The sequence below is a fragment of the Dermochelys coriacea genome, chromosome 17, assembly GCF_009764565.3.
Source record: "Dermochelys coriacea isolate rDerCor1 chromosome 17, rDerCor1.pri.v4, whole genome shotgun sequence".
Classification (NCBI taxonomy): domain Eukaryota; kingdom Metazoa; phylum Chordata; order Testudines; family Dermochelyidae; genus Dermochelys; species Dermochelys coriacea.
Window position 1 is genome coordinate 19,595,909 of NC_050084.1, and position 71,540 is coordinate 19,667,448.

Below are 71,540 nucleotides of genomic sequence, written 5' to 3' on the forward strand. Positions count from 1 at the left end.
CCCAGAGGTTCAAAAATCATAAGTCCGGCCCCCAGAATCATGAGATCTTCTTAAAAATTGTGGGAGTGGGGTTCCTTTGTTTGCATTCTGTTTTGGGGCCTTTAGGAGATATTCGGATCATTTTTTCAAGCTTTTCTCTGCAACCATGAGAGATATAAACTCTTTTTTTTGAACGCCAGCTGAAACTCCCACTTTTCTGTAGGATTTGGGGCATAAAGAAGAACACCACATACGGCGAGACTCATGACAAAATCATGAGAGATGACAACTCTGGGAGTCACAGAAATGTTAAGTGACTTGCTCAAGGTCACCTAGGAAGACAGTGGTAGAGCCAGGTATAGCATCCAACCCTCCGGACAGAACAACTAGTCAGCATTTCTTCCCTGTAATGGCAACGTTGGATGGTCCTTAGCCATAGTGACAATATCCCAATATGGTGTGGCATGGAAGTGAGGGGTTTCAAACTTGGCTTTGTCAACTGAGTGACAGCGAACAAGTCACGTAGGACTGAACTTTTGAAGTGTCCACTCATTTGAGAGGCCTCTGGTTTTGGCTGCCCCATTGGAAATGCTCCCGGCCTGATTTGCAGAGGTGCTGAGCAATGAATTCAACAGGAGCTGTGTGCGCTACACCCCTCTGAAAACGAGGCCCTACACGTTCAAGATGGCACCCAAAACCTCCAGCGCACTCAGCTCTTTGCGCCTCATCTTCCCTTGCTCTACAGTGGGGCGGGGGGGGGGGGCAATGGTGCTTTTTGAGACCTACAGACAATTGGTTTCAGAGTAGCAGCCTGTATTCGCAAAAAGAAAAGGAGGACTTGTGGCACCTTAGAGACTAAGACATTTATTTGAGCATAAGCTTCCGTGAGCTACAGCTCACTTCATCGGATGCATTCGCTGGAAAAAACAGACAATTGGGGATTTTCAAAGGAGCCGAAGGGACTTAGGTGCTCGACAACCATTGATTTCCAGTGGGGTTTAGCGGCTGGCTCCCATAGGCTTCTTTGACAACCCCGCCACATCAGATGGAAGCGTGATTCCGGGATATTCTCCCGCTGCGAATCACCCCTATGTTAGGGCGGGGAGAGGTCCCAGATCAGCCAGGCGCCCAACTCCCATTGCCTGCGAGTGAGTGAGGGTGGGGGAGCGCGAGGGGGGCGGGGCCTCGGAGAAGGGGCGGGGCAAGCGTGCTCGGTCGGAAAGTTGGCGACCCGAAGCTGGGCCCAGGTCCGTGGAGGTGGTGGCGGGTTACCCTGCGTGGGGGCGTTGTGCGCGTGCCGGGGTCCCTGAGCCCCGGGTCCCAGCTGCCGAGCCCCCCAGCCTGGGGGTGACACTGAGAGGAGGGCTGCGAGTGTTTGGGGCCCCGCCACCCCTCCAATGCGCCCCTGAGCGGGGTGCGCTGGGAAAGGGAGTCTTGCTCTGCAGGGCCCAGGCTGAGGCCCCGCGAGGAGGAGACGGGGGGGAAAAAGAACTACAACCCCCACAATGCCCAGCGCGGCAGCGGGGGCGGCGCCGGAGCGAGGCGCGCGTGCCGGGGGCGTGGCCGCAGGGGGGTTGTCCTCCTCGCGGGCGGCGCGCGCACAGCAGCCGGGTGTGCAGCCGCCGCCGCCGCCGGAGCTGGAGCCGCCTCAGCCGGAGCTGCCCCGCCGCCGCCGCCTCTCTCTCTCCTCTCCCCGCTCCGCTTCGCCCGCGAGCCCAGCCCCGCCCCGCCCCGCCGGGAAGATGGTGGACCGCGAGCAGCTGGTGCAGAAAGCCCGGCTGGCCGAGCAAGCCGAGCGCTACGATGACATGGCGGCCGCCATGAAGAACGTGAGTCCTGCCTCCCCTCCCCCCCAGGGTGCGGGGGCCTCCCCAGCCCCCGCCTTTCCCGTGGGGCTGCGCCCCTCCCCGACGGGGCAGCCCCGAGCCTGGCGCTGAGGGAGCCGGGGGCTGCCCCGAGAGCTGAGCGTGGGTCGTGGTTTGGGGGGGGTCCCCCCCCGCTAACGGGATTCTCCCCCCCCCCCACAAGTGGCCTGTCAGGCTTGGGCCCCCTTGCTCTTCCCTTCTACCGCCCCCCCTTCCTGGGCGGGGCTGCCCCGCGAGGTCCCTTTACCCCTTCCCGCGGGGGGGGGTCTCTAGGGTCGCGTTCCCTCTCCTGTCTGTGTTCGGGGTTTGGTCGCCGGGGCTGGGGAGCCCCGGCCGCCGCTGGGGCTGGGGTTTGTCATGAGGGGGCGTGCGTCGGAGAGGGAAACCTCCGCGTCTGGCTCTCGGCCGGTGACTTGCGGCTAAGCTGTTCCGTCCCCTGGGTTTGGAGGGCGGGCTCTGAGGACTGGCTGCCCCAAAGGGGTCTGAGGCGCCCTGGAGCTGTGCAGATGCCGTTGCTTTCCCCCCTTTCTCGCCCCCCCCCCCCGTATCTGGGCGGTGCCGCTCCCTGCCAGCTTGTCCCGTTAACTCCGCTACTCTGCGCCACCCCCCCCCCACACCCCCCATCCACCACCTCCTGACACGCTTCTCCTGGCAGGTCTCAGGGAGCCTTCTCCCTGGAGCCTGAGCTCTCTGGCTCTACCTGTAAAACCTCCTCTTAGAGAGTTGCGTGTATGTTGTCTCTAGCACCCGATCTCACTGTTTCATTTTAAATGCTTTCTTAGAGGTCCTGCGTGCTGCTCAGGGAATTCACAATTGTGTGTGTAATTTCTGTATAATCACGCTGAGGGACTTTTATGCATGTGTTCCCTTATAGCTGTTAAACATCTCTCAGCTTCTCTAATGCATCCCCTTTTTCATGTCTTCTGTCCTGTATTGTCCTTCTATTTGGGAAGAGCATATACCTGTCTCTTCAATGATCTAAGTTGGTTTGTTTTTTTATTACTTTGTTTCAAGCCTTATGGATTTAGCCTTATTTTCATTTTACACTCTTAAAATAAAGACTCCGCATTTATCAGACTGATCTGATTTGTGATACTTAATGTTCCTTATTAATAAATGCAGACATCATTTGGAATAAGTAAGAAATCACTCTGATCTGATCTTGCAAACAAAGCAATCGTGGGAGGTAGTATCAAGTCATTCCAGAAGATTCTGCATTTGTCATATTGCAGAGAGGCTAGACTGGGTGGAGGGAGGGAGGGAGGGGTTGCTTTAAAGGGGAAAACTGTTCTTTATATTTGCCTTGTTAGTCAGGTCTGAGCCTTTAAGAGAAGCTGGGGTGTCCTCCCTTGCTGAAGAAAAGTGAATGCTGATCTTGGAATGTCGCAGTCTATCTAGGATGCACCTCTCTGTGCCTATATTGCACCATTTTGTCAATAATCTTCAATTTTTCAAATAGGCAGTTGTCAAAACCTGCCTGAGAATGGGAAAGGAGGAGATGTATCAAATGAAATATGGAAAAATCAGAATAAGATAATAGCTTGACAGTACTCAGGGATTCTAATATCTAATGTTCCTCTCTACTGCAATATGAATTTTATACAGTTCTCTCTCTATTGATCACTTCAGTTATCAGTTTTAAGGCAGCTGCTTGCTATGAGTGGCAAGTATTAACTCTTATTTATATAGGTAATGTATCTATACTGTTGCAAAGCAGAATGTAATATGGCTGAGGACATAACAAGGAGTAAGTTATTGCAGTATTTCCATTCCTGCAAAAACTTGACGAGCACACTTACACCAGTTCTAGATTTAAAAGAAAAATTTCATTTAATCAAGGAGAGGGTTAATCTTTTATTGACCATCACTGAAACAGCAATTGGGATAATGTTGCATCTCCATGGATGCGGTTCATTCAGCCTTTAGAAACTGATCACCCTGGGGACTGTTTGTGCTAAAGCCTCTTACTTCAACAAACAAAAGAGGAGCTTTGTTCTTACAATACTTGTAAAACTCTGCTTAAATTTGAGCTCAATTCATCAGTGATGTGTCACATTTAGTTATGCCTGCTATTTGTCCCATCCCATCCCCCAACTCCAGTTGTGCAGGAGGTTTGTGACCTCATGCTCATTTCCGTAGCAACACGTATGATGTGTCTCAATGAAAGAAGCTGCAATGCACCCAGGTGGTAGCAAAGAGGATGCAAATTGCATATATTCAAGGTAATGCTGAAATGTAATGGTACAGTAATCCAACTGGATTGATATTCCCTGCAGAAAACTACTGTTAGGTCTTTCTCAGTTGTCCTTTCACAGTGGGCCTATCACTTCCTGACAGGCAAATAATGAGCTTTATTACATCAAAATTTCTTATTTGCTTCCTGTTGTACAAAGCAGTTTTTATGATAAGACGTTGAATATTTGCAGTGGCTCTTCTGTTAGTGGAAACTTTTTAAGTAGAGCAATAGTTAATAGTGAACAACAGATATTGATAGTATAATTGCCTTTTTAAATTGTCATCAGTAACTTAATGACTGATTGTATGTGATGCAGCTTCCAGTTACCTAATTAAATGAGCCCAACACATCCTTTTGGGAGCTCTTAAATGCAGTCATTCTATTAAGGGGTTCAGAATCGGTTTGATACAGTAGAATTCAACTGTACTCTTTAAGCCTTCTGAAAAAGTTTAAAATAGAAAAAACGTACTGAATGAAAATACAGTCATCTTATTATTCAGTGTTTCAACACTTGACTTCTAGTAGGAACCATCTTTATTAAAGCAAGATTTTTAACTTGCTAAAACCACTTAACCTATGATGCACTTAGGGCATATGCAAACAGAACTTGCTAGTGATTCTGTTTAAGCAGGTTAGTATTACTTTTAGTCTGTAGCTCACGAAAGCTTATGCTCTAATAAATTTGTTAGTCTCTAAGGTGCCACAGGTACTCCTTTTCTTTTTATTAGTTTTTGAGCGCATTAGGCTTATTGAGATGTCCCAGTAAAATGGAGTATGCTGTGTTGCATTTGCCATGGAGGATCAGGATAAAACTATATTCTATAAGGCTCTTGATCGGTCTCTCTGGATCGTCTCTGTATTCTTCTAACTGTTCAGTCAGTCGTAATGTCAACTTATAGCTTGATTTCTAAAAAGCCAGCTAGAGAAGGTTGGTGGTTCTCCCTGAGTAGGCTACTAAGACTCTGAACAGAACATCACTATGGGCACTTTGGAACCCTGTCAGTGCCTAAGTGGAAGTGAGCTTTTTTTGTCTGAATTGGGCCTCTAGGAGGCTAGCCTAACTTACCTTAAGGCTTATGTTATACAGCTGCTTATGCCATGATGGATAGATCAATACCCATTAGCTGTAAGGAGTGGTGATGCCTTTGAGGCTTTTCTGAAGTGGAGTCCTTCCAACCCTTCCAAGTCGTGATGCTTGGGGAATTGTTTCCTGCCTTTGGGTGGTTAATCTATACTACAGTTTTCAGCCTTATTATTCCACCTGTCCTGCCATAGGGAGTGTCTTTCAATGCACACTATCTGTAAGAAACTACTTTTGAAGGGCAGTTTTTGGAAGCATTTTAAGGCTTCAGGACTGTGGTCTTTGTGTTCTTCAGTGTTCTGTGAGCAAAATTTTTATAGGGACTGCATTTATGCAGCATGTAATAAGAGCTGTCCAAACTATCTCCCTGGTTCTGTCTAGCTTCAGTCACATCTTGTCTCCTATAAAATTTTTAATCTCCAAGGAAATTCAATTATGTCATTTTAATACTGAATCACCTTCATATTTGCTACATTAAGAGAAATTTACCTGTCTTCACTTATTAAATTAACAAATCCAGCAGTAGACTTTTCAGGGGATGGAAAGTTCGGGGAAACTAGTAAACCCTATATGAATGTTTCTCTTAAAGCAGGTGTCCAAAATATTATTGTTACAGAAATCATTAAGCTGCGTCTAAAACCACACACACAAGTTGATAAAAAGAATGGATTTAGGGATGGCTTTAAAAGGTTTCAGCAAATGTTTCTTGATCACTAATGACTCCCTGGTTACTTGATTCCAGGTATCTAAATGTCTATATTACATAATAGTATTAGGCTATAGTGTGATAGTCTAGTAGTAATCTATAGTACTATATATCTATAACTAATCTATACCTGTACATATAGCATTAAACAAATAAATACTAGAGATTACTGCTGCTTGGAGCTTACAATTGCTGCTGGATCAAGAACATAACACTAGTAGACCACAGTGTGTGGGGAGGACATCGGTAAACATGAAGTACAAATTGTTTTTGGGGGAGAGACTTGTACCTATGTACTTGCTGTATTCAGCTTGAGTGAATAATTTCCAAGTTTCTCATTTGGTCCTGAAGAGCTCAAATTTTAATTATGCAACAAGTGTTTGGCTTATCGGAAGGCCTCACGGAAGAACAAAAATACTAGAAAGGGATATGGAAGAGTGGTTGACTAATATCACAGAGGCTGTTCCAGTCTTAAGGGTCAACATGGAAAAAACATACTAAGTGTGGAATGACTAGGCAGGAGTAAATTGGTAGGCATGGGGAAGGAGAAACCTAGATCCTATGTGATCTGGAATGGAGCTGTGCAGAACCTGGACTGAGGATGACTAATTTTTAAATCTTTTTGGCTTCCCCAAAGACAAGGGAAGTGAAAGAATGCAGGAGGTGATTTTAGCCACATCTTGGAGGGGAGCACAATGAGAAGGAGGGAATTCAGAGGGGACGTGGCTGCAGAGGATAATACAGGAGGTGAAATAGGAACTGTTTGTGGTATCTGAGTAGTATCTACTGATGTATACTGAAGCAGTAAGATTATAATGCATAGGCACCAGGGCAGAATCAAGGTTACAGTATAGCAGACAGCAAGTAGTCTTATATGACTTCTAGAGAAATCTAGACCATTATGGTTGTGTAGCTAAAGTCTTAAATATGAAAGAGCCAAAGCTGTTTGCATAGGCACAAGGGGCATAGTTAAAGTTCTATGTATTGCAACTCTTCCCTGTAACCTTAGTGTCTTTTAATGTGTACTAGTTTTTTAGGCTTTTGTGAATACCATTGATCTTTTTATACACGGTATCCACAGCATTCATTGTGGATAGCTCACTGGTGAGTGAACTAATGTTACTATAGACCATAGTTGAAGTTCTCTGAATTCCCCAGATGCAAAAATCCTCTTGTGGCTCTTTTTGCTGAGATGATACAGGTGTTGGCCATCTTGATTCCTGTCTGCCACAAGAAGGGGTCTTTCAGTGGGCATGCATCATAACTGAGTGAGGTTGCTATGAGCCCTCAGAAGGAGCTTCCAAATATTTAGGCTTCTGAGCCTAATATGCCAGCAACCCACTCTCTGCCAATTGTAAGTTTCTCTTAAGGCTTCACTTTTATGCAGCTGTCTTTTTTTTTTTTTTTCTCTGAACTCCTTTGAATTTCTGGTCCTATCTTTTCCTGCTGTTGCCTTACATGATTTCAGAGCAGCCACAAAAGGGGTCATGGTACACTGACCCTAAATGCTATGGCAGAGCTACCTAAGTCTTTGACAGGTTTCAGAGTAGCAGCCGTGTTAGTCTGTATTCGCAAAAAGAAAAGGAGTACTTGTGGCACCTTAGAGTAACAAATTTATTGGAGCATAAGCTTTCGTGAGCTACAGCTTACTTCATCGGATGCATTTGGTGGAAAAAAAACAATTTTTTTTTCACCAAATGCATCCGATGAAGTGAGCTGTAGCTCACGAAAGCTTATGCTCCAATAAATTTGTTAGTCTCTAAGGTGCCACAAGTACTCCTTTTCTAAGTCTTTATGGAACTCCAGTATTGGATGCTATGGCAAATAGGGCAGCAGCCTGAACTGTGTGGGGCATCATTTTACTGAACTATCTAAAAATGAAGAAAAAAACACTTTTTGAATGTTTGACTACCTATTTTATGCAGCTGCAGGAATTGAGAGACATGTCAGTGGAATCTGCGTGTGGAAAGCTACGCTGTAATTGTAGCCTCTTTCACTTTGGTTTTTTGTGCACTTACATTCGTAATACTGATGGCAGACTGACATGAAAAAAAAATCCTGTATCTAGATGGGATCTGCTAATTTGTTATGCAATTCCCTCAAGTTGTAGGCAATAACAGTCATGTAGATGGTACTTGGTATTGCTCAGTTGGAATAAGTTGTAATATGGAAAAACAGGTGGGGCAACACTCAAACTCTACAACCCAACTAATGAAGTATTTGTTTTCTTTAATGTAGCAAAGACCTACAAAAAGAAACAAGGTAGCCTAATAAAGCCACAGACCATCCTACTGCCATTGAGGGTTAGTCTATATTTTTATAACATTAAAATAGGTAAATACAACCCATGGGTTAGTAGTGATCTTTTCTGTGCCCAGTCCACAGATGATGTGGTTGTGTTACCACTCTGCTTGAAAGCCTGGCTTATAGCTCAGGTAGAGACAGACTTTTAGCTTTGGAGTCTTAGGGTCTACCAAGATGTTTGCCTCAGCAAACATAGCTACTGTATTGCATGTCTGCCTTAAGTACTTTGTTCAAAGCTGTGTACTGTGTGGCTAGTTGACACTTCGATTTTTGCCCATGTTAAAATCCTTTTCCAGGTGTACTAACAGCTCATTTCACAGAATAGGTAACCACACATCAATGCATAAATAAATGGGGGCAGGAATCTCTCTACATAAAAATACAAAATCTTAAACTGGCCATCATCTTCAGCAGCCAAAGCCTGGAGTCTTCTCCACTTGCTTACCTCCCAGCAGAACTCCCCTGACTTTAGTTATTTAACATGTACATCTTGGGAAAACCTACAGATTTATTTGCAAGACAGAAGAAACACACTGGGTTTACCTTTGAAGAATATACCTGGCTGCCATACTCAGCAGCACTTCAGTACAAGTAGCTCAGCTAACAGTAATACTATAAAACAATGAGTGGTTATGATAGGGTTAATAGATTTTTGAACCTGAATAATACTGCAACATAGCAAGACAGGGCTAGATGTAGACAATGTTGCCTTAGATAAAGGAGACTCCGCAGGTAGTCAGGCGCTGTTGGTGGTGGTTGGGTGCAAGAGTGAGGAGGCTATGTCAAGGTGAGTGTAGCATTACTCTTGGGACTTGCTGCATCAAATCACCCTGCCAGTTAAGGATGGCCGGTTTACAAGAGCTGGAGACTCTTGCAGATCCCTGCAACAAGCTTCACCATGACATGCATATAAAATCACTTCTTGGTGTATGGACTCTATAAAGATGTGGAGGTCACCCCAATGTACCTCCTGCAGTCAGGTGCAGGCCGCAGATGAACCCTGCCTCTGTTTTCTTTCACCTGGGTATAAACAAGTCCAAGCAGGCTTTCCAGTATTAAAGTGCCCTCTTTAGAAGGTCTTGTCTTAATTAATGGAAAATGACAACACAACAACCAAAAGCTTTACTCCAAAGACGGTGCACCAACCTTGATCACTCTTAGGCTGGATTCCCTGCCTGGAGCTTGGGTTTCTGCTAAGCGTTCAGCCACATGCCAGTCTTCCCCCACCAGTGTGTTTTTTGCTGAGCAACTCCCTAGTAGCTCCTCGGGGTTCCACACCCACTTCATTCTCCTGGACTGCTTTGGTCCCTTGCCTTAGGAGCATCTTCTCTCTGGACCTGTTGCTCTGTTCTCCAGGGAGACGCCGTGGTGAGTAGTTTCCTAACTAGCTCCCCTGAGGAGGAACCTCTCTGCTCTGGGGCTAGACTGAGTTCTCATAAGGGGATAGCTCAGTGGTTTGAGCATTGGCCTGCTAAACCCAGGGTTGTGAGTTCAGTCCTTGAGGGGGCCATTTAGGGATCTGGGGCAAAAATTGGGGGTTGGCCCTGCTTTGAGCAGGGGGTTGGACTAGATGACCTCCTGAGGTCCCTTCCATCCCTGATGTTCTAGGATTCTATGATTTGCTGGTTAGGCAATTAACTATCCATAGGTGGATCTGAGTTGGCTCATTCTCCTTAGAGTCTGTCACAGGTCAGCTGGATGCTGCTCTCCCCTCCCTACCCATCAGATTCTTTTTGTCCTTGCCATAGTTTTGACTGGCATACTGGTGGCACATTGGTGCATATTCCAGAACAGCGAAGTTACAGCAGAGGTTGCTAAATGCAAATCAAGGAAAAATGTACTATCAAACACTCAGTCCTATAAAAGCTATAGAAACAGCAATCTAAATTGATCACAGAATTCCTTATGCAACCGTAACACCCTATTTCCACACAGACCATTAAACTGAAAACTCCCTGCCAATGGACCACTAAAGCACGTCCTATTGAGTCTTCATGCTATCTTGAAACAGGCATTATTTGACAGCTTTGCTGCTGTTGGTTTGTCTTATCTGGCTTAAACTGAGGACTCCATTTTGCTCCTTGGCTCTTTGCCAACCTGGTTTCTCTAGCCCCAAAACAGGCACTGTGGATGATGCCTACAAGGGAAGTCATCAAAGTTGAAGGGGGAGGCATTGAGGTTAACGTCCAGTACCCTGCTGAGAGACCTAATATACACCACTCTAAGTGCAGGAAAGCTGCTCCTCATGTTGCTAGCATGTTGTTTTCTGTAGACCCTGCTTGTGGTAGGGCCTAGGTGGTGTCAAGTAGGATAAGGGAAAGTGTCCAGTTTATCTTGGGCTCAGCTGCTGGGGCTAGGAATCGTTCTCTTAGGCTTCTCTCTTCCCAGTTGTTGCCTCTTTGGCAAAGACACACGTTTCTTGCTGCTGGCTGAGGGTTTTCCATGCTGCACAGTTGCCTTCCTGCATTGTGAGTACCCCAGGAATTCAGTCCGTGTAAGCAGACCGGCTTTGCTTTCACCTCAGAGGCTATAAACAGCTTAATTGCCCATAGCTATAAGGTACCACACAGCTTTTTTTTTTAAGCAAGCATGTTTATTCTTAAGGTGAAAGTATTACAGAGAAAACATAGTAAAACAATAAAGAACCTACATGCATGCTAATAAGCTTACCAGAGATTGTCCCACAAGGACTCTGGTAGGAGTCATTCCTTCAACCCCACGTAGAGGATTTTCCTCTTGTTACAAGTTCATAACACCTTTTGCTCAGAACAGAAACCCATCGTGAATCAGAGTCCCTCCTTTATACAGTTTGGGCTTTCAATCTGGGATCCCTGGGAACATGTAATCAGCACACAATGGATTTCTTCACAAGCATAGCTTCAAAAGGTTGGGTCTGAAGGTGGGAATTTGCATTCACCTCCTCCCAAGTATGTCCTAGGAAACCCACTCAAATGTTCATTCTTGTCTGGCACACTGGGTCCCAGAATTTAACATTTAATCATGTCTCCCCACTAGAGATGTTGCATACAATGACACTAATAAACATTTGCATTTTTTATACTAGGTCACACTAGGGGGAATCTTACCGTTTTCTCTTCAGAATACTCCTTTACCTGGACTTTCATGTCTCTTCCTCCCTACCTATGCATTTTTGGATGTCTTCAGATCCCTACTCTGTATTGCCACTCAAAGCTTTCCTAGATTCAGAAGAGTGAAAATGGTTCAATCCTGGTCAGTTTCACCACTGCTGTTAATGCAGTCTAACAGCATTTTTTGAACAAAAAAAATAGCAATATTGAGGGAGTCTTGTTTAGTCATTTGTAATTCTCACAATGTATTTCTTCAGCATCAGTAAAAAACCTATTCTTCTGCTATTTGGTGCACTGGATAGAGAAGTGGAGAGACTCCTCTTACTCTGTCACTTCAAGAAAAAGATCTAGGAGCAGTCAAGTGAAATGAATTAGGTGGCTCAACTTTAGGGCTGTTTTGTTGGGAAGCAGTGTAACTGACCAAGATCATGTTTGCTTCAAGCTGCTGCTGCTCTCCAACTCATGGGCCAGAGGTCTGTTACTTGCTATGGACAAAAGGTTTTCAAGACTTGATGTGCTTTATGAAGCACAAACAAATTCTTTCAAGTCAATAAAATGACTTCAGAGAGTGCACAGGCATGGGAAAGAGTTGGCGGCAATAAATGTAAACCAGTATCTGAGAAAATGTAGTGCAAAATTTCAAACAAACTAGAACTTTCTCCAGTTTGATCATAAACCCAGTGGGATATTGGTAGCCAAAAGCTAGTATTCTGATTTTCTTTTATGGCTCTTAAATCAAGGTCTGATATAAATAGTAAGACACCTCATCACTGCCATGGATCTTTTGTTCTGTCTTCAAGGAATATACTTCCATAAAGACTATGGGGAAACTACTAAAACTGTCAATTTAGTTTTTAAACTTGGTATCTTAATGATTCTCTGCTTCCCTAAATCAGGCAGCATTCCTTGTTGAGTTTACTTGGTGTTTGGGTAGAACAGGTGGTAATCTCAAGTGTGAAGTACTCAGATTTTCACACTGAGGACCTACAAAAGAATGAGACGAAGTATCTGTTAGTCACTGTTAGCTTCCTGGCGACTGGTGGGGGTGCTCTTGATTTCTAGTCTTTAACTGTTAATCCTCGACACTTATTAAAGCTCAAGGCACGTGAACAACTGTTGGGCTTCAGCAGGTGGAACGAGGCTCCATGGGCTGTCATGTCATCCTAAGTAAGGCTATTGGTCGTGGTCATGAGTTCAGCTACCCTCTTCTATATGCAGATCTCTTCAGAAGAAGGCTAGCTGAGCAAGCCTCTGTGAATATTGACAGATTAGGCTTGCTATAGCCAGTGCAGTGGAGTATAAGGGTTTTTAATTTATACTACTTGAAGCATGTTCAGTTCTTCTTACAAGCAGCTTCATACTAATTAAAACGTGCTATGATTCTTCCTCTGTCACTAAAACTGATTAGTATGGTAATACTAGTCAGACTTTTTTCCATGTGCCATAATAACCAGCCTTAGATATAGTTCACCTCTGAATGGGTCATAAGAATGGCCATACTTGGGTCAGACCAAAGGTCCATCCAGCCCAGAATCCTGTCTACCGACAGCGGCCAATGCCAGGTGCCCCAGAGGGAGTGAACCTAACAGGTAATGATCTAGTGATCTCTCTCCTGCCATCCATCTCCACCCTCTGACAAACAGAGGCTAGGGACACCATTCCTTACCCATCCTGCCTAATAGCCATTAATGAACTTAACCTCCATGAATTTATCCAGTTCTCTTTTAAACCCTGTTATAGTCCTAGCCTTCACAACCTCCTCAGGCAAGAAGTTCCACAGGTTGACTGTGCGCTGAGTGAAGAACAACTTCCTTTTCTTTGTTTTAAACCTGCTGCCCATTAATTTCATTTGGTGGCCCCTAGTTCTTGTATTATTGGAACAAGTAAATAACTTTCCCTTATTCACTTTCTCCACACCACTCATGATTTTATATACCTCTATCCTATCCCCCCCTTAGTCTCCTCTTTTCCAAGCTGAAAAGTCCTAGCCTTTTTAATCTCTCCTCATATGGGACCCATTCCAAACCCCTAATCATTTTAGTTGCCCTTTTCTGAACCTTTTCTAATGCCAGTATATCTTTTTTGAGATGAGGGGACCACATCTGTACACAGTATTCAAGATGTGGGCGTACCGTGGATTTATATAAAGGCAATAAGATATTCTCGGTCTTATTCTCTATCCCTTTTTAAATGATTCCTAACATCCCGTTTGCTTTTTTGACTACTGCTGCACACTGCGTGGACGTCTTCAGAGAACTATCCACGATGATTCCAAGATCTTTCTCCTGATTAGTTGTAGCTAAATTAGCCCCCATCATGTTGTATGTATAGTTGGGGTTATTTTTTCCAGTGTGCATTACTTTACATTTATCCACGTTAAATTTCATTTGCCATTTTGTTGCCCCATCACTTAGTTTTGTGAGATCTTTTTGAAGTGCTTCAGTCTGCTTTGATCTTAACTATCTTGAGCAGTTTAGTATCATTTGCAGACTTTGCCACCTCACTGTTTACCTCTTTCTCCAGATCATTTATGAATAAGTTGAATAGGATTGGTCCTAGGACTGACCCTTGGGGAACACCACTAGTTACCCCTCTCCATTCCGAAAATTTACCATTTATTCCTGCCCTTTGTTCCCTGTCTTTTAACCAGTTCTCAATCCATGAAAGGATCTTCCCTCTTACCCCATGACAACTTAATTTACATAAGAGCCTTTGGTGAGGGACCTTGTCAAAGGCTTTCTGGAAATCTAAGTACACTATGTCCACTTGATCCGCCTTGTCCACATGTTTGTTTGACCCCCTCAAAGAACTCTAATAGATTAGTAAGACACAATCTCCCTTTACAGAAACCATGTTGACTTTTGTGCAACAATTTATGTTCTTCTGTGTGTCTGACAATTTTATTCTTTACTATTATCTCAGCAAATTTGCCCGGTACTGACATTAGACTTGCCGGTCTGTAATTGCCAGGATCACCTCTAGAGCCCTTCTTAAATATTGGCATTACATTAGTTATCTTCCAGTCACTGAGTACAGTAACTGATTTAAAGGACAAGTTACAAACCATAGTTAATAGTTCCGCAATTTCACATTTGAGTTCTTTCAGAACTCTTGGATGAATGCCATCTGGTCCCAGTGACTTGTCATGGAAGAGCAGCTGACATACTAAATTTTCATGGTTATTCTGTCATGAACAAACGCTATTTTAAAAAAAAAATAGTATTGTGGTGGTAGCATGAGTGTGCTTGAGTTTCTTGGTTTGACATTTTGAGTAGTTAGTGTACCCATGATGCTTTCAGAAAGTAAGAAGGGTTCAGCAATTGTACCATACTTTGCTGGCTCACATGAACTTGAGATGGTCTGTTCTTTGGAACTTAATGTTATTCCAAGTATTTCATTCCAGTCAATATGAAATGGTATTTCCTTTGCCACTTAAATTCATTCTCTCTCTCTCTCTCTCTCTCTCTCTCTCTCTCTCTCTCTGACTCCCTCTTCTCCCCCCCAAGAAGGCGAGAAGGTTGTGAAAGCTTTCATACTGGACAGCGTATTAGAAACCTAACATAAAATATTTTGTTAGAGATTGCAAACAAAACCCCTTTAAACCCATTTGAGGTTGTTGACTATGATTAATCTCTTGCTTGATTCTGGTGAGCCAAGGTTTCTTGCATCTCTGGTGGCTGCCAGGGTCTCTGTAACTGAGGTACATTGCTTTCAGTTCGTGGCCCTCTTTCCAAAAAGGGAAGGAACCCATTGTAAGACTTGTTAATATTAGAGGGGACAAACTCCTGTGTGTAAAGCATAACTTGATGTGATGCTTAAAGACAATTGAAATTAAGAATGGCATTTCTGCTTTACCTCTGTGCTTGTTATGGTTTCAGGGTGTTTCGAAACTGGTTGTGGCTGTCACATCTTTCCAGAGTCAATCTTAACATGGTGATTGGTGTAGACCTTTAGGTCATCTGTTCTGTGGTCACCAGGCTTTGGCCATTCTCCTTTGCCAGAATCTTAGCGTTCGGTTTTTAATGTTTAAATGGACACCCTTTTCCCTCTCGTCTTGAAAGAGATGGAAGCTGGTCACATGTGTCTCCAAGAGCTGTCCTCGGTGGCTATCAGTATCCAAAAGGAACACTATCCATTTACTTTTTTAAAAACATTGGCTTGTTTGGATAAGCCAGGGTTCTGAAAGGACCCTTTAAATGGGATTTTTGAGTCTTGCTTAAATAAAATTTATGGTCCTTGTTTAAGGGAGAGTTGGGTGGCCCGAAGAACACTACTACAGAATCTCTGGTCAACCCCACCCCCTTCCTGTCTGCGCACACATACCTCTTCCACCTTTTCAGCTTCTACTTTGCTGCTGTTAATATTGAATGCTATATTATAAAGCCTGGGGAAGAGCATATGTATGAACCCCTCTCCATGTTCGGAACAGTGAATGAATGCCCAGAGCATGGGATGGATGAATTTCATAAATTTGCGTTTGGGACACAAACCAGCTGAAAAGTGAATATGCAAGGAACTGTTTATCAAGGAGTGCCTTCCCCACAACACACTGTCTTATTCTTGCTGAAGAAATTCAGTCTCTTAACTTCTTTCCAGTCCAAAACTAATTTTATTACACTAATTAGCATTCACCTCCCTCATTGTTTCTGTATTCCCTTTCTCGAATGGTAAGTATACTCAATGGTATGCAAAATTGTTAATTGTATCAAATGACTACTTAAACAATAACTCAGTATAAATGTGTAGAAGCAACAAGAGTGCTCTTAGTGCGGCAGTCTCTAAACTGCTGCTTGATGTTAGTAAAAAGCCTTAAAGGTAAAAAGGTTTCTTTTGGGGGAAACTGGATAACTATCCACAAGTAGGGATTTCACTGAATGTCTTCAGGGTTATCGCCCCACAACTGCATACCGAGTCATTGCATGTACTTGTACTGATCTGATGTCATCACTGAAGTGCTTGAATGGGAAGTCTGTGTTTGGGGTGCAGTTGAGGCAGAAAGTAAGTTGGTTTTTCAACGTTCTGTGGCTCCTTAAGGCTTTTAAAAATGTAGACTGTGCAGTTCTTTTCTTGATTCACTTGTCCTTACAACCTCCTAAGTACCACTGCCTTTTACTGGATGGTATGGTGGAGTTGCCCTAGTGTATGTGGAAGCGTTGCCGTTTAGTAGCTGTACTATTAGGGCCTATGCCCTGATGACTACAAATATGGAAGCTTACTGAGGTACTTCTAAGATTCCCTGAGCTCTTTTCCTGAGTGAGGATCAATAGATATTTTTGATCCAGTACGTACTAGGATGTTCCGTGTGAACAGCAAAGCATCCAATCCTGAGACTAATTGGAAGGATTCAGAAAAAGTGAACAAAATGACTGTCATTTAAAAATAAATATATCTATATATCTATATATATATCTATATATCTATATATATATATATATATATATATATATATATATATATATATATATATCTCTCTCCCTGCTAACTTTCAGCTGTTAATCCTTCTGAGGCTTAGTTCACTGCATATTAAAACTCTCTCATATGAATTGCAACTCGCAAGGTCTCATTAACCAGAGAGCAAAAAGAGTACTTGTGGCACCTTAGAGACTAACATTTATTTGAGCATAAGCTTTCGTGAGCTATAGCTCACTTCATCGGATGCATTTGGTGATCCTTTTCTTTTTGCAAATACAGACTAACACGGCTGCTACTCTGAAACCTAACCAGAGAGCCCAACTCTTGACTTCTGAACACTGGGAACATATAGCTTGTATGTCCAATTAACGTTTTCTGGCTCTCTAAACTCTGTTGGGGTAAAGCTACTACCTGCTGTCACAAGTGGTGCAAGGCTGCTTCAAGGCTTGAAATAGGACAGTGACATCATGCAGCTGAAGGCATGGTGTTGACAGCATGGCTAAAGAGAAACTCCTCTGTTGAACAGCTGATGGCAGAGGCAGCTGCAGTGATCCAGAAGAAAATTGCCAGAGTGAGGAGACAGACACAGCTCAGGAAGGATGTGGTTAAACTTCCAGGTGTTATGCCCACACTTGTGTCTGGATCCGTAAATGTGCTCAGCTAGTTGTTTCCCAAAAACAAGTTTGTTTCCCTGTCCTCTCACTGCATAGAGATATTTAAAGTATTAAACCAAAGTATTTATCAATAGTGTAGTGGCTGTACAATTTTTCATTCTGGGTCACTTAAGAATGGCAGCTACAGTGCCAGGCTACAAGAGAAACTCGTGTTAAGGAGACATGAAGTACATATAATTGCTTTAATGTGGGTGCCTCATGGGTTATGTTGAGGACTTCTGATTTTAGTTTTAACCAGTAGAACACCATGATATAAAAAATGAAATGGGTATTTATCCAATAAACACCAGAAATGTTTAAGGGGCTTGTCTACATGGTGCAGTAATGTGGACTGGGATGTGATGTCTAAAGCACGCTAACACGTGGATGTATTGGCCTGCGTAGACCTACTCCTGCACACTAATGGTTCCATAGTATACTTTAATGCGGTGCTGTTTGAACTGACTCTACATAAAACTCGAAATTGCTAAAAAATAAACCAGTTAAGAAACCCCCCAAAAACATAAGCCTGTATTATGTTCTCGCCTCCCTCAAATGTTTTCAGCTATTTATTTTGAATGCAGAACTGTAATAGTACAAAAATTCTCTACTTGCCTGTAGCCCCACATTAATTTATCTTGCCTTCATGGTTTAATTATATTCCTGTTTGCATCCTCTCCAGTTGTATATCTTGGCTGAATCTCACCAAAGCACTTGACACCCAGCCATTTCGCATGGAGGTATTTCTTTGATTTGGCTTTTAGTAGGCAATAGCAAGCCTCTAGACTACTAGGTTAGGGATCGGTCTCAGATGCTTCACCATTTGGACAGTAGTGGTTCTGGAGTATCTGGAAGTGCTTTCTTGAACTGTCAGTAGTTGACGGGTAATTTTGGGACAGCTACAATAATGCTGCATGTTTGAACATGAGCATGGAAACTACTTTAAGTCGACTATACCACTAGAATAGGCTAACGCTTAAATGTCAGCAGTGGCTGAAAATTCAGGGCCAGATTCTAAATTGAAGTAAAGTAATACAAGCTGCTGAAGTCATTGTTGCTGTGTCTATTTGTGTCAGCTGGAATCTGATCCATAGGGTGAAACCCTGGCTCCACTAAAAGTAATGGCAAAACTCCTATTGACTTCGGTGGAGCCAGGATTTCACCCTGTGGAAGTTCAATGAGTTTTGCAATTGACTTTAGTGAAGCCAGATTTTCATCTAGTTTTTCAAGGTCTCTGTCATGTTGGTGACTAGCAGAGAGCATCAAATCTTTGAGGAAAGACCTTTTTGGAGTTAAAAAAAAAAAAAAAAATTAAGGATACAGTCAAGTGACTACATCAGTGAAGGTTTAGCTAACTTGGCTTTTTGTTTAAGCCAGAAGGATCAACTCCAGAACTAAAAGTTAAAACTAAAAATGCAGACCAAGTAAATTCTGGCAACATCTGTTCACAGCATTTATGCCATTGTAGTAATAGAGTTCGAAAGCATCTACACATCTGCAGCACAAGTCTACAAGATAAAACTCAATTCTTATTTGCCTACTACAATAAAATGTCAATCTAAAGTACTGTAACACTTTTTGGTTATCTCTAAGTGAAGTTCCTTTTTATGACCAATTTAAACAGGCAAACTTAGTGTAAACACCAGAAAATGTTGGATGCTATGCAGGTTAAATTAACTACCTCACTAAACTAAGTGCACGGGGTGAAAGGTCTCCAAGTTTTGTACTACCATCTTTTGCTGCAAAAAATAAAAATAAAATGCACACAAGCAACCCATGATACCAAAGGTGACAAAATGTGGCATGCGTGGTCCTAGTGTTGTGGATATGGATTTTTAAGTGCATGCTAGCTCAGTGTTTAACCAAAGTCTGTTGCCTTAGATGTACTGTATTACAGAGAGAGAGGTGGGTGAGGTAATATCTTATATTGGACCAACTTCTGTTGGTGAAAGACGAGCTTTTGAGCTGCACAGAGCTCTTCATGTGTGTAACTTAAGGAGGACTGTGGCATTATATACTGATTTCAGAGTAGCAGCCGTGTTAGTCTGTATTCGCAAAAAGAAAAGGAGTACTTGTGGCACCTTAGAGTAACATTTATTTGAGCATAAGCTTTCGTGAGCTACAGCTCACTTCATCGGATGCATTGTTAGTCTCTAAGGTGCCACAAGTACTCCTTTTCTTTTTATTATATGCTGAGAACTTAGTGTTATTGGTGCTGAGTTGATGAACTTGGTCACAGGTAACTTGATTTGTACAAGGGACCAAAGGGGATCCTCAGTTGTCCAGGCCTACTGTTTTAAGTAGTACAGAAACATGAGAGAGATCCTATTCATCTGTTCCTCTTTGTGTAAAATAAGGCTAACCTGCAGGAAAAATGCAGATGTAAATGAACATGGGCATGATATCCGGAAGAATGGTTATGCAAGACTCTCTCCATACGTTGGGTGCTGATTAAAATGACCATTGGAAGAGTGTAAACCTTGAGATCTCTACAATCCTGTGCCAAGTAGTGGGCATAGATCAGATATCAGAGGACTGACTTCGAGTAAATGAATTCCACTTAAGCATTTCTAAGGCCTGGTCTACAGTACACGGTTATTTTGGAATTAGCAGAGTTAATTCGAAATAAAATTGATTCCGTCCACATGACCAAACCAGTTTTTTGATTTAAAGGGCTCTTTAATCTGATTTCTGTACTCTACCTCGGAGTTGTGCTAAAATAGAGATCGCAATTCCGGGTTACAGGTACTGTGGACACAATTTGACGTTATTGGCCTCCGGATCTATCCCAGAATGCTCCTGTGTGACTGCTCTGGACAGCACTCTCAATTCTGATGCACTAGCCAGGTAGGCGTAAAAGCCCCGGGAACTTCTGAATTTCATTTCCTGTTTGGTCACCATTAGCATAGTCCACCATCACAGGCGACCGTGCAGAGTCCACCATAACAAGCGACCCCGCAGTCCCAGATGAGCTCCAGCATGGTCCAAATGAGAAGTACTGGATCTCATTGCATGTTGGGGAGATAAATCTGTTATGGCAGAACTATGTTCCAAAAAAAGAAACGCAAATACATACGCTAAAGTTTCCACGGCCATGATGGAAAGAGGCTACTCCACGGACACAGAGCAGTGTTGTACAAAAATCAAGGAGCTCAGGCAAATGTACCAAAAAGCCAGGGAGGCAAATGGGCGCTCTGGCTCACAGGCCCATACGTGCTGCTTCTACCGTGAGCTGCATGCAGTTATGGGGAGTGATGCCACCACTGTCTGTGGACACCTGCAAGGGGGGAGTTGCATGGAGCGAGGAGGATGAAGAGGACAGTGCACAGGCAGCTAGTGGGGAATCAGTTCCCCCCCAGCCAGGAACTATTCTTAATGCTGGACCCAATAGCCTCCCCCCACTCCCAATGCACGCTCCCGGACCATGACCCTGCAGAAGGCACTTCTGGTGAGTGAGACCCTGATTGGAGCCATGCGGTGGGGGGAAACCCAGCCACACTGGGCTGTTCGCCTTTAGTTTAAAGGGCTCATCCCAGCTCAGAGCCACACGGGAGGGGTGGGGGGGTGTTGTGTGAAGTGATCATCCCAGAGAGCTTGCAGGCCCTCCTTTTATATGGCAAATCCACCAGGCATTGCTTGCTATGGGAAAGAGGGCCTGGCAGTTTGAAAGCATTGAAATGAATGCAGAAGAAGCAGAACCCTGCAGGCCCCTAGGGCTTACCATGGCTGCCTGCAAGCTGAATTCTGTTGCCTGGCCGTGTGTGGTGGCTTACTCACACCAATGTGGCAGGCACTTCAGTGTAAGACGCAAAATGCAACCTTGTACAGAAAGAACATCTGCTGTGTACTATGAATTGCCTGTTTCACTGAGAAAGTGTCCCCTTTGTTCTCTTTAAAATACTACCCTCCCTTTTTCTCCTCCTGCAGGTGCAAGTGTTTCAACATGGCCCCTACCTACTCCATCCCAGAGGCTGGCCCAGATTAGAAGGCAGAAAAAATGAACTCGGGACGACATGTTTGCCAAGCTCATGCAGTCCTCCCGCACTGATGGGGACCAGCTGAATGCATTGAGGCAAACAATTGTGGAGTCCTTTGAAGCGTTAAATGAACATGAAGAGAGGAGGGATGCACATGATGAGAGCAGGCAGGATGCTATGGCCAAGCTCATGGGGGAGTAAACTGACATGCTCTGCTGTATGGTGGATCTAATGCAGAAAAGGCAGCAAGACCACAGACTGCCACTGCAGCCCCTGTATAACTGCCCTCCCTCCTCCGAGTTCCATAGCCTCCTTACCCAAATGTGCAAGAACACAGGGTTGGGGGGGAGACTACGGGGACCCAAACATAGAACCCCAGAGGATTGCACAAGCAGCAGAAAGCTGGCATATCTGAAATTTTGATTTGGTTTCTGGACTTGTCCTTCCCTCCTCCACCCAGCACCCCCCCTCTTCCCCGGTCTACCTTCTGATTTCTCTCAATCTGTTAAAAAATAATAAAGAACGTTTTTTAAACAATTGTGACTTTATTTCCTTTTATTTATATATATATATATAGGGGGTGGGTAACTTCAAGAGAAACACAACTGTCACCATACCCTGGCCAGGCAAGAAACTGGCTTTCAAAGCTTCTGTGATGCACCGCGCACCCTGCTGCGCTCTTTTAATCGCCCTGTTGTCTGGCTGTGTGAAATTGGCTGCCAGGCGAGTTGCCTCAACCTCCCACCCCACCATAAATGTCTTCCCCCTTACTCTCACAGATATTGTGGAGCACACAACAGGTAGCAGTTACGATTGGAATATTGGTTGTACTGAGATCTAACCAAGTCAGTAAACTGCGCCAGCGTGCTTTCACACGTCCAAAAGCACATTCTACCACCATTCTGCACTTGCTCAGCCTATAATTGAACTGCTCCTTACTACTGTCCAGGGTGCCTGTGTATGGCTTCATGAGCCATGGCATTAAGGGGTAGGCTGGGTCCCCAAGGATAACTATAGGCATTTCAACATCCCCCAACAGTAATTTTCTGGTCTGGGAAGTAAGTCCTTTCCTGCAGCTGTTCAAACAGACCAGAGTTCCTGAAGATGAGTCGTGCACCTTTCCCAGCCATCCCATGTTTATATTGGTGAAACGCCCTTTGTAATCCACCAGTGCTTGCAGCACCATGGAAAAGTACCTCTTACGGTTTATGTACTGGCCGCCGTGGTGTTCCGGGGCCAAGATAGGGATATGCTTTCCGTCTGTTGCCCCGCCGCAGTTAGGGAACCCCAGCGCATTAAAGCCATCCACAATGGTCTGCACGTTTCCCAGTCACTACCCGTGATAGTACTAGTCAGTGGTTTCATTGGCTACTTGCAGCACAGCAGCCCCCACAGTAGATTTGCCCACTCCAAACTGATTCCAGACTGACCGATAGCTGTCGGGCATTGCAAGCTTCCACAGGGCTATGGCCACTCGCTTCTCAACTGTGAGGGCTGCTCTCATTTTGGTATCCTTTTGTGCTTCAGGGCAGGGGACAGCAAGTTTCAAAGTTCCATGAAAGTAGCCCTACACGTACGAAAGTTTTGCAGCCACTGGGAATCATTCCATATCTGCAACACTATGTGGTCTCACTAGTCTGTGCTTGTTTCCCGGGCCCAGAATTGGCATTCCACGGCATGAACCTGGCCCAATGCCACCACGATCTCCCAATCGCCACATGCAGTGCTTCTAGGAACGTCTGCGTCCATGTCTTCATCACTATCGTAATCACGCTGTTGTAACTTCCTCGCCTGGTTTTGCAAGTACTGCACATACTGATGGATAATGTGCAAGGTATTTACAATGGTCAAAACTGCAGCGGAGATCTGAGCGGGCTCCATGCTTGCCGTGCTATGGCATCTGCACATGTAATCCTGGAAAAAGGGTGCAAAACATAGGAGAGCAGAGTAGCAGCGGAAGAGGTGCTGTTCAGTTCACGGTAGCCAAAAAAAGGTGGGAAATGGTTGTCTTCTATAGCTTTCACAGAGGCGGGAGCCCAGGATAGACAACATGGAGAAGCTTGGTAGCACAGCAAGAGCGGGAGAGCAGAGTTGGCAGCAGAGCTGTGCTGCTTGGTTCATGATGGCCAAGCAGAGTTGGCAGCAGAAAAGAGAGAGAGTAGATACTTAGAGATTACATGAAAGACTAGAGGAAATGCAAGGTCGATTCATAGTACCAGGAGAGAAGCAGTGCACCGTACTGCACGGTCTGCTGAAAGCAGTGGGGCGTCCGCATTCCAAAAAGGTGCAAAACGATTGTCTGCCGTAGCTTTCACGGCGGGAGGAGCGACTGACGACACACCCAGAAACACTCGTGAGAATGTTTTTGCCCCATCATGCACTGGGTGCTTAACCCAGAATTCCAATGGGCGGTGGGAACTGTGGGATAGTTACCCACAGTGCACCGCTCTGACATTCGATGCTAGCCTCGGTACTGTGGATGCACTCGGCCGAATTCACGCACTTTATAAAAGCGCTTCTGAAAATTCGAATAGAATAGTTTCAAAATTTCATACTGTAGATGTACCCTAAAACAGTGAGCATAATGTGTAATCCGTTTGCACTTGTGCTAAGCAGGTTTGTACCATTCAGATTTGATAGCTGTGACCGGGGCTCCTAGGGGAGCCAGCTGAGGTCACTCAATTAGGGTGAACTGCAAAGAATGGGGCGGACAATCCCCAAAGCCTGTGGATATTCCAATACTTAGATTTACCAAGCCACCAAAAGAGCTTCTTTATTACCTCACTGGTTGCCCAGAAGCCAACACAGTTCCCTTAAAGTAACCCAGCCTCAGGCCTTCACCCAGATACCCAAGTCAAGGATGATGAAGATTACTGAAAATCCTTTTAGTTTTATAAAAGAAAAGGTTCTGCCAATCCCAAAGGATCAGACACATTACCTCCCAGGTTAATGAGTATTCCAGATCTTACCCAAATACACACTTACAGCCAATTCTTATTAACTAAACTAAAATTTATTGAGAGTATAGTTAAAAGATTACTCTACAGGCAGACATGAGTTCAGTTCTTGAGGTTCAGGTTCATGGCCTAGATGATGAGCTTTGTAGTTGCAAAGAGTTTTTAGAATTTAGTCCATAGGTTATAGTCCAGTATCCAATATCTTATTCAGGATGTTCCAGATTAACTGGGATCTCAATCTTGCAACTCAGACTTCCCCTGATGAAGCTTAAGCAGATCTGAGATAAAAAGGATTGGGATCCAAACATCTTTTATACAATTCAGGCCGCCTTTGACAGGTTGGAGTCCCTCAGTGAACAATAGGCCCTCATTTCCTAAGCATCACCTGGAGATTATTCACACAGATTAACACAATTGCCTGTTTTTCCACCATTTGTGGATGATTTGCTGTACACTTCAGAGAGATGAATACAGCAATTTCCTATGTTTACAGTTCACCTGATCTCTGAATTAACAGAATACAGGGACTGTTTGATTATATTATTGACCTTTACCAATATATATGTAAATACACAAAAACACAAACGTTATCTCCCCATGTTTTTAAGGGTTGAATTTGAGTCCTTCATCCTGAAGGACACTTAACCCTTTCTGGTCATGCGTCACAATAGCATTTTACAACCACTCTGCACAGATGTAAATGAGTATAGTAGGTGTAAGGCAGTGAAGAATCAGGAATGGGGGTTCTGAGGGTTTGAGTAAAATCCTCATTTAACCCTATGTGATTGCATGCTGCTGCAGGCACAGCCACAAAAACACTACTGAGCAGGAGCACAATATGAAGTAGGTGGCAGGTGAGGCATACATTTTTGTTTCTAAGGGGCTCAAAGTGCAAATTACGAAAGGCCTTATAGTTACAATTTGTGCCCACTTGAGTGTGGAGTGGGTTTCTGCAACTACTTTATGCCGATGAGTTGGGGTGTGTGTGTAAGAGTAAGAATTACGATAATGAAACACTGAGATCAATAAAGGCTGGATTTAAAAGGGGTCCTGTCCTAATCTGAGCCAGAAACTGACCCGCCTCTAAAACCGTTAATCTGAATGCCTTAAATCATGAATCCCCTTTCTTGGCAGGTGGGAGGAACCAGACTAGCACTCATTTTCGGGTAATACCAGATACAATTGGTGCCCTAGAAGTGCTGGGTCTCTGCTGTCTGGCATCCTTGCAAGTCTGGTGACAGTGCATGGACTTGTCATGTTTAATAGAGCAGAGGACAAGAATCTAGTTGCTAATGAATAGGAATGGTCAGATGTGTTAAGTGCAGTATGTATATTCTGCTATGTTTAAAGTGCTGAACAAATACTTATGTTCTCCTGTGAGGTATTCAGCTAAGATTAAAAAGCTAAGTGACTTGCCCATGGCAGGCAGTAAATCAGTGGCAGAGCTGCTGTGGGAGCAAGAATTGCTCTAGTACAGTGGTTTTCAAACTGGGGTACCCGAGCTCTCGGCAGGGAGTATGCAAGAAAAATCCTGTAATGGTGGAAAACACATTTTATTTAGTAAGACTTGGCAATCTAATCATAGGTATATTATGACCCTATCTCGGATGGGGGTATGCGGTAGAAAAAATTAAAAACCACTGCTCTAGTGCCATATTCAGTCTACTAAAATTTGTCAGTTATAGATATTTTTACATCTCGATAGAGCAGAGCTGCACTTAAGCAGAGTTATTTCACCTTGATTTCCTCTGTACTACTGTCTTTAGTGTTAAGAAGATTTAATGCTTGGTCTAAAGCATTAAAACAATGGCAACACAAGACTCATCTCTTCTGAATCTTCAGGATCTAGTCTAAACTTAAATACAGGTATGATTGGAAGTTTATTAAGTCAGACGATTGCTAACATGTTTCAAACTTGAAATTGTAGTCTGTTTGTCTTGATGATGTCCTGTGGTTGCAATACAGATATCCAAGGGCTGCAGTACATCTTCCTTTTCAGCATGTATTTTGCACATTTCCCTGTAGTAGTCATAGTAGAATAAAGTACATGTAGTACTCAGAACCCGAGAGACAAACTCCTATTTCATAGGAGATGGGAACGTGCTCTTCCCCCTAAAAAACTAGCTTTTTAAAGAACCTATTAGTTAACCTAGTAAAATATTTTCACTTTTGTTGTTCATGCTTGTAAAGCTACTCGTAGTTCGTATGTTGAACAAACATCTGACTCAGTTTTTATTTAAGCAATTATATAGTTTAACTTACATTTTAAGCTAACCTTCAAAGCCCTGCCTGGATTTGCCAGTGGAGAAGCTGCTTGACTAGGCCTGGACGTAAGAATGAAACATGGTTAGAGATTAATGTGTAGCTGCAGGGAGCTGCTATGTGCATGGGGGAGACTTCTCCCATTTCATTCTGCAACAGTCGCTTGTCAATTGCAGGAACAGCAGTGGTTTTCCCAAGCAGGAACAACTGAGGCAAACTTACAGGAGTTGCCTGTGTTCCATTCTGCTGTGGCAAAGCTGGGGATGTTATAGATAGCACAATAACAAAGCAGAAAGTGTCAAATACCAGGAATGGAGAAAGATGAGCAGAGTGGGCTGGAGGGAAATGAAGATGGAAATAGCCCCAGTAAACCAAAGCAGCTTCAAATTTACCTGGCACCTACGAGCCAGAAGTAAAGTTCTGAAATGGGAAGAGGAAGGTGGATGATCAGGATTTATGCATTGAGCTTATCACCAGGTTGCTGTCCTTGCACTCTACTGAGGTAAACTGTCATACTTGCCTCCCGCTTAGGCCTTGTCTACACTGAAAACTTAGGTCAACATAGCTGTGGTGTAAAAAATTGACATCCCTGAGCACCTTAGCTATGTCGACCTAACCCGTAGTGCAAACATAGCTAGGTCAATGAGAGAATGCATAAGAACAGCCATATGGGCCAGATCAATGGTCCATCTAGATCAGTATCCTGTCTTCAGACAGTGGCTGGTGCCAGATGCTTCAGAGGGAGTGAATAGGACGGGGCAGTTGATCGAGTGATTCATCACCTGTTGGCCAGTCCCAGCTTCTAGCAGTCACAGGTTTAGGGACACCCAGAAAATGAGATTTTCCTTGACCATCTTTGCTAGTAGCCGTTAATGGACCTATCCTCCATGCTTCCATTGACCTAGCTATTGTTGCATGAGGAGCCATTGTTTCTACAGCAACAGAAAACACCTTTTGTCGCTGTAGGCTGTGTCCACACTACAGGATTATGCCAGTGTAGTTGTGCTGTAGCTATGCTGCTATAGTCCATGTAATGTAGACGTGGCCTTAGATGTCTAAACTTTTCAAGCTCTAGAGGAGAGTGCTACTGTTCATTAACCTTTTAAGGACTGTTAATGCTCTGATGGAAGATACCATTTTACAAATGTTAGAATTGGGCATAAGGGTAGACAGGGAAAGTGCTAATATCTTAATGCTAGACAGGGTGGATTAAAAGCTTATTTTTTAAAAAGATACACAGTAGTAACTTTAGGCTTTAACATATGCTATCACAATATATTAAAAGCATGTAACTTAAATTCAAAAAAATCAAGCAGTAGATGTTTGCCAGACTTTATTTAAAAAAAAAATTTTTTTTTTAAATCAGACCACTGAATGGTGGAAGTCACTGGCTAAGCACCTGGAACCGGAGTTTGTTGAAATGCTAACCAGCTTTTGACAGCAGTAGCTTCTGTAGATTCAGAGAATATTTTCTTCATTTCAGTTTAACTAATTCAAGTCAATAATTTAATTCAAAGGTAAGAGATCAGTTGGTGGTTGAAAATACAGGAAAGCTTGTTTTCATCTTCCAATTTATGAATAATAATAAAAAAATGAGAATAAAGAGATACTTGTTCTAAATCTTGTAAGACATGGTGACTACAAACATCAGTTAAATTAACTACAGATAATACTTCCTTTGTTTAAGAAATCACTTAGTGTTAAACGCCAGATGTGTTGATAATCTTCTGTATATATCCAGCACATTTGTGTTTAACTAAAAATGCACAAAAACAATTGACAGCTTCTATTAATACTCTTCAAATTTCATCCAAATCACAAGTAAATCTACTAATTAGGAAATGCATTAACTATTTTCTAGCATAATAATATGTAAGTCAAACTATATAATTGCTTAAATAAATGTTATAGTGTATACAGGTTAGCAGAAAGTACTGAATTTAGGATAGAAGCTATATTTAGCTGCAGCTTGTGGTTTTAGTGTCTCTCAACCAATGAGAATCCACTTCTTTTAGGAAAGTAACAAGTACAGATGCAAAACTTGATTAAAATTGATTATTTAAATCAAGTTTTCCTGCTTGCTAACTTAAATCATGATTAAAATCAGTGATTTAAATCATTCTACCCTGGAGCAAGACTTTCAAAATTGAGGTAAGTTTTTCTTAGCCAATTTTGAAGTTAATTTTAAGAGTTAACTTCCATGTTCTTAAATCTGCTGTGTCCTGCTTGTAACTGGCTTGACCACTTAAAAATGACAGAGAATTAGGACAAGAGGCCAGATTTCTTTTTGGTATTACATTTAAAAGCACATTTTTCAGCAATGACTCCAAAAAATACAGTGATTAGGATCTTGCTTTGTATCATACTTTGCTGTGTTTCAGGATGTTGGTCAGTGGTGGTCCCACCCATTTTTATGATGAGGAAGAAATTGTTCTAATCAAACCCCAATGTTTCTTCTTGCAACTCGGCAGATCCCTATGCTGTGAGCTGCCACAAACTTGAGGCCATTAAAGTCTGTCTCTGGACTTGGACTCGAGTGCAATTAAAGGGAATCCTTTATACTAGGACACAAAAGGAAGAGAAACTCTCTGAAACCCACCTATCAGAATTGAGAAGAATACTGGTTTCCTTTTAAATGAGAACACTTTCTTTTAAGTTCTGCTTCTTGGTGATAGTGCAGTGAAATCATAATGTGGTGGTCTTTCTTTTTCAGCATTAGACTTCATTACATGTTCATAGAAACTAATGATAAAAAAGCTTTAGATCATCTGGTCTATTTCCTGCTATTGCAGGATAATTCCCTATTGTACCTAGGTTCGGGTGCAAAGATGGGTTAGCTTCAGTGCCTAATTTGGCATGAAAGAGGTGCTTTCAAGCAACTTTTTTACATTCATAACTGATGCAGCAAGCCTAGAGGTGCTGGGGCTCAACCCTGGCACAAATTAAGCGCTGGTTAGCTTGTAATGAGACTAAGGGCTTGTCTACACTGGCACTTTACAGCGCTGCGGCTTTCTTGCTCAGGGGTATGAAAAAACACCCCCCCTCCCCCTGAGCACTGCAAGTTTCAGCGCTGTAAAGTGCCAGTGTAGACAGTGCACCAGTGCTGGGAGCTGTGTTCCCAGCACCAGTAGCTACTCCCCTTGTGAAGGTGGGATTTTTTTAAGAGGGTTTGGAGAGCTCTCTCCCAGCGCTGCGCCACGACTACACAAGCCACATTAAAGCGTTGCCGCGGCAGTGCTTTAACATTGCCATTGAAGACATGCCCTAAATGCTCTAGAGCTGCTGTTGCATAAAGGGTAGACATGCAGGCAGGCAGGTGCTTCATGATAGCCATATCTGAGAATGAATAATTGAGCCCTTCTCTTCCTTTCCAGCTAGCAGACAAGTGTACAGATAATCCACCTTCTGTAGATAGCTAGTGGAGACTTGAGTGATAAGCCCCTTTCATATACTGGGAATGATATGATTAGATTTAGTTCTGTCTCCATCAGATGGCAGGCAGGAAGGAACTAGACCCAGTTGTACTAAGGTAGAAGAACTTCTGGGGAAATCTAATGGAGAGGGAGGTAGGGAAAACTTCCTCATAACTTTTAAGACTACAAAACAAGGTACAAATAGATCCACTTAGCTTTTTTTAGGATGAAAGCTCTCTTTAGGACAACTTTACTCATGTTAGCCATCAGCAATATTTACTGTTAGGTGGACAATCATTTGAAGATGGTAGAAGCACTTGGAGGAGACGAAGGTGATCAGGAACAGCCAACATGGATTCACCCAAGGGTAAGTCATGCCTGACGAACCTGATTGCCTTCTATGATGAGATAACTGGCTCCGTGGATATGGGGAAAGCAGTGGACATGATATACCTTGACTTTAGCAAAACTTTTGTTACGGTCTCCCACTGTATTCTTGCTAGCAAGTTAAAGTGTGGATTGGATGAATGGACTATAAGGTGGATAGAAAGCTGGCTAGATTGTCCGGCTCAACAGGTAGTGATAATGGCTCGATGTCTAGTTGGCAGCCAGTATCAAGCGGCATGCCCCAGGGGTTGGTCCTGGAGCTGGTTTTGTTCAACATCTTCATTAATGATTTGGATGATGGGATGGATTGCACCCTCAACAAGTTCACGGATGACACTAAGCTGGGGGGAGAGGTAGATACGCTGGAGGGTAGGGATAGGGTCCAGAGTGACCTAGACAAATGGGAGGATTGGGCCAAAAGAAATCTGATGAGGTTCAGCAATGAAAAGTGCAGAGTCCTGCACTTAGGACAGAAGAATCCCATGCATTGCTACAGGCTGGGGACCAACTGGCTAAGCGGCAGTTGTGCAGAAAAGGACCTGGGGGTTACAGTGGAGGAGAAGCTAGATACGAGTCGACATTGTGCCCTTGTTGCCAAGAAGGCTAACAGCATTTTGGGCTGCATTGGAAGGAGCATTGCCAGCAGATCAAGGGAAGTGATTATTCCCCTCTATTTGGCACTGGTGAGGCCACATCTGGAGTATTGTGTCCAGTTTTGGGCCCTACACTACAGAAAGGATGTGGACAAATGGGAGAGAGTCCAGCGGAGGGCAAGGAAAATGATCAGGGAGCTGGGGCACATGACTTATGAGAAGAGGCTGAGGGAATTGGGATTATATAGTCTGCAGAAGAGAAGAGTGAGGGGGGATTTGATAACAGCCTTCAACTACCTGAAGGGGGGTTCCAAAGAGGATGGCGCTCGGCTGTTCAAAGTGATGGCAGCTGACAGAACAAGGAGCAATGGTCTCAAGTTGCAGTGTGGGAGGTCTAGGTTGGATATTAGGAAAAACTGTTTAACTAGGAGGGTGGTGAAGCACTGGAATAGATTACCTAGGGAGGTGGTGGAATCTCCATTCTTATTGGCTTTTAAGGCACGGCTTGACAAAGCCCTGGCTGGGATGATTTAGTTGGGGTTGGCCCTGCTTTGAATAGGGGGTTGGACTAAAGGACCTCCTGAGATCTCTTCCAACCCTAATCTTCTATGAATCTATGAACCAAAAATCTAGATCATGTGAAAAATTCAGCAGGTTTAAATACCTTGGCAGATTCTTATTGAAGGAAGTTTTTTAGACTCCATGGTAGAAGATTGTGAAAGGGATGGAGGGTAAAATACAAATCTGTTCAGTATATGGATTTAAAATATATATGTGCAAAGACTACCTATTCTTCCAATTTGTTGGTATTGTGATGTCCAACTTGTCACGTTTCAAGTCAAATAGCTTGCCACATCTGATTAATCAACTAACAAAATTTTTTTGGTAACAGGATAGTTACCTGTAGCGAGAAGGCTAAAAAAAATGCATAAAGTATAAACATCCCGAGACTAGATTCTGTTCTTTGAGCGTTTTTAGTTTATTTTGGGGGCATTTCTAGTGCTCTGTGGTCAGTTTCCCTTGTTTATGTAGAGGTCCCATACAGCAACAGGGAAGAAACATTTTTAAAGAGAACTTGGCATGGGGCTTGAGCAGGTGCAGCACGTGAAAGTCCTTTTAACCAGTGTCTTGAAACTGACTGGACTTCAAGTTGGTGTATGTCTTTAAAAACTCCATCAGAACAGAGTTCTGAAACTAAGAGTGTAATGCCAGGTTATAAAAACTGATCTAACTTCACCTCAAGTGCTAAAGATGAAAACTCTGAACTTGACACTAAGGGGTTAATACAGTGGTTCTCAACGTTTCCAGACTACTATACCGCTTTCAGAAATCTGCTTTGTCTTGCATACCCCAAGTTTCACCTCGTTTAAAAACTACTTGCTTATAAAATCAGACATAACTACAAAAGTGTCACAGCATACTTACTGAGAAATTGCTTCCTTTCTCATTTTTACCATAGAATTATAAAATAAATAGATTGAAATATAAATATTGTACTTGCATTTCAGTGTGATACTTGAACCTGTTTTCCACTTGTGAGCCTTGTCTGAAGCCTGAGCGGTGGGACCTGGGGTTGAAGCATGTAACTTAGCTTTGCATGGCCCTCTAGCTTGGGCCCCCTACCAATTGCCATAGTTGCTACCCCCTAATGCCAGTCTTCATTTGTGACCCCCTAAACCGGTCCCATGGCGCTCCTGGAGGTTGCCATCTCCAGGTTGAGAGAAACTGATCTAGGTGAGTTGAGTACCTCCTGGATGACCTTTGCGTATCCCCAGGGGTACAGATACCCCTGGTTGAGAACCACTGGGTTAATAAGAGACCCAAGTTTTTATCACTAATTTGTGAGACTGCTTTGTCTGGCAACTGTATATATCTCTCTTAGTTACTGGGAGACCTAGAAGAAAAGGCCAGTAGAATACTGTGAACTTGCTGCTTGACCCAGGGATATTAAAAATAGGTTTTAACTACCAATGACCATAGTGAATGTATTAAACTGCTTCATAAGCATAAAAAAACCCCTATAAGGTGCATTTAGGTTTTCCAAATCACTGGCTCCCCATTAGCATCTTGCTTGTATTCCTGATATCTTATTGCTCAGAGGAAATGAGTTTTTAAGTATACTGCAAAGCCACTTATTGGTCCAGGTGGAAAGCTGGATCCAGCTTTTTCATCCAAAACACTTTTTACACTGGAAATAAATTAACTTCTTGTTCATTCACAAGAAGCTTAGAAGCAAAAAAAAAAAAAAAAAAAACAAAAACCAACTAGAATGCTGTGTAATGGAAGAGAACCTTGACATAAGCATTACTGAAACATGGCTGAATGGCAGATCAGTGGGGAAGTGTAATTCTTGGCTATGAACTAGAGGGAGAGTATTTTAGGTTGCAAAGGAGTTAGAAATAGCATTAGACCTAGAATTCCATAGAACAGGCAGGTAAAACTAAGTGGAGGACCACACAGTGGAATCTGTAAAGAGACAAATCTCAAGTCCTAAACACTCCAGAAGGTTTATATCAGCAGTCCTCTGAGCAGGGGAAGGATATTCAGTGAATGTTAAGGGAGATCAGCGCCAACAAAGTCTAATAAAATTACGTATGACTTCATGTCTGTGACTAGCCCTGTGTCAAAGTGGGACAAGGTTTAGAAGAAGTTTACTTGATACTTTATATGATGGCTTCTTGGAGGACTTAATCTTTTGGAGAACCTGAAAGCTGACCTGATAGGACTGCAAGGTGAGTCTGTGTCTGCCTCTCTGTTAGGAGCTTCACCTCACATCTGAGCTGGTAACTGTAATGTAAAAAGAAACTGAGTACATGTGGCACCTTAGAGACTAACAAATAGCATAAGCTTTCGTGAGCTACAGCTCACTTCATCGGATGCATGCAGTGGAAAATACAGTGGGGAGATTTTATATACACAGAGAACATGAAACAATGGGTGTTACCGTACACACTCTTAGAGTGATCAGGTAAGGTGAGCTATTACCAGCAGGAGAGAAAAAAACCCTTTTGTAGTGATAATCAAGATGGGCCATTTCCAGCAGTTGACAAGAATGTCTGAGGAACAGTGGGGGTGGGGGGAAATAGTTTTACTTTGTGTAATGACACATCCACTCCCAGTCTTTATTCAAGCCTAAGTTAATGGTGTCCAGTTTGCAAATTAATTCCAGTTCAGCAGTCTCTCGTTGGAGTCCGTTTTTGAAGTGGTGTTGTTGAAGAATTGCCACTTTTAGGTCTGTAATCGAGTGACCGGAGAGATTGAAGTGTTCTCCGACTGGTTTTTGAATGTTATAATTCTTGACATCTGATTTGTGTCCATTTATTCTTTTATGTAGAGACTGTCCAGTTTGGCCAATATACATGGCAGAGGGGCATTGCTGGCACATGATGGCATATATCACATTGGTAGATGTGCAGGTGAACGAGCCTCTGATCGTGTGGCTGATGTGGTTAGGGCCCTATGATGGTGTCCCCTGAATAGATATGTGGACAGAGTTGGCAACGGGCTTTGTTGCAAGGATAGGTTCCTGGGTTAGTGGTTCTGTTGTGTGGTGTGTGGTTGCTGGTGAGTATTTGCTTCAGGTTGGGGGCTGTCTGTAAGCAAAGACTGGCCTGTCTCCCAAGATCTGTGAGAGTGATGGGTCATCCTTCAGGATAGGTTGTAGATCCGTAATGATGCGTTGGAGAGGTGATGGCTTGTGGAATTCTGTTTTCTTTGTTGGGCCTGTCCTGTAGTAGGTGACTTCTGGGTAATGTGACACTTGAGGCCCCTCAAACCTGCCAGAGGCCTCCCAGCACTGGAGCTTGTGTAGTCGCGGCATAGCGCTGGGAGAGAGCTCTCCCAGCACTCTCCAAAAAAAAAAAAAATATCTCCAGGAGGGAGTAGCTGACAGCTCTGGGAGCGCGGCTCCGGGCGCTGGTGCACTGTCTACATTGGCACGTTACAGCACTGAAACTTGCAGCACTCGGGAGTGTTTTTTCATATCCCTGAGTGAGGAAGTTGCAGTGCTGTAAAGTGCCAGTGTAGACAAGCCCTTAGCGTTTAGACTTGGCTTGTCAAGAGTTGTCAAATAAAAGATATTACCTCCCCCAGCCTGTCTCTCTAGTATCCTGTGACCAACACAGGTGCAACAACACTGCATACAAGAGTTGCATGCACACTTAACAATTCAAATTCTTTTATCAAACAAATTTTAGCTCTCCCAATCTAAAACTACCCTTGTCTAGAATGCTTCTGTCTTGTACAAACAAATTTTGTTATGGTAAGAAATGTTTTTAGAAGTTGGCTCTTTGCGTCTTGGGAGCAGAAATAGTTTCAGTGCTACTAGCAAGTGTCGCTTATAAATTACAGTGCCTGATGATGGTACCAAGAAATTCTTAAAGGTGGCCTGCAATGGACTCTAAAAATAGGGCTCGTCTTCTCATGCTCCTTCATGGAATATAAAGAGAGCCCAAAACATAAATATAATTTATTTGGTCTTGGCTTTTCATGAGCTTGTCTTGGAGCGTTTGTTAAAGATTTTAACCTCTTTATCCCACAATAGACCGCATTTATCTGCAATATTGGTGACTTAACTTCAATAGGCGTTAACAAAACCCAACGTTTTCAGCAGCCTGACTACAAATTGCCTCTGGATTTCTCAGCTCTTGCTCCTGTGACTCCTATGTCATTTCACTAGCTCCCAGTCACAGGGCTGGCCTATACAGAGTTGAAATTGATGTAGTTATTTTGGTGCTATTTGCACCTTTTGTTTTGGTTTAGATCTGTGTGGACATTCTAATTGTAGTTTAAGAACATCTTATTTTGATGTAGCTGAAGTTGGTAAAGACTCAGGTTTAACTGATATAGGACATTCTTAAACTAAAATTGGTGTCTACACCTACACTTAACCCTTTTGTTATGGAATTACAATTCAACAAGTTATTGTGAAAATCTGTGTAGACAAGCCTGTAGAAATTTAGTACTTGGTTTTCAGGGTAGAATGACTTCATAAAAAACCAGAAACTAAAGCTACATCTACACTATCACTTATGTCAGCAAAACTTAGGTGTGAAAAAGCGATATAGGTGGTAGCATGCACAGTGCTATGTCTGTGGGGGAGCTCTGTCCTGTCAGCATAGAGCGGCTACACGAGAGATCTTACACAGGTGCAGCTGTGCCACTGTAAGGTCTCTAGTGTAGTCGTAGCCTAAATCAGGCCTTTGTGCATCAAAGAATGCAGCTGATTGTGGAAAACTTGAGAAATAGAAACATTTTCACAATCTCCATATTCTCATCAGCTCTAATGAAGAGGCAAAAGGGCACAATCCCACTTTTTTCTTCTTGAGATGACTCTTACCCCATCTGAAAGGCTTTCAATTTCTAGGAGAGGATTTTCTCCTTACTCTTTTTATATAGAGAATGACTGATCTCAATAACTCCCCCTGGGCAAAGGAGTAGATTTTTTTTTTTTTCCCTTCCAGATCAGAAGTTGGCATCTCTGCTGTCTGATCTGCCAGGTGTAGGTTTGATATTTGCTGTTTACTGCAGGTTTATACCTGTGGTAACACACAAAGTAAATACAGAGCTAGAAATTAAATTTAAATGAAGCAAAATATTGCACCTTCCATCGAGGGGATGTTGTGAATAAGCTTAGGTACCAGTGGCATTTGTTACCTGACCCTAAAGCCCTGATCCCTGGTCTCATTCCTTACTCACTCTGAAAATGCCATATACAGGAGCAGCGAAGGGGGCCGGGCTTGTTGCATAACAGTAAAAATGCAGAAGACAAAGAGAAATGAGTCCTGTGCTTGAAAGCTCTTTCTAAAACTGTCAGTGAAGCTAAAATTGTTACAAGGTTCTTGAACTTCAATGGAAGCTCAGTTACGTTTATAGTGATTAACTTCTCTTGGAGTGCAAAAGAATTAACTGTGCAAAACTTAGACATACATTTGTTAGATCTGCACATATCATGAAAGCATTGATTTGCCTGGAACCTTGACACTGAGATGTGAATACTATCCAAATGCCTATAAGCCAGTGCTAATACAGTCCTGGTTAATTAACACTGTATTTTTAAAATGGGCCAACTCAAATTCACGTCCTTTGTATCATAAGGCTATGGCACAAACTTTCAGCTGACAGCCCTTTCATTAGAAAATGGGGGAGCTATTGTTTTCACATCTATGATGTATAGATATTATCCTGCTATTCTAAACTTCCCCAGATTAGTCATTGCCTGCTATTCTCAGACCTGGTTTACACCTAAAACATAGGATGACCAGGCTACATTGCTCAAGACTGTGAATTTTGCACCCTGAGCACCTAGCTTGGTCAACCTAACCTCTGGTGTACACGTGGCCAGGTCAACGGAAGGATTCTTCTACCAACTTAGTCACCGTCTCTTGGAAAAGTGGATTACGTATATGGATGGAAAATCCCCTTCCGTCGGTGTAGGAAACATCTACACTACAGCGGCATATCCACAGCTATGCCACACTGTCATGTAGATGTACACTCAGGGATTTCATGGTTTCAGTTGTTTATGTGCGGGAGTTAAGACTGTCTGAACTCTGATTCATGAAACAAAAGAAAACCTTTCGGAAAAGGATTTGGAACATAATCTGTGCGATTTGTTGTTAGCCAGCCCTTACCTGGTCTAGTGAGATATTTTAAATTACAAGGAGTGAAACACCACGTCCTTTTCTGTCCAGCCCGAAGTTGTGTCTTGAATCTTATTCATAGATTCCAAGGCCAGAAGAGACCATGGTGATCAGCTAATCTGACCTTTAGAACACAGGCCAAGAACTTCCCCAAAATAATTCCTAGAGCAGATCTTTAAGAAAAAAAATATTCAATCTTGATTTAAAAATTCAGTGATGGAGAATCCAGTCCACTCCAACCCTGGGTAAATTGTTCCACTGGTTAATTATTCTCACTGTTAAAAAATTGCACTTATTTCCTGTCTGAATTATCTAGCTTCAATTTCCAGCTATTGGATCATGTTGTATTTTTCTCTGCTAGATTGAAGAGCTCTTTATTAAGTATTTGTTCGCCATTATGATACTTGAATCAATCCCTGACCTTTTTTTTTTTTTTTGTTAAACTAAATATGTTGAATGCTTTGAGCCTGTCCCTATAGGGCATGTTTTCTAATCCTTTAATCATTCTTTGAATCCTTCTTGAACATCCTTCTTGAGTTGTGGGCACCAGAACTGGACACAGAATTTCAGCAGCAGTCACACTAGTGCCAAATACAGAAGTAAATAACCCCTCTACTCCTACTTGAGATTCTGGTGTTCATGCTTCCCAAGATCACATTAGCTCTTTTGGCCACAGTGTCATTTTGGGAGCTCATGTTCAGTTGATTATCCACTAGGACCACCATGTATTTTTCAGTCACTGCTTCCCAGGATAGCATCCCCATTCTGTAAGTGTGATCTACATTCTTTTGTTTCTAGATGTTTACATTTAGCCATATTAAAACACTCTGTTTGCTGGCATCCAGTTTACTAAATGATCCAGATTGCTCTGAATCAGTGACCTGTCCTCTTAATTATTTACTGTTCCCCCACTTTTTGTGTGCTTTGCAAACTTTATTGTTCAGACCTTGAGTTCTATTGAACATCTTGACTGGTATCCTATTAGCACAGACTCAAGGAAAACCAGTATAATAAGAATAAATTTGCTACATCTGCCTACAAAATAAATAAATGTCTGCTACAAACCATAAAAGATGGAAATTTCCTGGTAGCTTGAGAATTGCCAGTTTCATTTCTCATATAAAAAACAGTTATCAGTAGTACAAGTTTATTTTGTGATAAAGGGTGACAAGTGAATGCAACAGAGTTCAGGCATTATAGATTTAGTTATAGTAAATACATGCTGACAACCTATATTGACAACTTCAGTTAATTCCACTTTGCAAGTTAAAAACTGTCCTTTAAAATGCTGGTCACAACTTGTATATGGAGTTCATTTGGGAATTTCTCTGAGCACTCTGCTGACAGTGCAATGGTGCAGTTCTAGTACTCGCTTTTCGCGTTTTAAACATTCTGTGACTGATGAAATGTCCCGTAAGATCACATCACGTCACACTACATGGAATTCTGTAATAAAGAAAAATACAGTATTTCACAATTGTAAGTGAACATTAATGCTGCAGGCAGGTAAGTACTTCCTACTAGAAATCTTTTTTTTTTTTTTTAATAAAAGTCCTGGGAGTACTTTCTGTTTTAACAAGTTATTGTAACACACTAGCAATGTGACCTTTAAAGCAATAGGAGTGGTAAGGCTGAGAGTACATCTGTCATTTAAAGTGTATAAACCACGTAATAGCACGTTGGTTATAAAATACAAACTAGAAAATCAGTAAAGTTACAAACTAACGAAGAAACAAGTGCCTGCGAGTAGGGAAATGCATCCAAAAAACCTTAACTCTGCTGTACAAAGATGCCATTCTTGTTCCTTTCTAACCTACTCTACGGTATTTTATTACAAGGATCAAGGACTGGGCTTTAGAAAGACTCTGCAGAAGTCTTGCATTTGGAGAAGTTAGTATATGGGAACAGTATGAATGGTATCAGAGATACATTACTGAACAGAAAGAAAAGGAGTACTTGTGGCACCTTAAAGACTAACAAATTTATTAGAGCATAAGCTTTCGTGAGCTACAGCTCACTTCATCGGATGCATTATGAACTTGCCTTCATGCATGTGTCAGGTACAAGCAAAAGGCAAAAGTTAGTGTGCGGATATTAAGTGCTATAACTACACTACCTGATTGTAAAAGGCTTGAAGATGGGGACATATACAAATGCAGAGCTCTGAGCTTATAGTAGAAGTGAATCTTAACGCAGAATAGAAATGATTGCCCTTAATGTACTAATTTTGGCTAATGGGGAATCACTTAGATTGAAAGATGTTTGGGGCAGGGATTGTGTCTTGTGTTAGTAGAGTGTCTAGCACAATGGGGTCCTAGTCTGTGGTTGAGGCTGCTAGTGCTACAGTAATAATAATTTCCAAGTTATTTTTGTGGCTTTTGCGGCTAGAAAGGCCGGAGTTAGTACAATCGCTATATACCTTAAGGTGTTTATGGTCTCTGAAATGAAACTTTGGGTGTTAAGGTGGCCTCAGTCTGACTTTCTGAAGTGTTGTTGAAGGCAGACATTACTTGGATGCTTTGAATTTCTATATGAAATGCTTAGTTTGGGGTGAAGCAGGAGGAAGGTGGTTTGGGTTTACTAACAGGATTTTTGATAATTACAGCATTTTACACAGCTTTCCCCTGCATATTGATTCAGTAAGAATGAATGCTATTTTGTTTGCTGAAATAGATCGTATCTCCCTTGACCAAGTGGGGTTGTCTGGGCACACGTAATCTTGAATTATTGGTGTAAATAATGTTCATTCTCCACGTCTGCCAGCAGCTGCTTCAAGTAGGTACATAGTTTGAAATATGGATGCTTATTGACTAGCTATGCTGAGAGCTGCTACAGGGATCAGCCTAACTGCCACGACTACCCAAAGCAGTTGCATTTGCTAGCTTAGTGCTTGTGAAAGGTGCCATACCTGCAGCCATGGAGACTGTGCTGTCTGTTCTGCTGAACATCCTTGTGTTAACCTGGATGTGTTGCCTGTAAGTAAGAGGGAGTTTCTGTAACCATTCAGGCACTTTCCTCACTGCTGAAACCCTCAAGGGTGGCAACTAGTGACAGTGTGATAGATTTGATGATGGGCATTGTTCTGTTGGGAACTGGAATGAGGTGTCAGGCTCAGATATGACACGTACCAGCCAAAAGATTGATTTGGTAATGATTGAAGATTATAATCTTGGCTGGATGTAAACTGGCAGTCTGATAGCAGAGTAGTTCCACGTTTCCTTACTATTCCCCTAAGCCAACCATTGCTGTGGCAATTAATCTTTTAGTGGTGTATGTATCATGATGTTGGGAGGTTTGTACACCTAAACTCTCCTTACAACCAGTGAAGAATATCTCCTGTGTAGGAAAAAGATAGCATACTGCTACCATGTGAGCTTTTGACTCGTCACAGAGATCAAAGATGTAATGGATGTCTTGAAGAAATCTCTCTAAACTCAGTTTGCTGAAGTCTCTGGACATCTCAAAAGCAGACACCTAGCCTCTCAGAAAACTGAAAAAATAAGCATTCATTATCTAGTTTTATAGCTTTAATTCATCTTATTCAGCTAGTTTACTCACTGGCCTGGGAGTACAAGCATCTCTTATATTTTGCTATAGCTCTTACTTTCACCTCTTCTGCTTCTTATTGAGGCCTGACATCCACCCAGTTGGTGTCTATCAAGGCATAACTTAAGCACCATCTTTTTCTAACTGGAAAATTCTAGAAAAGTGATGAAATTTTGACGTAAGTTTTGGGTAAAGCTGCATAGCTTTAAAACCTAGTATCTAGGTTGAAGGTACATAACAAATTGCTTCCCAGCTGTGTTTGAAAGCTTTCAGAATTTGCAATCCTTCCCCTCTGCCCCTCTTCAAACCCTGCTCCGTCTGTGGGATGTAACTTCTGATATCCGAAGTAAAATGAACTGGAATCTTATCAGCTAGCACCTTGTTCAGGCCACTCTTCTAGAGGTAGCAGGTGAGAACAGCAGAATGTATGAGGTAGAGATGGGATTAAATACAGTGTAATTTAATCCAATCCTTTTTTCTCTCTCTCCCTTCTCAATGCAGGTCACAGAGCTGAATGAGCCACTGTCCAATGAAGAAAGGAACCTGTTGTCTGTAGCCTATAAGAATGTAGTGGGGGCACGGCGCTCTTCCTGGCGAGTAATTAGTAGCATTGAGCAGAAGACATCTGCTGATGGCAATGAAAAGAAGATAGAAATGGTACGGGCCTACCGGGAGAAAATAGAAAAGGAGTTGGAAGCTGTATGCCAAGATGTGCTGAGCCTGCTAGACAACTATCTGATCAAGAACTGCAGCGAGACACAATATGAGAGTAAGGTCTTTTACCTGAAGATGAAAGGGGACTATTATCGTTACCTGGCTGAGGTGGCCACAGGAGAGAAGAGGGCAACTGTGGTGGAGTCTTCGGAGAAAGCCTATAGCGAAGCCCATGAGATCAGCAAGGAGCACATGCAACCGACTCATCCCATTAGGCTTGGTCTGGCACTTAACTACTCAGTTTTCTACTATGAGATCCAGAATGCACCTGAGCAGGCTTGCCACCTGGCCAAGACGGCTTTTGATGATGCCATTGCTGAGCTGGACACCCTCAACGAGGACTCCTACAAAGACTCCACGCTCATCATGCAGCTCCTTCGTGACAACCTAACGCTCTGGACAAGCGATCAGCAAGATGACGATGGTGGAGAAGGCAACAATTAGACCCCCAAATGGACTGGCAGCCGCACGCTGATGCTACTACTGCAGTCTTTATTTTTTCCCACAAGTGGGGGGGGTCTGGGTGGGGGAGGGGAAGGGAAGGGTAACCTTCCCAGGGAAGCCCCCACGACCTGTCTTTGATTGCCTCTTTGACGTTTTTGCCAAAACACCACTAGTGGAAAGTCAGGCTGTCTGTGCTGGGTATGGAATGGCAGCCTCACACTGGCATATGGACTGTTCTGTAGATTATTAATACAAGTGGAGCTGTCTTTAATTTAACTTTATCGCTAGAAATAAAAGGGTTTTAAGATGAAATAACTTGAATGAAATGGCCCTCACTTTAAAAAATGAAGTTCTGTGGTTCCAGTAAGGTTTATGTGCATGTCTCCTCCGTTCAAGTGCCGTATGTTTACCATGTCGCAGTGCATCCCCAGGGTGCGCTGTGCCTGTCATGGCATAGCTTACAATCCCAGACTGAAAAGACTCACAATTCAGGGCTTTGAAAGCCCCAGGATTTAGGCCATTTAACTTTTCATTAAGATGTTTATTAGGGTAGCTTACAGTATTAACACTAAATTATGATTTACAGTATTTCTACATGACAGCCATATGTGACATCAAGCCATTGTACGTTTTCTTTTGCTAACTCTCTTGGCTTGCCATCCTTATCCAGTCCCCTGTGGACTGGCTTGGCTATCCTTTGTCTCCCAAGGCCAGAAGACTGCCTGAGGAACATCAAAGCTGCTCTAGTTTTGATCAACAAATTAACAGATGCTTGGCAAGCGGCTGTTTAAACTGAGTCCACAGCAAAAGGATTAAGAACTTAATTAGAAAGGGGGGAAATGTTAGACTAAAACACCACTAGATAAAAATAATTCAGGTCTGTATGTCATGTACTGTTTGGTATTTCAAAGACCATCCTGATTTAAGGTGCCACAGCTCCTTCCTCAGGGATTACACTGCCATTTCACTTTTCCCTGACTTTCTCCCACTGTACCATGAGGTTTGTCAGCAGATCTCTGTAGCGCCCAGACTCCTTGTTTTGTCTTCATGGCAGCTCGGTGTTCATTCTCCTGGGGAAGCTTGTGGTATAATGAGTGAAACCTCAGGAGTTTAGAAGCTCATTTGGTAGAGAAATCCACAAAGGAAGAGCTACAATCATAAACATTTTTGTCAACTCTTGGGAGCCCTGTAAATTTATTCTCTTCTAAAATACCTGTTTTGCAGGTCTGTTTGATTTGGCTGGGAGAAAATAAAGCTTACCAGGTAATATTTACCCCCATCTGAGTAAAGATTTTTTTTTTTAAACACGATTGTTGGAAGTTCACTGCCATTTCCTTCTGATTTTGCAGATTGCTGGACTTCGTAGATTTTTAACTAAAACTACGCAGTAGAAGGAAACTGCACTCATGAATGTCCTGTTAAAACAGGCGTTCATTGTCCTGTTCGGTAGTCAGTCTGTAAACAGAGCATCTTGGTGTTGCATATACAGTACAATCAGTTTTATTGTACGGTTGGATACAGAGTCTGGCTTTGTTGGACTTAAAGAGCTTTTTTCCTTGATTTGACAGCAAAGATAAGTCATCTTTAAGAAAGTAGGTTAAGAGGAATGACCAAAATGTACCTAAATACATAACCAAGAGTGACTTTGCAATTATATTGTCAAAACTTTTTAATGGAATTTACAATGGAAATCATGCAAAGATATGCTCACTAGAAATGACCATATGCACATATATTTTAAGTGAATGTACTATATGCAACATCACAACGTTTACACAAAGTGACTTCAAATGAAGCTCACCTCTGTAAACTTAAAATAGCCTGATTAATGATCCCTACTGGAAAGATCAATAGGAAGAGGCTTGCAGCTTAGGTAACTGACAGAAACCTACAGTAAATGCCATGGACTGGAAGATTTATTTAGGCTTCTTAACTTAATTTAACTTCGTGTCCAGTGAGCAGTGTTGTCCCTGCCTGTATAATTTGGAAGTGATTTACTGGAATTACAAAACCTATTTTTTATTTCCGCTTTTGCTCTTGCTGCTTTAGAAAATTTACGCAGGAAAGATCGCACAAGAGGGCTAAAAGATGGAGCGGGGATGGGGACGGGGACTTGATTTTTAAGCAGCTTGAATGGTTTCTTTCATTTTTTTAAGAAATGCACTTGCCTATGATACTGTCTCTCCAGTGAAATGATTACTGCTCCATTACTCTATTGATACAATATTGTGCATGCTAGTGTCGTATTTCTATACAGTAGCTTGACATTTATTAACTTATACTGTAGATGTTATGTATTCCTATGACAAACTAGTCTTAATTTTTTTTAATTTTTTTTTTTTTTCTTTTGGGGGTAAAGTTTGCTCTACCAAATAGTATCGTAAGAAACTGATCTGTTATGGATGTTGCTATAGTGACATGCAATTATATATGATTTTGTTTTAAAAAAGGAAAAGCAAAAGAAACACCAGTGTTAGCTTAATCTTAATGTCTGGTGTATGTCATGGTGAAATTATAACTATTACAGTGTAGGAGAACAATTACTATGTTCTTTGAATGAGCCTTTGTTTGTGCTTTTTGTCATGTTATGCAGTGAACTATTTTTAAGGTCTAATCAGTGATTATTTTCCAACTCCGTGTTTCTGTAAGGAATTATTTCACTCACGGACCATTCTTAGCAGTTTTCCTCAGTGATGGAATATCATGAATGTGAGTCATTATGTAGCCGTCGTACATTGAGCAAATAAACTTACAGATCTGATGTAAGTGCTATTTAATTGTATTGCATTATGTGTTTGAATTTCTTTTGTTCTTTGGCTCCGCTGGGATGAGAACTTCACTGTCCAGTTGATCTTTTTAAACTGTGTACTGGGGAACTTGTTTGCAGTGTTGTAGCTGTCTTGGTCCCAGGATATTAGAGGAGAAAGTGGGTGAATCTTTTATTGGACCAACTTCTGTTGGTGAAAGAGGTAAGCTTGCAAGCTTACACAGCTCTGCATAACAAAGTTGGTCCAATTAAACTATTTCCTCACCCATCTTGTGTCTTCTGGGGAACTTGGTATTTACTCTCACCTTGGCCATTTAATCGTCTGACAGGTACCAGTTTCTAATGCACCTGTTCTGGGTGGTGGAAGAAAGACTGGGTACATTGTGCAGCAAGAGGTTAGTTGAGTAGTTCAGACACTTCACTTAAAGCAGGTCACTGGAGATGTGGAGTAGTCAAAGATACTCATCTTTAGTATCAGCAAAGCAAATGGTTTAGAAGCTGCTCTGAAGTGATGGGCTCTTAAATAGAGCTAAACGTTGCATCTGACAGTCTGAGAGCCTTACACAGACTTTCAAGTACAGAAAGTGACTATAGCCACCTTGAAATTTCTGGTCAAGTATGAGCAGTTCATATAAATAGAACAGGGAACATTAATCTGAGTCTTGGTGTGAAGGTGGGCTGAAACCTCACAAAGAAGCAGTCTGGCAAAATTATACTTTCCATCAAACATTACCTAGGGACCAGCAGTGTCTGTTTAGAAGAGATCTAACTGTATCCTCTTGAGAATACAGCAACATGACTGAAGATATCTAAGACCTGAGGCACATGCAAATCTTTTTTTTTTTTTTCACTGCAGTTCAGAGCCAGGTACACCAGTCCCCGTGAAACCCTGGTTTCAGAAAGATATCGGGTGTCTGAAAACAGGGACAGTTTTGGTATAAGATCTGATGGCCAGAGATCAAGTTGAGTGTTCGGTTTAATTTTTGCTTTTCTATGGATGGTAAAGACACGTTCAGCTGGAATAAGACAATTCAAACTACCATGAGATGAAAACACATCGGTATATTGAAGATTAAAGTGTCTTGGATACAGCTGTGGTAACTAGTACTTCAGTAGTGACCACTGTGTTGTGTGGAAGTAGGAGGATATTAAGATGTAGATGTCCACAAATAGTAAAACATTTGCTGTTGTAATGGCTTGTTTCTATCAGATCAATAGTTTCTCAGGACGCTTTTGGACTAACAATTTCTACTTTCAGCCTATTTCATCTGAACATCACAAATTAGTTGGCAGTATAGCCAGTGTTCATTTGACTACTATTTTAAGGTCTGGAAGTGAAGAGTAGCCTCAAACAGCAAGCAAGGGAATATTTTTTTTAAAAAAAGGCAGCTCTAGAATATACAAGTCAATGTACTAGCTGAGCTTGGCAGAATACATTTGGAAGAGCAAGCGCCTTGGAATTTGGGTTTCTAAACAGGCTTCCCCTATCCTTTCAGTGTTCATTTCATTTGACAACTTCAGTGTAGAAAAGTGCCACGTCACTTAGATGTAGGCCAGAGCCAAAGTGCCACGAGCTAGCTTGTTTCAGAGTCGTAGCTGACTGCCAAAGTACTGGTCAGCTGTTTGAACACTTTTGTGTAGAGCCATCTGTTTCCATGGTGACTTAAGCACCAGGCCCTTGCTTCACAGAGGTTGACCCCACACAAGACCAGGATTTAGGGTGTATGGTTATTCATGGGAGAAGAAATTGCTTCAAGAATTGGGTTTGAAACCTGCTACGTGTGCAAGGAATTTAGCCATGCTGGCAATCTGCAAATGCTGGTCCTAATCCAAGAACTGGCAGCGGTAGGGAGACTGGGGAAGGTTGTGGGTGTTTCAGGTATTCAGGTCTGGTCCACGTTTTGCCAGGATAGCTGTGTGAGCTAGGAGTATGGAAAAATTCACACAACCCAGGTGACATAGCTATGTTGGAAAAGCCTCCAGTGTAGATGCAACTAAGCCACGCAGAGGGCATCTGGCATAGTTAACCTCGTTTGGGGAAGGGGTGGTACTATGGTGGCAGAAAAACTCTTGTCAGCATAGCCTTCTGGTGTAGATGCAGGATATGCTGGCATAGGTTTGTTAGCCACTCTGGCTACCATGAAATCCCACCGTAGCTAGTGATCCTTCCAAAATGGAACTGGGGGTGGGGGGGGAGGGGAGCTTGAGTCTTCTGTAGATTGGTTACTCTCCCTTTTTGTCAGGGACGTCCAAAACCAACCACCAGCGTTGTGCCTTTTACTGCATCCTTTGTGCTGTGTAGGCACCTTGATCAATGTCAACAGGAGTTTGCTCTTTCAGTTCACCTTTCAATACTTAATTTAATGCCAGGAGAGTTGCTCTCATAAGGTGGATTCTGTGTGCAAGGAGGATTCTGATGGAACAATGCTTTGCTTAAAGTCTCTCTGTGCAGATGGGTTTTAAGATTGTGGCTGCTATTCTTGAAATCACACTCTATGTAAAAGGGGGTGTGTGTGAGAGCAATTCCAATCTTGGTCTCACTGGTGGGAGGGGGTTGATGTAGAGCAGCTAGTGAGACTCACTCCAGACTCCTCTTTCTAGAAAGCAAGTGGGAGGCTCTCTAAACCAAGATGGCTGCTCCATCAGCAGCTCCTAATTTGCCGTGGAGGTGGGGGGGCGTGGATGGTAAGAGAAGCACCAGCACTACCAAGCACATCTGATAGCCGTCCCTCCAATCCTCACTCAGATAAAGGGTTGGGAGCAGAAAGCAGCAGACTTGTGGGTGCCTGGAATGTGTTTTGGCCCTGGTCTCTGTGGTGCTCTCCTGATGGGGGATAGGGGTCTGCCCTACCTCAGTGATAAGGACAGAGCCTCATTCCTTTTGACAAGAGCAGGAAGGAAATAAGAGTGTGGAGGAGGGGCCCTACCTAGCACTCAGTAAGGCCAGCTGATCTGGATTAGCTAGCTTTCTGTTCATTTCCCCCCCTCTCCCCCGCCAAAGTGTTATGAGTGCACAACTGTTCTTTCTACCCTAACTTCCCAACACCCTGCTTCACAGGTAGCAGCTGCTGCTTCCTCCAGACAGTGGTAGCCTGCTTTATCTTTAGGCAAATGCTGCCTCCCACTTGCTTGTCGCAGCACAAGCAGCTGGGAAGCCCCTCCCACTTCTAAGAAAAGTAGACGTGTCCTGATCTAAGTTCAAAAAGAAGATGGATGGCTCACCCTTACTTAAAAGGGAGGTGGGGGAATCCTTAGCCCTGCTGTATAGATTTCCTCCTCTTTGACTTGATCTGTTTTTATGTGTAGTTATTGACACCTACCCTGCCTGTGTCTTATTTCAAGTAACTTTGTTCCTCCAAGCATCCGTGCTCAGTTGTCGGGTCATTTTGTGGGTTAATAGTCGTGTTTTCCCCTTCTACTCCTGGCTCAGGTCAAAAGCCAGATAGCCTTTGCTCTTGGGCCTGAGCTCAGAGGGGAAAGAAAGAACCTTGTAGCCTTAATGATCTTGTTCTGCAGTTGTGTCGTTCCCCCCGTCTCCTCTCTTCTTCGTCCCCCCCCCCCACACATTAAAAGCTTTGTTACACAGGCTCCTGGGGCAGAGGGAAAGCAGCTGCATTTCCTTTCCAGGTTTACTCACCATGACTTCCACAAATATAGGGGTCCCAGAGGTGTGGGGGTGGAGAAAAAGAACTGTTCTAGTGCTAAAACAGACATGTAAATAAATAGCGACATGCATTAAACAGCAACCTCGTTCTTAGCTCCCAGCCCCAGATTTTTCCGCTTTTAAGTTGCTTGCTGTGACTGTGTGTGTGTGATATCTAAAAACCCTCCTTCCCTTGAAACTGTACACCTACAATGTGTGTGCCGGGGTTAACTCCTTCGCCCTGCCAATGAGCTCAGTGCTGAAGAGGGCACAGTCTGTACAACAAATAAGGGCTCTGCAGAACCACCTGACCTCCAACAAACAGCTACGCGTGATGTGACGGGAGATGCGGTCGGGGCTCCCTGTTTGCAGAGCTCTGTTTGGTTGAACCTGCGCAAATGTCTAAGTGTCTAAATCTTTCTCGAGCTGCTGGCACCTTTTAATGGGTTCTGGATAACTGCTTAGCCTATGAAATGAGGTCACTTGATCTCTATACAAGGAGTTGGTGCCGCCTTGTGCATCTGTTTATGAGTTCTGCCCCCCCCCCGTCCCCCAAAAAGCAGATATGGGCAGACGATGGTTTTTGCCTTAAATGTAGTTTACTTTCCCTTTTCACTTGTGCATGCAAATGCTCAGGGCCAGATCCTTGGCTGGTGACTTCCATGGAGCTCTGGTGATTCCCCCCAGCTAAGGCTCTGGCCCCCAGGAAGGATTCAGAGGCTCAAGATGGATTAAAACCTTACACAATTCTCGTGGCCAGGTGTCTACAGAAGAATCAGATTGTTCCCTCTGCATTTATGGATTCTGTCTTGCCAGGGCAAGAGGGTTTTAAAGTGGAGGAGGATTTGCATGGCCTGGATGTGCTGCTCCTGCAGAGGTATCCCATCCTCCAGCAGCTACTGCTTCCTCTTGATAGTGAAACACAGGGCAATTTTCAGAGTAGCAGCCGTGTTAGTCTGTATTCGCAAAAAGAAAGGAGTACTTGTGGCACCTTAGAGACTAACAAATTTATTTGAGCATAAGCTTTCGTGAGCTACAGCTCACTTCATCGGATGCATTTGTGTGCAATTGTGGGCAATTGTGTGGGCTGCCCGAGAAAATAGAAATTAGCACCTTCGCCTCCACCTCGGCCACAGCCGCTTGCTGATGTTTGAAACCCAAGTGGAAAAGCTACTACTGACATGCATGCTTAACTTTAAGCACGTGAATAGCCCCATTGACTTCAGTGGGCCTGGTGCTCAGTCAGTAAATCTGGGCCTGAGAGAATTCTAGAAATGGGGGGCTGGAAGGGAGCTGGAGCCGTCATCTAGTCCATTCCTCCCCTCCCTCCCTCCCCAAGTGAGCCCAAACCACCCTGTTTGTCCACCCTATTAACAATTTCCACTGACTGGCATGCCACAAGCTCCCCAGAGCTTAACTGACCTTAGTTAGAAAGTTCTTCCTAAAATGGAACCTAAATCGCCCTTGCTGCAGGTTAAGCAAATTCCTTATTGTCCTACCCCTGGTGGACACGGAGAACAATTGATCACCATTCTCTTTCAAACAGCCCTTCACGTAATGAAAGGCTATTACCTTCCCCCTCTGCCTTCTGTTCTCTAGATTAAAATGATTGGGCGCAGTGGAAATAGCGGCTCTAAGGGCCTGTTCCTGGGGGTACAGGGGGCTGCCACCTTTCATTGTCTTCCATTCGAGCTGGGAGCACTCAGCCAGCCCTGAAGTTAGCAGGCCATCTCTGATGGGGTTAGGGCAGGAGTGGGCAAACTTTTTGGCCCGAGGGCCACATCGGGCTTGCAAAACTGTATGGAGGGCTGGGTAGGGAAGGCTGTGCCTCCCCAAACAGCCTTGCTCCCTGACTGCCCCCCTTAGAACCTCCCACCCGTCCACCCTTTCCCGGGGCCCCCTGCCCCAAACCACCACCACCACCCCGGACCCCACCCCCTATCCAACCCCCCTGACTGCCTCCCAGAACCCCCTGCTTCTTATCCAACCCCCCCACCCCCTTATCATGCCACTCAGAGGAACAGGAGCTTGCAGCCACGTGGCCCGCCCAGAGCACTGGCGGTGCGGTGAGCTGAGGCTGTGGGGGAGGGGGACTAGCCTCCCTGGCCAGGAGCTCCAGGGCCATGCAGGACTGTCCCGCGGGCTGTAGTTTGCCCACGTCTGGGTTAGGGTGACCAGATGTCCCGATTTTATAGGGACAGTCCCAATTTTGGGGTCTTTTTCTTATATAGGCTCCTATTATCCACCCCCTGTCCTGATTTCTTACACTTGCTGTCTGGTCACCCTAGATGGGGTCAGGATCAGGAGGGAAGATGTAACCAGCCTGCGAGGTATGCTGGTCAATCCCTGGAGAGACAACCGGGCAGGATGTAACCATCCTGCACTGACTTGGGCCCTGACTCAGCAAAGCATTTACATGCACGCTTCCCTTCCACTGAAGTTAATGGGACCGAAGCGCGTGCTGCAGTGCTTTGCTGAATTGGGGCCTTGGCCGTGAACCGGCTGCAACCCAACGAGAGCCACCCCCAGCTAAAGCTAAGGAACGGTTCAACCTCAGACCGCTCCCGTGGCCCTGCCCCTCTGTCCGTTGTGCTAGGCCATTGCAGCTGGGTGGTGCAAGCTGGGTGGCTGGTGCTCGGCTTCAACAACCAAAGCCTTGGAGAATGGGGGCTTGCAAAATAAATCACCCACAGCCCTGGAATGCCACGTGTTTGTGGTGTCGACATTCTTGGGTACTTCCTCTGTGAAAGTGCTCGATCCAGAGAACTGCTGAGTCCCCCCCAGCCACCAGAACGGGAAGAAGCGAGACAAGCTGAGCGAGGTGCCACTCTTTGTGACATCAACACTGGTCAGCTCTGAGTGTCAGTTTCACACTGGGACATGACAAATAGTCATGTTTGCTCTTCGACTGACTGCCAAGCAGGGGAGCTCAGCATTTGTTAAATAACATTTGGCTTTCATTTCAAGTCTTATTGGTTATCAAATATACTTTAAATGAGTCCTTGATTCCCTGGCCAAAAGCAACTGTTGTGATCATCTAGTCTGACTTCCTGTATAACACAGACCACAGAACTTCCCCAAAATAATTCCAGTGGGCAGGGATTGTTGTCTTGTTCTTGGTTTGTACCACACCTAGCACAACTGGGTCCTGGTCCATGACACGAGGGGATCCTAGATGCTACTATGATACACATACATCATTTTAATTAAAATGATCATTCTTAGCACATCTTTATCAATCATTCATGTCAACACCCATTTTTAAATGACCCACTAAATAAGAGAGTATATTATTCCTATAAGCAGACTTTGCTTAACTTAAGCAGCTCAAAAATGGTCTCTGTTCCTGACCATTTTAGCTATTTGATGGTCATTCTTTTGATTATGAGGATGAAGACTTGAAAATTAGCATGATGCATGTAAGAATCCAAGAGGAATAGCATCGTGTCAGATCTGGCTGTCTGTAGTGTTTGGTTGAAGAGTTAAAACTGATAGAAACTGATTTTTCTCCATTGTTTAGGGGAGAGAAATAATGAAATTGTGATCTTGACTTCCCAAGCCTGTGTCGAAGGCTGGTGAGTCTCTATCTAATCTCTAGTTAATCAATCATGCAGGCTTCTTTACTCAACTCAGATAACCTGGCCCTTATCAAGCACCATAAAGAGGTCCTCATCTTCATAAAACAAATACTGAGAAGCAGAGGCCCTAGCTAAATACAGGCTCCTGTATGAGATTCCTTCAACACTCTAGTCCAAGACAGAAGAGGGAAGAGGTCAGGTTTAACTCTGAATTTCTTTGCTTTTAATTGGTCTGTGTCATGGCCTTAAGTCTGGAGCTCTTTGAAAGCAGCTGTCCGAGCAGGATCCCAGCTTCTTCAGACAACTGCCATTGTAGCAAATCCCCATTCCAATCGCACCAAGAGCTGAATGGACTGTTTCAAGGTTTCCCTTGACTGTGGAATCAACGACAGAGCTCGGCCAGCAGGAATTCCTCCTGTCTTGCTGAAATGCTCCGAGTCGCACTCTTCTTCCAGCCCCTGCATTCTCTGCTTCTCACCTCTTTCCCAGAATGTCTTTAAACATCCCAGAACTGTGCGTGCCCAGCAGCGCCTTCAACCCACCCCCCGCCCTCATGAAAAGCCACGCATGGAAAAGGAGGTTCCCGCTGTACCCCTGCCTTGCTCTTCCAGCTGAATAGGGTCTGCAGGAGGCTTGGGAGCCCCAAGGAACCCACCCGTGATCACGTGGGGCCACCGCTGGGGTTCAGCAGAGCTCAGCACCCAACGGGGGCCCAAACCTTTTTGCTGAGCCCTTCTGAAAACCATGGCCGTAGGACTGTCGATTCCTGCAGCTATTGCGCTGCAACAGGAACGGCTCAGCCCAAGTGGGGATAAAGAAATCAGTCGACGGGTACACGAGGGGCTGCCGGTTAAAGCACATGCATGTAGTGTTAATGTACCGTCCATGAAATAAAACCACAGCTGGCAGCTAGATGTTGCTATAGCTGCTGTTGTTGTTCTGGGCCTGCAGCCCCACACCCTGTTTCCCCCAGCAGATGACCCAGCGGCAAGGGCTTGGCAGGGTCCAGCTTCCAAACAGGGCGTGCTCCTCTCGGGAGGCTTTCCCCAGATGTGGCCATTAGCTCTGAGTGCTCCATAAGGCTGGGGGCCGGGTTCCTGGACCGCTGGTGGTAGGCAAGGGAGAAGCTGAGGCCTGAGTTTGCAGGGAGGGCGGGGAATTCCCCGCTCCCAGTGCACCTAGAGGCGCACAGAGCAGGACTTGCTGGCCACACACAAGCTGCAGAAGGGTTGAGTCACCTCTGTGCTATTTGCCTTCCTCCCCTCCTGCACCCAGCCCTCCCAGGCATTTGCTGCACTCTGGCCAGCTGTGTCGAGGGGTGTGAGCCGAGAGCTGCTTGCTTTCCGTGCCCAGAGCCTTCGCCCAGCCGGAGAAGCTTGTCCCCTTGGGCCTGCACCGCGAATCGTCAGCCAGCTGGTGGAAACGGCCTGGCTCCAGGCTCGACAGAGATCCCAGCCATGGGGCTGCACCGTGGACCGGACTGCAGGCCGGGGCGCACTGGCGCTAAACCAATGCAGGTCTGAGTGCGGTTGCTGACTGACCCTGACTCTGCTGACGGAGCAGCCAGGTCAGCCGGAGAGAGGCCAAAGGAAGGAGATGGCTACTGATTAGGGGTAACTGGCTAGCTGTCGTCCTGGCCAAAGCCCAGTGAGCTCCCATGGGCTTGGGATCAGATCCTAGACAGCCACATAGGGGGCTGTAAAAGCAGCAAAGATTCCTGTGGCACCTTATAGACTAATGGATGTAGTGGAGCATATGGAGCTGGACAATCTAGATTAGATTTTGCCTCTCCGCTTTCGTGGCCAGTCTATGCTAAGACTGCCCTCCCCGCCACATGACACGTGTTACGCTGCACAACCTGCCCGCAGCTCTCTTTGCCAGGGGTGACCACCCGGGCCCCCTCCGGTTGCGTACTTAAAGCCACTTCGGAGTGCGTGCTAGTCACTGCATGGCAGCCTGGCTTCCTGTCCACCCTAGCACAGCTCCTGCCACTGCCTCGTCTTCACCGCGTCTCCCATCTTCGCAGGATCTCGCCCGGGCTTGGCCCTTACCAGGGGCCTCATGGGCCGGTCACGCTCTGTCTGTATGGACTGAGGGAGCGGGACAGAGCCCACTCACCACTTTGGAAGCATTGAGGAGGTACTGGCTTGAGTCCTAAGTGGTTAACTAATTGGCTGAGTGACTCAGCTTGTCAGTTGGAAGCAGTTCAGAGAGAGGCAGGCGCAAGGGGGAAGGCTTGGAGCTCAGAGAAGTGTGCTCTCCCCTGCCCTGGTAGGGAACGGCTTGATGGCGGTGGGGCCCAGTGTCGGTATAGCACCTGCTGCTGAGCTAGGCACTGGCGCTCAGGCCAGTTTGCACTAAGAATCCAGGCGGGGGGAAGCCCAGCCCCGGCCTGTGCCAGGGAGGTAAGATGAGATCAATCGATGTTCCCGCTTAGGGGCAGCCCTTGTGGTTGAGCAGATGCTTCGCCACTGTTACCCGAAGTGGGCACCCTCTTGCTGTTCATGTGGCAGTGCTTTCTCTGGGGAATCCCCCAGCTAGTGCGTCATAAAGCCAGGCCCCAGGGAGCCCTCGCCCGCCCCAGACTGACCGCTCACCCCTTTATTTCCCTTCCTCTGCTCAGCTCGGAGCTGCTGCCCCTGGCAGTAATGCCGTTTGTTCCAGCAGGGATGGCCTGGTACCATGGCCGTCTGCTGGAGAGAGTGACTCCAGTGCTCTGCTTGCCCCAGACAATCAGTGCACACGAGAGACTAGATGATCACAGTGATCCTTTCTGGCTTTAGAATCGCTGAGTGAATCTGTGCCTCAGTTTCCCCTTCTTTAAAAAGGGGGACAATGGTACGACTCCACCTTTGCAAGCCTTGGGTTTCTGGCGCTGTGGCAGGGTGACGGATGATCCTCCCTTGCTTGCAGAAGCTCTTCTGGGGGTAAGAACTTGCCTGCAAGGCGGGGGCGGGTTACAGCCTGACCCCACACAGCGAGAAACCTCAGGCAAGGGGGAAGCTGGGCAAGTGGCCCAAGGGTTGTGGCTGGAACACAGCTCTCTCTGGACTAGCCCTAGCTGCGGTCACAGGCTCCCGGCTACAATTCAAGCTTTTTTTACAGCTGCCAGGGTCCTAGAAACACCCAGCAGCAGCCTCCCCTCCCCTTTGGAGCCGCTGCCCATGTGCCTGTGGCAGCCCAGTGTCCGCTCAGCAATGCTGCCATCTTCAGAGCAATCCCCTGCAGTGCAACCCTGCAGCCTGGCCCTCTCCAGCCAGGCAGGGGAGCAGACCGTGGGGGAAGTGGGGAAGGCTGAGCTGGCCGAGAGGGCTGGTTCTCTGATGGCATCATGTAGGCCTTTGCAGAGCGTGTGCGAAAGGCTCCTGTCCTGATCTGCTAGTGTCGCACACCCACCGGGCATGGCTGGAAATGAGTGTGCCGGGGGCAGACCAGCAGGGAACCAGGGGTAGCGAGTTGGCTGCGGGGCTCCAGATCTGTTCCAGGCCCTGCTGGAGCCTGCGTGGGTTCTCTGCCCATGGTCCCTTCAAAAATCTACCTTTGGGGAGTGGGGAGACATCATCACTTTGTGCTTTCATCTGCATCCCGCTCGTCCTACGCCGGACCCCTGATTGCTTTACTTTGCGTGGGGCAGCATACGGACCCCTGGATCTAAATGGATCCTGCATGCGGCTGCCTGCCTCACATTGAATCCACTGCAATGGCTCTGATCTCTGGTCTCTCTCCCTTTTCCTGCCTGTGTGTGTGTGTCTTGTCTCTGCAGTTCTCTTCATGTCTTGCTCTCTGGATCTGTCTTCCCAATTCTCTCTCTGTGTGTGTCTCTCATGCTGTGAATCTGTGTCTCTCTGCTTGGTTCTCATTATCTCTTTCTCATTCCCTCTCTTTTCTTTGATCTGTTTCGCACTGGGGGACACACGCTAGAGCAATGACCGTTCCTGCCCCCGATCCTGTATGTGCTAATCACATTCCTGGCTTTGTACAGCCCCCCTGTTATTGTTGTCACAATAACAACAAAAGCGCCTAGGCTCGTTCAGCAGTAGATCTCAAAGCACTTTACAGAGGAAGTCTGCGTCAGTATCTCCATTTTACCAGGGAGCAAATAATTGGGCCTGTCCCAAATGAAGGTGGTGCTGGGCGGGAGCCCGCGGGGCGGTATTGGTGCAGGATGATGGATGATGGTGGTTCTGAGACCCCTTGACTTGTGTCACTGGGGAGCATGCTGCACTTTAACCATGAAACTTGCATTGGCTCTGGAGTGAGTCCCAGGGCTGGTTCCCCATAGGGACACCATTCAAAATGTAGATGTCCTAGTATGTGCCACTGGCTAGGGCCCAAGTGGTGGGAACCAGGAGTCCTGGGTTCAAGTCCTGGTTCTCCCTGTGACCTAGGGCAATTCCCTATGTTCCCGCCCACCCTCTGTCTTTTCTGTTTTGGCTGTAAGCTCTTTGGGGCAGGGACTCTCTCAACGGTTGTGTCTATGCCACAGCCGGCAGTGTCGTTTCCAGCTCTGGTCAATACACGTTTATACTTTCGATCAAGCTAGCAGGCTAAATAGAGCAGCATAGCTGCAGTGACCAGGGCAACCCGCCTGTGTGCAGTCCTAGCCGCCCCTCCTGGGCAGCGGCTCAAGTGTCCCCAAGTGGGCAGGGCGAGCCTGTGCCGTGTGCTGGCTACCCTGCTGTTTTTAGTGCGCTGACCTGCCCCTGCTGGACACTCCATTGTAGCCTAAGCCTCACACCCAGCACCATGGGGCTGGAGATTCCAGGCGCTGCCAAAACCAGGGGACCGGTGACTGACGGTGCAGCCCGTTTATTGAATCCCTTAAAACAAAAGACGCATCAGCTATGGTGGCCAAAACGTGTTTCCAAACTGCTCGATAACATTGCTTGGATCAGAAACAAACCCAGGTACTGGAAGTGCCTGCATTGTTTGCCTTCGCCTCTCTTCGAAGGGGCTGAGTTTGCCACTCTTCCGCGTGCTGAATATTCTGTCCAGTTCCTTATCACCGCGTTGGGCCCTTGGGCACCTTTGAGAGTAAAGCACCATACAAAATACCCACCATCAGGAAAGGAAAGTGATTTAGATGGGGTTGGTCCTGCTTTGAGCAGGGGATTGGACTAGATGACCTCCTGAGGTCTCTTTCATAGAATATTAGGGGTGGAAGTCCCCAGCTCCTCTAGCCCTAGGGCAACTAAGGCAGTGCTGCGACTTGCAGAGTAAGGGGCGATGCGGTAGGAGAGAGGATGCCAGAAAAAGGCTGAAAAAGTAAAGCCCAGGGCTGCATGAGGCAGGCATGGGGAGGGCTTTGCACCTTAAGGGCGGACACATTACGGGCGTGCTCCCGAAAAGGCATGTGGCCAGTAATTTAGCGGCCCCTTGGGACATGAAGGACCTGGTCCTACCTCGGAGCAGGGGGCTGGACTCGATGACCTCTCAAGGGCCCTTGTAGCCCGACATTTCTACTGATTCAGAACCAGCAAACTTTGGGGATATTATCTCAGAGGGGCCAGTTCCCCCTAGGGTCATTTTCTTCAAGTCCCTTCACCTTTTTCAGCCCCCTGCGGGAACCCAGCTGGCCTCCCGGCACGTGCAAACAGGCAGCCAGCAGCACTGCTGACTGCCTCACCCTCCCCATGCCACGGCTTGGGTCTGTGGGGGCACAGCCTGGAGAGCTCACTTCCAGGCCGTTCGCTGGGCAGGGGGCCTGGTGTCCCGCCGCCCTCGGCAGCCCCTCCAGACACGACGTACCGATTTGGCCACCTTGGCCTCGCTCGGGCGGGATTCCCAGTGCCAACGAAACGACCCTTTTCCCATAGCCGCCCTGCTGCGGTATCCAACATTGCAGAAAGGCGATGCTCTCGGAGAGGGGCTGGAAATTAAACTGGGGCTCATGCTCCCCAGCCATCTGGTGTGGGGACGAGATGCCCAGCAGCCCCTCATTCCATCGCTCCTGTCCCTTAGGGTGAGCACCCGTCCCACACAGGGCAATGTATTCAGACCGAGAGGTACCATTTTAAGCGTGAAACTGACGCCTACAATAATGTTGTATGCTTGGGGAGAAAATCCACCGTCTGCAAAGGGAATTGGCGCTTCCCTTAAAACAAAGCATTGGCCCTTGTCTGTCACCCGGCCTGTGCTTATTTCTCCCCAACCAAGGGGGTCGCCCGAAGTGGGGAGCCTGTAAAATAAACCCTACAGCTACCCTCCCCGGCCACCTGGCAAATCCCTGCAGTCACTGGTAGCCACTTACCCCTTCAAGGACTGGGGCAGTTCCAATCTCTGTGTCTCAGGCCTTGTCTCTATGGGTAACTGGGCTGGGTAGTGGTGTGGGCACAGTTATACCAGTGCACAGGTACTTATAGCGGGATAGTGATTCCAAGGATGGAAAGGGGAATAAGCTACAGCAGTCAGGGCATCTTTTATACCAGTGTAACGGTGCCCACACTAGGGACTGCTTTGATATATCAATTGAACATCACACCCTGACCGGGTTACAGCCATACAAAACCTGCCTGAGAGAAGGGGAGGTATTATGTTACTCATCAGCTTTATTGTCTCAGGGTGAGTTGACTTGCTGTTCCTCGGGCTGTGCGTTTGTCCCCTTATTCCCGTGGTGCACAAGGCTTTGCTTTTTGTTTTCAGTGTGTGGTACCTTGACGCATCTGAGCATTCTCCTCGTGCGTACAGTGGCCTGATCTGCACACGGCGCTTGTACCGTTCAACACAGCTGGTGCTGATTGTAGGACATAGAAGCCCTGGCTGGGATCAGGCTCCCATTGCGCTAGGTGCTGTACATACATATAGCACGGGACAGTTCCTGGTTCAAAGAGTCTAAACAGACAAGACAGCAGGTAGGAGAAAAGAAGGATCAGCAGCTCCTGGTCCTAGATGCTGAGCGAAGGCCAGAGAGACGAAGTGACTGTAAGAAACTGTTACCTTCCCAACCCGTCTCCTTTCTTTCCCCCACTAAGTGCTGTTAGCTAACGAAGCAGCCGGTGGCGCCAGTGACGGGAAACGAGACCCGCACATGGTATAGATATGATGTCATCATCTCCGTCAGGCCCCTTAGTTGTGTTCCATCTCCCCTGGTGCACTTATTTTAATTGGCAGTAGTTGAAGCAGGTTGCATGGCTGGGTGCACTGATGTAACTGACTAGACGCCGTGTGCTGTCAGCGGGGAGACCCCTGATAACGGGAATGCGGGGAACAGCTTCCCTCCCGCTTTGACCCCTTGGTGCTGGGTTAAAGGGCCAGAGCCACGTTAAGGGATCCTAAAAGCCTCCCATCCACCCAGGTGATGATTCCCCGGTGCAGGCGCTGCGGAAGACAGCAGTAAGGAGCCTTGGGGGGTCTCCCTCGCAATCCCCATGGCAGGGCTGGGAGGAAGAGCCGAGCAGGGCAGGATTGGGACAGGCAGCGCTGCAGGGGATCTGTCTAGAACAATAGCTGGGAATTGGCAGGGGGTGAGGATGCCTTGGCCGTGCCCCCACATCCCTGGGGTGCCCCTTTGTCAGCACTGGGAAGGGGGGGTGGCTTTGGACCTGCTAGGCAAGAGGATTCCTGCAGCCACCCGTTACGCTGGGCTCAGGGCTGCATTACACAGCTGGAGTAGCGCAAAACAACTGGGACACCCAGGGGATGCGGGGCCCAGCATCTGTTCCCCTGCAAGCCGAACCACAGTGTCCTGCAGCAGAGACCGAAACCATGGCGCCCTGGTGCCATTGCTAGCGCTGCTGGGGAACTAAAGAGCCTGGCAAAGCATTGTAGGATTGCCCAAGGTGGCTCTGGCCCTCAGCAGCCCTGCACTGTACTGGGGTCTTCCACTTCTCCTTGCCTAGCACGGGGAACCCCCAAGTACCTGCTGGTGCTGAGGTGGCTGATCTGTGACTAAACAGAGCTCCAGCTGAACTGATGCTCTCGTGTTCCCAGCATCCCCATAACGGCATCCATTCATCCCAGCAATTAGGAGTTATGTGAAGTCCCGGTGACTCGCCGAATATTGATTCGTCCCCAGCATAAATCCCTTTATGTGACTTCTCAGCCTCCAGCCTTTCCAGCGAGTGGGAAAGAGGGGGGTGGCCAGGGGATGGGTGGGGAGTGGGGCAATTCCCGCCCCCCCCGGCCACTTGAGCTGAGCAGTGACAGATTACCCTGCATGGTGGCAGTGATTGTAGTGCAGTAGGTGCCCCAGCCAGGGGCCAGGACTCTTTGTGCCAGGTGCTGTACGGTCCCCAGAACAAAAAGATGGTCCTTGCCCTCCAAAACTTCCAATCTCAGGAGCGCTTACAAGTGAACGCTCCGCAACATTTCTGTGCCGCCATCCCCAGGGTGGTGGGTAGATAAACGGCACCAAATTCATTCCCGCCTATGCTCTAATCTGCTGCCCTGTAACAAGCCAGAGAGCCGCTAAGACACCCCCTCACCCTAGTTCATTCTTTACCTTCCCCGCGTCTGCCATCCCCAAATGCTTTGGGCCAGACATTCCCTCCTTTGCAGGGCACTCACCCCTGTAGTAACTGCTTTGGGGGTGCAATGCCCTTTTCTCTGGTTTCAGTTTAACCTGGAGACCGTTTCTATGGGTATCTTTGGATTTAGACTCATAGATATTAAGTTCAGAAGGGAACATTATGATCATCTAGTCTGACCTCCTGCACAACGCAGGCCACAGAATCTCACTCACCCACTCCTGAAATAAACCTCTCACCTATGTCTGAGCTATTGAAGTCCTCAAATCGTGGTTTAAAGACTTCAAGGTGCAGAGAATCCTCCAGCAAGTGACCCGTGCCCCATGCTGCAGAGGAAGGCGAAATAGCTCCAGGGCCTCTTCCAATCTGCCTTGGAGGGAAATTCCTTCCTGACCCCAAATATGGTGATCAGCTGAACCCTGAGCATATGGGCAAGATTCACCAGCCAGATGCCACGGTTCCCTTCCTTCCCACTGTGGATTGCCGGCACAGTGGGGAATTCCTGCCCAGGGGAACGCAGGCCTGCACCTCCCCCAGTCTCTGAGCCCCGCCGCTTGGCTCCATGGGACTTTCTGCTGGCCAGGAGGCTGCGTACTGTGGTCATTTGGAACCATCAGCAACAGCAGGGTCAGTGCTGGGCCCTGCTCTTACAGCATAAGCCCCCCACTGCTTCCGCTACGGGCTAGTCTCTTTATGAGAAGGCTTGATCATCAATAGGTCTCTTTGCCTCCGTTCAGTTGACCAGGCGTCCGAGTGCTTCCTTCACGCAGCCTCGTGGCATGAGATTGTGAACAGCAGCTCCTGGGCGTCCCTAGCGTTCTACACGTGGGTCAGGTCCTGGCTGGTCTTTAGCACCCAGGAAACAAGCAGTTATGTGGGGAACAACCCACCTCTGCCCTGCCTGGCTCTGACATCTGCATAGTGTCTAATGCACTGGGGCCTTCAGCAATGGACGAGCATCCTGCCATTTCCTTAGGCTCGTTTTTCCTAGTCAATACCTACATTATACAAATCTCCCAGCTCACACCTTTCTGGATCTATTCCTCCCCCTGCCCCGGATGCGTATGGTCCCATCCCCGAGTCATCTCATTACATTTATTATCCTTACGCACGAAACTAAAACGGCGTCTGCTGTGTCACCCTAAGCTCGTGTCTCTGTGCAGACACAAAGCATCGTCTCTTATGAGTATTTGCACTTCACCGTCCATCCCCATCGCATGCGAGCACCGAACGAGCCCGTTTCCTAGCAGAGAGCGGGCCATAGCCTCCCTCCCCCATCAGAGCTGACATTAATCAGCCCCGTCGTCAGAAGTCTTGGCAGAGCAAATTGATTTGCTGGGGGGGAAAGAAAAGCCCCATCCCTGGGAGAGAGATGCCGATCGTGCCTCTGAGGTCACAAAGCAGAGGTAGGAAGTGCCTCCGACAGGGGAAACCCTTCAGAAAGAGAATGAGGAACACTGGGGCGGGGGGGGGGGGGGGGGTTCGTCACCTGTCTCTGCATGTCATAATATGAAAGGCTTCGGACAACAGGGAGCTGGAGGAATGAGCGGGGATGGGCCCGGCACTGGGGCTGCTGGAGATCTGCTGAGGTTGCTGTAGAAATCCAGAGCTGGGGGCTCCGCGCTGTGTCCATGGTGAGGAGTGGCTACCTCACCCAGGCAAAGCCCCGCGGGCCTTCCCCCTGTTTGGAGGAGCTCCGTGGGGCTGGAGAGGGGGATTCCTCCGTCCCGCCCCAGGTGGCCTCTCCTATTAGCCCTGGCGCCCCTACAGCTGCCTGGCTGGTGGCTGCGAAGGTTTGCCCCTAAACATACGTTGAGCCTGTTGTCTTGAAATCAGAGCACGCTTTTGCAGCATGAGGCATGCAGCCAAGATTAGAACCTGGGACTTAGGATATAATGATAACGGTGTGATGGATCTGCAAAGCAGGAGACAGACTCCCCGCTCCATCGCACATCCCCTTCCTCCCTCCTGGCTGAGCAGGGACTGCATTTCCCATCAGCCAGGTAAGGAGAAAGGTTTGGGACCGAGCCCCGTGGCTTCAGGGAGCCAGAGAGAAGCCCCAGGAATTGTGGCTAGAGCCGCGTGCGGAGCAGGCTGTGATGGCCAGGTCCGTGTTGGACTTATTGGGGAGCAGCCGGGCAGGGAACTGGGACCCACCAGGGCTGGCTCCTACAAGGCCTAACTGCTGTAGCACCTACACTGCTTGCCTCCAAGATGCAGTACACCAGGCAGGCCACTGGCACCCAAAGGGCTTGGGGTACAAAGTTACCCCAATCATTTCAACAATAGAGTTCTACATGGTTTACAAAAGAGATCAGTATCACTATCCCCATTGTACAGATGGGAACACTGAGGCACAGAGTGGGGAAGGGCTACTAGGCCAAACCCTGAACTCCTCACTTAGTTTCTACTTGATCCCATGGACTCCAATGGGAATCATGCCTGAGTAAGGACTTCAGGGCCTGGCCTCATACCTATCTGTGCCCAGCTGGTGGCAGCTGGGTGGCCTTTATTAAATGGGATGGTGACTCTGGCAGCCACGGCATCCATCTATCACCATCCCAAATGGCACCCTGGTGCTCTAGTCATTGGCTTCCTGTACGTCCCTGGGCCAGTCCCTTAGGCCTTGTCTGCATGTGGGGGATTGTCTGCATGTGGCATAGCTAATCCAGATGTTTTCAAAAGCGTCTGTGGTCCAGCGCATCAAAGACATTTAGGCCCCTAACCTGCCTTGAATTAAATTCCAAGAAGAGCTGAGCCTAAGCAGTGTAGATGACTAAATCTCCTTGGCTTACAAGTGCCTAATGGCCACGTTTGTAAAGGTATTGAGATGCCTAAAGTCCCCTTTGAAAATGTTAGCCTCTGTGCCTCAGTTTCCCCACCTGCAAGACCCATGTCGCATGGGTGTCATAAAGGTTAGTTAACTAATAATGATTGCAAAGCGAGTGGGGTCCTTGGATGGGCGGGGCGAGGGAAGTGTAGAATACCAGAACTAAAATTGGTCTTTACTGACCTGAGGGAACAGGGAGAGGCACTCGCAGAGAAGGGGGGCCAGGAAGTGGGGGAAAGGGTGACACAGGCACACCTTTCCCCCAGAGATCCCAGGAGCACCCTGCTGCTGTTATACCATTTCCCATTGCCATCGTGTGTGGGTCCCACCCCCAGTCGCAGACTGCAGTGACCCAAACTAAAGCCATAACCCCCTCTGCATCTAACCTCCGGATTTCGTTCAATTGCTCCTACTTCCATTTCACTTCCGCCTGTCCCTCTCAGCCCTATGCTGATGGCTTCTCCTTCCTGCTTCACACCAGGACCACCCTCGATGGCCATTCTCTCGTCCCAGTGCCCTCCCTGACTCACGCCTCGTACTCACTCTGCTCTGAGCAGCGTGATCTAGCAGGAGAGACGCAGGCTAATTGGAGTCTGCACACTGCCCTGGGAGCCAGGCGTCCCTGAGGGCTAAGCCCATCTTTGGCACTGAATCCTTCCGGGGCCGAGGCCACGTCATGTAACCGCTCCGTGCCTCAGTTTCCCCATCAGGTGGATGTCAATACTGCTCCAACTGCCAAGGTGAGGCTCAAGCCATGTCTGCCTTGAATATGACTGTGAGGGCAGCTCCATTAGCTGAGCCTCTGGTGCATAACTCGGCTGAACCCGTCCCAGACTGAGCTTCCGAACTGACCCTCCGTGCGTTGCCTACCCACAGATGCCGCCTGCTTCTTCTCTTTGCTGGCCCGTCCTTGGGTAATGCCACTTGCCTCGTTGTGGACACACGTCAGTTGCTGAATTTGCTCTCTGCTCTGGTAGAAGGGGCTGAAACAAGGCGCTGGAGACAGACGTTGCCCCAGTTCTCCCAGCCTCTTTCAATAAGAGGTGACCTCACAGTTAATGTGTCTGAACGTTGTGACTTCGTCTGCTCAGTGCTGCGGTTATTTAGCTTCCATAACCACTTTGCTTGATGCGGAAGGGGCTGGATGTTCTGCAGAGAGCTGAGCTGGAACAAACGCATCCCATTTCACCAGGCTAATAGCCAGGCCGGGGGATCTTGCGAGCCTGCTGTGAGCAACAACCAGACGGAGGCTACCTCCAAGCAGTGAGATGCACATTGCAGAGGGGGCTGGTCTGAGACAAGCTAGAACAGCTAGGAAGGGTGGCCCAGACTTGTGAAGCCTAGGGTCAAACATATGCTCTGCCACTGACTGTCTGTGAGGCCGTAGGCCAGTCACTTAGCCGCTGTGCGTTTCGGTTCCTCATCTGCAAAGGGAGGATAGCAGCATTTCTCTACCTCCCGGGGCTGGGCTGGAGATTCTGGGCTGCTTAGGTACTGCAGGAATGGGGGGGATAAGACAGGTGGACAGTAGAATTCCCAGCAGGGCTGGCCCATGCAGGCCCATAGTTAGGGGCCAGATGTGCAAAAGAGCATGTTGGGCGCTGAGCGCTTTTGGCAAACATGCCCGTCAATGTCACCCTGGGAGCTGCTGGGCCATTTTCCCTTGGGGAAATCTGGCCTTTAATTAGACTGGCGCCTTTATCAACTGTCATTTGGGGAGGGGAAGGAATAATACTTTTGGGCTTGCAATGCTCTTCCCTGGCCCTCATCCTGGCCACATGCAAACCTCTCCTGAGGTCAGGGGGTTTCCAGCCCGGCTAGCTGGACCAGCTGGGGGTGCGTCAGTGCCTGGGGGACAAGTCCCACTGCCAGTGCGCTGCAGCGGGGCAGAGCTGCTTGTGCCCAGCATCAGGGGGTGAAATCCTGATTCCTTTGAAGGCAATGGCCAAACTCCCCTTGACTTGGATGGAGCCAGGATTCCCCTCCTGCTGCTTCAACATCCCCCAGCAATACCTGCAGCAGAGGGTCCAGCTAAGATCTCTAAGGGAGGGCACTCCCACCGGTGAATGGGGCCATCGAGGAGGGCAGGGGGTATTCCCCTGCCTCTGGGGCAGTCCCGCCCCACCCCCACAGACAGCGCCCAGCTACTGCGGTGCCAGGCACTATCGGCTTGGTTTTCAAATGGGATCTGGGTCCCCAAGGCTCCTTTGGAGTCTCCCTGCCTGAGCTGCTTTGGAAATCCGGCCCGTCGCTCAATGGGTGACTCGCTGCAGGTTGCAGCACCGCCCTGTGTGTCTGGGTTTCGGACCTGTTCTTACCTGGGGGCTACCCAGGACCTGTGCCCTACCCAGGACCTGTGCCCTGATCTGCAGCACATCGCAGCGTGTGTCATGCTTGTGCAAGCCAAGGCAATTGGAATCCTTGATCCTGCTGCTATTGACATCAGAGGAGTTTTGCTATTGACTTCCATGGGAACAGGCCCTGGGTGCCTTCCCGCAGGTCGGGGCTGGGAAGTGAGTCACATTGCAGGACAGAGCCCACGGAGCTGCCCCTTTGCCCTCTGGTCTGCCCTGCCCAGCTGGCAGCTATGCTGTTCCCAGCGTTATTATACGATGCCGATAGATTGGGAGACAGGCCAGCATTGCTGATCTCCCCTGTCTGATAGTTAGTAGACACCAGGTCTGGGTTTGTTACGCTCGGGCCCCCTTTGGGTAGATCTACACTGCATGGTAAAGTCAGGCTCAGACTGAGGTTTGAGCCCAAGCTCCCCTACCGTCCACACACAAATCAGTCTGACTCGGGTCAGCAAGCACCCAGGACCCGGGGCCTAGGACCCACCCAGAGGGGTGAGGCCGAGCCCAAGTCCTGCTGTAACTTGGGTCCAAGCCAGGTCAGTGTGCAGTGTGGACACAGCTCAAGCCACCGACCCAAGTGAGAAAGTCTGCGTAGTGCGGTACAGATGCCTTAGCATGGCTCTGAGACCCGGGTCCATAAGAGCTGCTGTACGGGGTCAGACCAGGGTCCGTCGTGCCCAGGGTCCTGTGGCTGGCCGTGGGCCATTCCAGAAATTCCTGGGGGGTGTACAGATCAGGGCAGTTATGGATTATCCACCCCGATTCCACTCCTTGTGTCTGGTAGTCAGAGGTTTAGAGTTGCCCCGAGCTGGGTGATTTGCAAACTCGGGTTCACAGTGTGGACGCGCCAAGGCAGGCTTGGAAATGAGTCTGCAAGCCCAGGTCTCACAGACCCGGGTTGACAGTGCAGCGTAGATGTATTCTGTGTGCGCTCTTGGCAGGAAGTGGGTGGAAACGACTGCCCTGAGCATACCCCCTGCACAGGGTCCTCCCTGCCTAGCACAAGGGCTCAGCACCAGCCTTGCTCCCATGCCCCGGAGCAGCAGGCAGACGTGTGCTGGTATGGCTGGCACTGCACTATGCTTCTCAGGACCCACAGCGGGAATAGCCTTGAGGCTGCTCTATCTTACACCGGGGCTGAGGATAAAGCCACCTTAACGTCTCCACCCCTGCCCCAGGCACAGGGCTGGAGAACCTGAGAGCCAGGCCCCTTGTTTGTCTGACTGACCCACCTGGCTGCTGTTGGGTGCTCAGGGCACCTCGAGGCACAAAGCACCTGTCGTGGTAGAACATGCCAAGAACGTTGAACCCCCTGTCCGCAGGGCTCCATGTAACGACCCCTGCTCTAGGTTGGAGAGAACCCAGGACCTAGACCTCTACTGCTTGACTAAAATCACCAGTAGCAGTAGTAGGTTCTTATCCTATATTGGCCCACCACTGGAAGGGGAATGCAGTGTGGTACAACTTCCCTCGGGCAGTACCACAGGGTCTGAGGCCTACTGGAGTTCAACCCCACTCTCCATCTGGGCAGCTGCTTTGTAAACTCCCCCTTCACTCCAGGTCATCACCAAGGATATAACCCTGACCCTGAAGCTCTGGCCTCTACCGCTTGAGCTACAGGGGCAGCTCCCTGAACTGGCAGCTGTACTAGGCTCTTATCCACTGGTGTTATGACACTTTTAGCCAGCAAGACTGCAGCGCCTGCTGCCAGTGCCCGAGGGGAGGTTAGCTGCAGCTGTCTGAACAATCCCTCTGCCAATTAATTGAATCCAATCACATCGCTATGCCCTGGTAAAAAGCAGAACGTATGGAAGTGAGGAATCCCCGCACCAAGACGCCCGTCTAGAACTGGGCACTTATGGGTCCAGAGCCTCCGCTGGGGTCACATACTCTTCCCCAGCCCCCTGAAAGAATGGGGGACAGTGCAAACCTCATGGTCCCTCCTTAGGTCACCCTGAAATTCCCAGTCTCTCTCCTCAGGCCCAGGAGCTGCTCAGGGTGAGGTGGGTCAACCACCCTCTTTGTGCTCCTGGTACCATTGACCCTGGGGGCCCCCGTTTCCCACAGCTCTTTGGCTCACTACGGCAGGAGCATTTGCACCCACGGGGGCATAACCCCTACCCCCAGCAGTGATCTTGGATCCAGGAATCTCCCCCAGCCATGAGGGAGGTTGGATGCAGTACCCCCAGATGGGAGAGAGGTCCAAGAAGCCCTGCTAAGCAATGAAACCCCATTCCTGCACCCCTTTGCAGCAGCTACCTTCTGTGGGGTCCCTGCAGCAGCAGGGGCAGGTTGTGCAGGGACCCTGCAGCAGGTGGGGGTGCGGTCAGCGGGGATCTGACCCTGGGGGGCAGAGGGGTTGTTTCATGGGGATCTAGCAGCTTCGGTGGCAGTGCCACGCTATCTATTGCCAGGCGGAGCTGCAGGGTTCAGCCCTGCTGGCAAACAGCCCGCCGCGGCTCTGATCTTCAGAAACAAGGAAGGGACTCGAGAGCGTCTCCATTTTGGCAAGCAGGCTTTCACGCTGAGGCTTCATTCTGCACAGCATGATCCAAATGGGTACTGCAATGCAGGGGGAGAGAGAGGAGGACGTGTTTAGTGCTTGGAAGGAAAAGGGGTCCCTGAGGGCTGGCTTGGAGAGGAGAGGGAAGTAAATGTACACGGCCAGTGGAAGGAGTGGATCTGAGGCTACCCCAAGGCCCTGGCGCTAATTCCCACCAGCATGATGGGAGCCGGCTGGCCAGTGTGAATTGGAACAAAACAGCCCGGTAGCCATAGGGGGACTGCCAACGAGACCAGCTGGGCCAGGCAGGCTGCCAGGGAGGGGGAGGAGGGGTGCGTGTGTGAATCTCAAAGAGCTGGAGCAGCTTGGAGTCCTTTACAGGCTGGGCGAGAAAGAGCTCCATGTGTGGGGGCGGGTCCCCAGGGGAAGGTTTGAAAATGTCTGTCTCCATTGGTACTCCTCTCTCGGATCTAGCTCTGTGCCTCGTTTGCATGCTATTCTGTCTCCATGGTAGGCATTTCTGTAGGGCCAGCTTTTCACGGGCCATGCTGAGCTCTGGCCTGACCTCCGGTCTTTTCCGAGCCCAGCTGATCCCAACGCGCCCCCCCCCCCGCCCGAGACGTGTGCAGAGCCACCGAATGAACCTCGCAGTCACGCCTTTGCGATCCTTGTCCGCTGCTCCCCCGGCCACCCTCCCTGGGTTTCCCCATCAGGTGCCCTGTGGCAGCATCGCCGGTCTTTGTGGGGCGGAGGGCCTGGGCAGTTCATTTCTCTGCCAGGCGCCGGCACTGGACGGGTGATTATCCAGGGCTCATATTAATGGTCAGAACAATCAGACCCAAGCTCTGATTCCCTGCTGTCCCGAACAGCTGTTAGACCGGTAGCACTTTGCACAGTTGTGACCTCACACGGCCCTGTCTCACTGACCATGACTCCCTTTCCTAAAGGATTCTGGGGAACAAAGACCCTTCCCCTCTTTCCCCTTAATGTGCCCTGATGGCCGGGAAAGTCTGGTCCTGCAATGAGCTCTGCTTCTCCCGGGCTGGGTGCAGGGGTAGGTCCCTGCCTGCCCGGAGCTCCCTGATTAGCACACGGAAGGGAAAAGCAGGGTCACTGCATTGCCAGGGGGCTGGGTTCATTTATTCTATTTGCCTCCCTTGGGCCATAATTACTGCCGGAGCTGCCAGGCCAGGCACTGCAGTGCAGTCTGCGAAAGGGATGGAGGGGAACGGGCGGGTTTGCCCGGTTGTAGAGCACAGATCAGCGTGACAGCCAGGGAACAGAGGCAGGAGGAAGGGGCAGAGAGAGAAAGGAGCATCCGTAAGGAGCTGACACCTGTACCAGGCTCGCCTGCTCTGCCTTCTGGTCCCTGGGAGCATCTCTGCTCAGTGGGGAAGCAGGCTGAAACCACACCTGCGTGACCCCGCTCCCCTCAGGCTTTCCTCTGGGGAGAGTCACCCAGCGCCAGGATGCAGGTGCAGCAAGTGGGTTGGCCGCTGCAAGGGCAGCAAGCTGTGGCGAAGGAGACTGGGGACAGAGGGAACATGCCCTGGAGCCCAGGGCCTTTGCAGAGCGGGTCAGCTCTGAGAAGCAAATCTCGGTGGAAAGCCAGACAGAGAGGCCGTTCTGTCGATGAAGAGATGCAGTGATCTGCTCTGATTAGCTGGGGTATTGTAGGGAGAGGACAGAGAGCCCTACAGCGATCCTTCTGGGCTTGGGAGACCTGGGGTCAAGTCCCTGCTCTGCCCACATGCTTCCTGTGTGACCTGGGGCAAGTTACTGAGTCTCTCTGGATCTCAGTTCTGCACCTGTGAAATGGGGATACCGGCCCCACCCTGCCTGTGCTAGGGTGACAGGGGCCATGTAATTACTAATTACTAATTACATGTAATTAGGCTATGTAGCACCTAGAGGCCCCAGCTGAGATGCGGGCCCCACCGTTCTAGGTGCTGCACACACACGTAGCGACAGCCCCTATCCCAAAGAGCTTACAAAGGAATGGTTCTTAGCCCCATTTTACAGAGGAGAAACTCTGGTGCAGAGAGACTGTGACTTGCCCCGGGTCCCTAGGAATCCTTGGGGACTTGACAAAGACCTTCCGAGTAGCTGTTACAAGGACATCCATCTTCTCTAAGCAGCAGGTGCCAGCCTGCCTGGGATTCCCGACGTTTGTTCATTTGTTCTTTCTTCCTTTGTCAAATTCTCTCTCTGCCCCTCACTGTGATCTCAAGGCGTGGGACCTGATTTCATACCAATGGATTATCCTCCACCCCACTGCCGGAGATTAAAACATCAACAGGTTTTAATTCCAAACGTTCAATGACACAGTTGTCAGCGTTTTGGCTGAACGAAGAGGAGCCCTGGGGGACGACACTGCTGTCAGCGTTTTTCACTGTTTTGTGGCGAACGGCCCAAAATTCAGAAAGTGTTGACGAAAGTCCAAATTCAGAAAAAAGCCAAAACAACCCCAAACTGTGCGCATGCGAATGACTGACCCATGTTCTTTGCCCCACTCAACAGCAGGAGTGGCATTTGGAGAGTCTGTCTCAGCTAGGAGAGAGCACATCTAGAGCTTGCCTTGTTATCATCCACTGCTGGCTGCACCCCATCAGACAGGACCCAGAAACCAGCCGTCATCCATATGGTGATTATGGAGTCAGGTGCCAGGGGATGAGGGCAGCAGAATTCTAATGATGCAGAATAGCGGCAATGATGCAAGTTTTGTCACACTGTGTCATAGTGCCATGGGAATGGAGACCTCTGTCCACCAGGACACAGGTGATGTCCCTGGCCCACCTGGTCCTCTTGAGACTGTCAACAAACACTCCAGCCGGGGCTTGTCCAAGAGCTGTCTGCTAGGCCTGGACATGGACCACCAAAGGGGCATCCGATGGAACCAGCTGTCAGGGAAGTTGGGTGCATAAGTCCCTTAGGTGCTTGTAATACCCCCGCCCTCAGCAGCTGTTAAGCTGGGTGGAATTCAAGCTGGGGAAAGCAGAGATAAAAAGCTCTACCTTCCCGTGCCAGTTCTCTGAGCCAGCCGCCTGGAGCCGGCGAGCGGTTTCAGTGCAGTTATTGTTCATTGGGATTGTTGGTCATTATTTAGACAGTGGTGCACCAGGGGATTCCCGACACACTCCC

The 71,540-nt window shown here is 46.8% G+C and overlaps 1 protein-coding gene and 1 long non-coding RNA gene across 3 annotated transcripts; both read left to right on the forward strand.

Moving 5' to 3' along the window:
• The first annotated feature begins 1,520 nt into the window (after positions 1–1,520).
• Positions 1,521–45,025, forward strand: YWHAG (tyrosine 3-monooxygenase/tryptophan 5-monooxygenase activation protein gamma). 2 transcript variants are annotated; one of them, XM_038375632.2, is made up of 2 exons: positions 1,521–1,808; positions 41,603–45,025. In XM_038375632.2, the coding sequence occupies exons 1-2, from the start codon at positions 1,722–1,724 to the stop codon at positions 42,257–42,259; spliced, it is 744 nt and encodes a 247-aa protein (XP_038231560.1). In that variant the 5' UTR covers positions 1,521–1,721; the 3' UTR covers positions 42,260–45,025. The 2 variants fall into 2 exon arrangements, with proteins under 2 accessions (XP_038231560.1, XP_043355174.1); XM_043499239.1 differs by lacking the exon at positions 1,521–1,808 and adding an exon at positions 29,983–30,301.
• Positions 19,519–27,821, forward strand: LOC122456954. The gene is made up of 2 exons (XR_006276151.1): positions 19,519–20,172; positions 21,253–27,821. It is a non-coding gene; the product is annotated as an uncharacterized LOC122456954 (long non-coding RNA).
• Positions 45,026–71,540: the final 26,515 nt, after the last annotated feature.

Coding starts and splice junctions, on each gene's coding strand:
- YWHAG (XM_038375632.2), top strand. CDS start 1,722: ATGGTGGACCGCGAGCAGCTGGTGCAGAAAGCCCGGCTGGCCGAGCAA. Junction 1,809..41,602: donor TGGCGGCCGCCATGAAGAAC/GTGAGTCCTGCC, acceptor TTCTCAATGCAG/GTCACAGAGCTGAATGAGCC.